At 42.8% G+C, this 71511-nt stretch overlaps 3 protein-coding genes across 5 annotated transcripts; 1 reads left to right on the forward strand and 2 right to left on the reverse strand.

The window, feature by feature from the left end:
• The first annotated feature begins 3451 nt into the window (after positions 1–3451).
• NT5C (5', 3'-nucleotidase, cytosolic) lies at positions 3452–5552 on the forward strand. Its single transcript, XM_027873034.1, is given in 6 exon segments — positions 3452–3675; positions 3677–4000; positions 4232–4332; positions 4441–4501; positions 4898–5012; positions 5138–5552. Coding segments are annotated over 6 exon segments (795 nt in total). The 5' UTR covers positions 3452–3639; the 3' UTR covers positions 5296–5552.
• Positions 5553–6220: 668 nt separating this feature from the next.
• ARMC7 (armadillo repeat containing 7) lies at positions 6221–36471 on the reverse strand. Of its 2 annotated transcripts, none has more exons than XM_027873201.1 (4): positions 36383–36471; positions 25828–25972; positions 21227–21370; positions 6221–7549 (listed from the first exon to the last, which is right to left on the reverse strand). In XM_027873201.1, exons 2-4 carry the CDS (start codon positions 25916–25918, stop codon positions 7212–7214), a joined length of 573 nt encoding a protein of 190 aa, XP_027729002.1. In that variant the 5' UTR covers positions 25919–25972; positions 36383–36471; the 3' UTR covers positions 6221–7211. The 2 variants fall into 2 exon arrangements, with proteins under 2 accessions (XP_027729002.1, XP_027729001.1); XM_027873200.1 differs by lacking the exon at positions 36383–36471 and adding an exon at positions 29730–29775.
• Positions 36472–36815: 344 nt separating this feature from the next.
• On the reverse strand, positions 36816–58130 carry SLC16A5 (solute carrier family 16 member 5). 2 transcript variants are annotated; one of them, XM_027873197.1, is made up of 5 exons: positions 58031–58130; positions 45669–45886; positions 38861–39004; positions 37655–38452; positions 36816–37079 (listed from the first exon to the last, which is right to left on the reverse strand). In XM_027873197.1, exons 2-5 carry the CDS (start codon positions 45865–45867, stop codon positions 36832–36834), a joined length of 1389 nt encoding a protein of 462 aa, XP_027728998.1. In that variant the 5' UTR covers positions 45868–45886; positions 58031–58130; the 3' UTR covers positions 36816–36831. The 2 variants fall into 2 exon arrangements, with proteins under 2 accessions (XP_027728998.1, XP_027728999.1); XM_027873198.1 differs by lacking the exon at positions 58031–58130 and adding an exon at positions 57900–58006.
• Positions 58131–71511: the final 13381 nt, after the last annotated feature.

Consider the following 71511-nt stretch of genomic DNA (forward strand, 5'->3'; position numbering starts at 1 on the left):
CAGGAAAGAAAAATCATAAGAGACTTATTAAGGTTGAACTGTTTACATTCTTGCATGGAAAGATGATATTTATAACTCATGAGACCTTTGTCAGTATTAGGGTAGTTGGAGGGTAAAAATTATATGTGTGTGTATATATATGACAGATAAATAAATAGTGGGCACAGGGTGAGTTGAAGATGACGGGGTGATATCTGGAGAATAGAATTAAGAGGTGAGAGGATTATACTGGGAGAAGGAGAAAGGGAGAGGCAGAATGGGGTAAATTATCTCACATAAAACAGACAAGAAAAGGCTTTTACAGTGGAGGGGAAATGGGGGAAGTTGAGAGGGAATGAGTGAATCTTATTCTCATAGGATTTGGCTTAAGGAGGGAATAACATACACACTCAATTGGATATGGAAATCTATTTTACCCTACAAGAAAATAGGGGGAGAAGGGGACAAGAGAGCAGGGGGATAGAGGGAAGGGCAGATTGGGGGAGGGGTAATCAGAAGCAAACACTTCTAAGGAGGGACAGGGTCAAGAGAGAAGAGAATAAATGGGGGGGCAGGATAGGATGACGGGAAATATACTTAGTTTTTCACAACATGACTACTATGGAAGTGTTTTGCATGACTACACATGTATAACCTGTGTCGAGTTCCTTGCCTTCTCAATGAAGGTGGGTGGGAAGGGAGAAAATTTGTAACCCAAAGTTTTAAAAATAAATGTAAAAAAAAAAAATTGTTTTCATATGCAACTGGGAAATAAGAAATACAGGCAATGGGGTATAGAAATCTATCCTGCCCTAGAGGAAAATAGAAGGGGAAGGGGATAAGAGATGGGGGGCAGGGGGGAATAGAAGGGAGGGCAGATTAGGGGAAGGGTATTCAGAATGCATGCCATCTTGGGGTGGAGGGAGGGTAAGATGGGGGTGAAAATTTGGAACTCAAAATCTTGTAGAAGTGAATGTTGAAAAGACTAAAAATAAATCAATTAATAAAAAAAAAAAACAGGAACAGAAAAAAAAAAGGCTGAGTTAAAAAAACATTTGCTTTCTCCAGAAATGAGACAGTGGAATAGTATGGATAACACTTGGCTAGTGGAATCCAATGGCATCAAATGCTTCCTACTTGAAACATTTTTACCAGACTTGCTGGACAAACATTCTCTTGATATCAGTGTGCCATATTGATGACTGTATCTGAAGGTCAGAAAGTAGAGAAACAAAAGGATTGAGCCATTCAAAGACTGGATCTCATTGACCACTGAATGATGGAAGGTGACCAGAATTAAGGTCTAATAAAGTGCTGTCTATAGTTTAGAAACTGGCTGGTCTTAATTTGGTCCACAAAACTAACATTAAGAAAGAAAGCTTGTGGTGGGGCAGCAGTGGATAGAGCTCTGGCTCTGACCTTGGGAGTCAGGAGGACTCGAGTTCAAATCTGGCCTCAGACGCGTCACACTTACTAGCTGTGTGACCCTGGGCATGTCACTTAACCCTGATTGCCTCAAAAAAACCCAACATTTGGTTTAAAGAAAGAAAGCTTGAGACAGAGAAGAGAAGAGGGAGACTGAAGACTACATTATTAGCATTAGGTAGATTACGTTTTGAAGTGGATAGAGTGCCAGACCTGGAGTCAGGAAAATCTGAGTTCAAATCCAGCTTCAGACACTAGCTATGTGATGTTGGCCAAATCATATAACCCTTTTTGCCTCAGTTTCCTCATCTGTAAATTGAGCTGGAGAAGGAAATGATTTATCACTCCACTGTCTTTGCCAGGAAAACCCCAAATGGGGTCACGAAGAGTTGGACACAGCAGAACAACTAGACAACGAATAACCACTGTTGTAAGTTTTTATATGGCTTGGAGGCAGCCAGATAAGCCACCCAGATTTTATTTTAGCACAAGAACTATCTTCAGGAGTTTAGGACCTATGCTTTATTCTTGGCTCTAGGGTTCTTGCCTTGCCTGAGGAATGCTTATTTGGAAGAATGTCTCATCAAGTACTGCTGACCACATTTCCTTTCTTGCAACCACTGTGAAACATTTTATTTGCTAAACAGTGTGAAACTAGAATTTTCTCCTTCTTTTGTATCCACCTTTATAACCAAATCAGGCTGTCACACTCATTGGCTTACATTTTAAGAAACTGATTATAGATTATTTTTTTTTTTTGCTTTTTAGTGAGACAGTCGGGGTTAAGTGACTTGCTCAGGGTCACACAGCCAATGTCAAGTGTTTGAGAGCAGATTTGAACTCAGGTCCTCCTGATTCTAAGGCCAGAGCTCTATCCACTGTGCCACCTAGCTGCCCCAAGATTCATTTTTAAGCATGTAAAAGGACTTTGCCGAAAAAAGTTGCACCAAGGGTCCCCCTCCCCACCCCTATCCACCCATATGCTAAAGGAAAGGCAGATTTCCATGGAGACTTAAAGAGCATTACAGTCAGGTTACCTTTGGCCCCTGCCTCTTACTTAGGAGCACAGATATAGAGCTGGAGAGAGACCAGCTAGTCCAGTCCCTCATTTTTTAAAAACTTCAAATTTATTTTCAGTTCAATCAAGTAATATTTATTAACTAGCAACTATGTTCGAGGCACTGTACTAAGTGCAGGGGGTACAAAAGATGGCAAGACAGTACCTGCCCTCAAGGAGTTTACAATCTACTGGGGGAGACAATAAGCAAACATAGTTAAAAAGCATGCTATATATAGGAGGAATAGGAAATAATTAACAGAGGAAAGGCACTAGAATTAAGAAAGGTTGCAGAAGGCTTCCTGTAGAAGATGGGGATTTTATTTGGGATTTAAAGGAAGCCGAGGAGGTCAGTAATTGGAGGAGAGAGCATTCCAGGAATGGAGGAGAATCAGAGAAAATGCCCAGAGGTGAGAGGCCAGCGTCACTGCGTTGGAGAGTTCTGAATTCTCTCCCACCCCCACTCATTGAGAAGGCAAGAAAAACAAAACGCATTATATATATGCATAATCATGTAAAACATTTCCCACATTAGTCATGTTCCCCCTCCCCCCCCAAAATAAAAAGGACAAAATATATTTCATTTTGCACTCGAGTCCATCCACTCCCAGTCTGAAGGTTGACATCATTAGCCCTTTGGAATGGTGGTTGGTCATTATTTTACAGACGAGGAAACAGGTCCAGAGGCTGTCGGACATGGGGTCCTCACCCCCTACCCTCTCCTGGGTTCTTATCACTGTACCATGACATCGTTAAGGAAGACACGATTTTCTTAATGCCCTGCTTACTGAAAAAGGCAGGTGGCTTTTCCAACATGGGCCTGGTGCAGTGTGTGAGGCATGTAGGGGGCTGGACAGGGATCCTGGACCTTTTTATTGTTGCCTTGTGTCCAACTCTTCATGACTCCATTTGAGATTTTTTTGGAAGAGGTACTGGAGCGCTTTGCCATTTCCTTCCCCAACTCGTTTTACAGATGAGGAAACCGAAGCAAACAGGGTTAAGTGACTTGCCCAGGGTCACAGTGTCTGAGGCTAGATTTGAACTCTTCCTGACTTTAGGCCCGGTGCTCTGTCCAATGAGTCACCTAACTGGACCGTTAAAGCCGATTAATTGCTACTTTCTCTGGGGCTCCCCAAATTAGAAGGTGCTCTGCCGCCTGGTCTGACAGGGATGCCCTGATGAGGTTTGTCCTGCTAATTAGTCTCTCATTAGCTGCCCCTTGAAGATTAGAATAATTTGGATGCTGGTCCCCAGGGGAGAGCGCTCCGGGGAGTGGAGCCAGGCCCCGCCCCCGCCAGGCCCCGCCCCCCCTGTCCCTGCCGCTGCTGTTCCGGTTTCGGACTCTACTGGGCCATGGAGCCGAAAAGACCACGTGCGTTGAGGGTGCTGGTGGACATGGACGGTGTGTTGGCCGACTTTGAGGGCGGCCTCCTGCGAGGCTTTCGTCTCCGCTTCCCCCAGGACCCCTACGTGGCCCTGGAGGAGCGGAGAGGTTTCTCGGCCCGGGACCAGTACGGAGCCCTACGGCCCGACCTGGCGGTAAGGGAAACCCTGCCGGGCTCACACCATCACCCTCCCTCCCCTAGGCAGGGTGGCGCGGGCTCTTCCAAACCTGCACCTTTCCCTCCCTTGGCCCCGACCTCAGCGGATCTTTCGGAAACTCTGGGGCAGGCCAGTTGCCCCACTAAGCGTTCCTTTAGCAGAATGACCTCCCTGGAGAGAGAGCCACAGACTGGGTGTGGAGGCAAGCTGGAATATTATGTCTTTCAGGAGAAAGTGGCAAGTATTTATGAAACACCAGGGTTTTTCCTAGAGCTGGAGCCCATCCCTGGAGCCTTGGAAGCCTTGCAAGAAATGAAACGCATGAAGGAGTAAGGAAGTGTGTAGGGAGGTGGAGGGAGGGAGTTGGGAGAGGAAGTATTGAGACTGAACCAATTCTTGGGGCCTCAGTTTCTCAAAAGGGTCTGTTTATTTTGCAGTACTGAAGTCTTCATTTGCACAAGCCCACTGCAGAAGTACGATTACTGCGCTAGTGAGAAGGTCGGACTTTTTTGGATTAACATGTTTTAGAATTTAGAGACTCTCATATAATGGGTGGATGAACCTAGTTGTCTAAACCCTGAATTAAAAATTAAAAAAAAAAACAAACAATACCAGACATCTTCCTCTAAGAAACCTAGAAAACATCAAGCATATGGATATCCTGGGTAGGGAGGAATGTGTAGAAGAATAGGGGTGAAAGAAGGGGATTATTCACTGTATGGATATGTAGACACAAAGCATTTCCAGCCAGGCTACTGGCCAGTTTTCTCTCACAATTTAGCAAAACTATCAAGTTCCCTATTCCACTGCCTTGGCACCCCAGCTCACTGGAAGAAAGTCAATGCTTGAGTGTCAGAACATGGCTGACCATTGTACTCCTCTCCATTACAACAGTACCACTGGGTGGACAAGCACCTAGGTCCAGAGTTTGTTGAACGAATGATCCTGACCAGAGATAAGACAGTGGTGTCCGGGGACCTGCTCATTGATGACAAGGATACTATTCAAGGTTAGGACATGTTCCTTAGAATTTTTAAGATACAGGTTTACCTGCGAGCACCACAGAGGGAACTTTTTGTTGGCTGTTGTTAAAATACCCTATGACTCCAGTTGCTTTCTTGTGCCCTGCCCCAGGCCAAGAGGAGAACCCAAGCTGGGAGCACATCTTGTTTACTTGTTGCCACAACCAACACCTGGACCCACTCCCCTCCAAAAGAAGGCTTAACTCCTGGAGTGACAACTGGAGAGCCATCTTAGATAGTGAGCGGAAAGCAAGACTAGGACAGAACTGAAAGGGCATCTGCAGTAGGTACAAATGGAGCTCCGTAAGCCACATCAGCCCATCTAGGGACGAGTGACTTCAAACGAGAGAGGAGAGTAGAGGGGAGGAAAGATGAAATAGGCCAGGGAACAGATCTGTAGTCCAAGGGTAATCTCCCCAGCACAGACCCAACCATCAAATACCTCCAGAAATAACTGTAACACAGTATCATAGTAACAACATGGGACTGTTGGTCACACATTGTCAATAAAAAATTTTGACTCTGAGGCTTGCTGTGTCTATTTGAAATGGTGAAGGGGGCAGAAGGCCTAATAGTTATCTTCCCATACATTAACCCATTCATTCTCTTATTCTCTTAAATAGTTATCTTCCTATACATTAATCCATTCATTCTCTTAAGTGCTGTCTTTACTCTATGGTCCCTCCTTCTTACCCCTCCCCCAATACCCCCCCTCCACACACACACATGCACACTTTCATTGGTCTCCTCTTGGTCTCCTCAAAGCCTCCAGCAGGTGAAAGTACAGAAGGGAAACAAAATCTCTTAGCACCCTTCATTGAAGTGGTGGGAGATATGGTTATGGAATATTGCACATACTGTTGGATGCAGTTGAGGTGTTGGTTGGTTTTGCCAATTTTTTTATGGTTCCTTGAGTACAGGGAAGTTGGGAAGAATGTATTCTGAAATGAATGTGATGTAAAAACCTAGATTGCAGCTAGGTGGTGCAATGGATAGAGTGTCTGGCCTGAAGTCAGGAAGACTCATCTTGAGTTCAAATCTGATCTCAGACACTTAATCGCTGTTGGACCCTGGGCAAGTCACTTAACCCTATTTGCCTCAGTTTCCTCTGTCAAATGAACTGGAGAAGGAGATGGCAAACCACTCTAGTAGCTTTGCCAAGAAAACCTCAAATAGAGTCACAATGAGTCAGACATGACTAAAAAACAAAAAAGCATTGATAAAAATGAAATTTTCATTTAAAGGAGAGGCAGAAATATACACCTATGGCCTCAACTCTCACCATACACTAGCACAGGTAACGATTATGCAAACTTGTAGCAATCCATTCCAGATAATGGTCTTGTTACGTGTAAACATGTGCTTAACAGCCTTCTTCCCAGTGCGCCTTTGGTGCCCGACATGAGCTTGAAGGGGCCAGAGGTTGTATTAAATTCATTCCATGGCCCTTTAACAAGGAGGATTTTACATCAAGCTGAGGGGGCAGACCCTAAAGAAGGTGGCTGGAGGATAAAAGAGTGTGTAAACCACTGGTATGATAACTGAGCATCCCTACATGTTGTTACTCTTGGACACAATCTCATTTGATCCTCACAATGACAATTATTATGCCCATTTTGATGGGAAAATTAAGGTTCATGGATGTTAAAAGTATTGTTTAACAAAGATCACATGGCTGGTAATCAGGCAGGGCCAGAACTAGAATTCAGGTCCTGGTTAGTCCTCTCTCTTTTACACATTATCACTCCTATTTAACCAAAGTAACAAAACTGTTTTTCATGGTGTATTAGTATCCATTTCAGTGCTTTGTAGTTATACCTTGCAGATTTTAAGGGAACTTATATATTAATAGCCAAATCCCCCAGCCTGAAAGGTATAAAACCTTGGCCACTATCTGTTGACAATGGCACTGTCCCCGCTGGTAGTAGCACAACTTGTCTGTCCTGAGATTCCTCTTCCAAGGCCTCCCCTTTCTACCCCCCAAACTGCCTTATTGTTTAATGGGATATTTTTCTCCTGCAGAGGGCTTGTGATCTTTCTTCTCTCTAGTCCACTGGCATAAATTGGTCTTCTCCCAGGTTCAGCTTCCCTTACTTACACTGCCCTTCTAACAAGCCTCTCCACCAACTGTGCAGCACCTGGCTGCCAACCCAGGGCTCCCAAGGATGGACACCACCTCCCTGGCATCAGTCTTTAGGGAGTGGGATGCCCACAGCGGTGTGTGGGCTCAGGTTCTGGGCTTCTTCCACCTGGCGAGGGGAGCAGTAGTCTTCCAGGAAGATGGTAGCCAGATTGCTAAGTCTCTTATTTGCAGAGAGGGAGAAGCGGAGCATACATTCCACCACGGGCAGGGCTGTGAGCTCCTGGATGGACTGGGATGTGCTCAGGTACATGAGTGTTGTGACCGCGGACATAACTGTCTCCTCATTGGAGCTGGACAGGCAGTTGAGGATGGGTTTGATGCCTCCCATCTGCAGAATATACTCTTTGTTGACTTTATCCAGGCACAGGTTGCAGAGGCCCCCTACAGGAGAAAGCAAGTCAAACATCTTGTTGGCCTTTGGACCATAATCCTGGGGAGGGGGGGCCCTCGAAGGAGAGGAGAGGGAGAAAGAAGGGGGAGGATGCCGCATTTCTGCAATTCTAAAACTTGTTCATAGAATTACAGTCCAGAATTTGAAAGTTAGAAGAAATCCCATTTGGGGTTTGCTTGGCAGAGATAGTGGAGCGGTTTGCCATTTCCTTCTCCAGCTCATTACAGATAAGGAAACAGGCAAACAGGGTGAAGTGACTTGCCCAGGGTCCCACAGCTAGGAAGTGTCTGAGGCCACATTTGAACTCAGGAAGATGAGTCTTCTTGACTCTAGGCCTGGCGCTCCATCCACTGTGCCAGCTATTCCTATCTCCTATCCCAAAAAGAATCCCCATCACAGCATACCTGATCAGGGGTGATGAGCTAATTCTAGGGGCTATGGGGACTCTGTCATTTTGGATATCTCTTTTGGAAAACTCAGTTTTTGCTTGAAAAAAATCCAATGAAGGTAAACCCACCACCTTCTAGGGCAGCCTCTCCCACTTTTGGATGGATGACTCCTGGAGCCCAGGGAGGCCCATGGATGGAGGCAGACGGACCAAACCTAAAAACAGAGTCCCTTCTAATAGGGAACCTCAGGATTAGACCTACTAGGAGAGGATCCTGTTACAAGGCAAGCAAGGCAGGAAAGACTAACTTTCATCACTGGTTTTGACTTTCTCTCCTCTTGGGATTTCTATTTTCTGGTTCTTTCTTTGCTTTGGAGTAGGTTCAGTTCATAATCATCCTCTTCTCTAACAAATGATGTGTAAATATCCAGATTTAACAAAAGTATGAGAAAAAACAGTGCCTTTCCTTCAGCCCCCTTGAAAAAAAGTTTCCCAAATGGAACTTTTACTAGGAATCCATAGGAAAAAGGAAAAAGATAAGCACAATGACGTCCATGTTTTCTGGGTCCTGTTCCCAACCTAATTAGAGTTTAGGCCCAGGCGTGGCTGGTGCCTGAGTCCTTGTCCTCTCCTCAACCCTGGCTGTTTAGCTACACCCAGCCTCAAAAACAGCTGAGCGTGACATCATGCTGCTTCACCCACCAGCATCTGCCTTGTCTCTTCCTGTCTCCTACCCAGCTTCTCTTGGAGTACCCACTAAGTTCCTGTTTTCTGTCTCATTTGTAGAGTAGAGGTGATAAACCTATCATCTCTTTTCATTCCAAATTATTCTACTTGTTACTGCCAGAAAAATCTTCTTAAAGCAGCTATGATCATGTGTGGCAGGGCTGATATCTATTGGAGTTCTTCACTACCCACCCCTCTTCCTTCCTTCCTGGCATATGGGGATTAGCTTTTACCAAACGAAGACAAAACCGCCAGCCTGGGACTGATTCGCCCCCAGTTCGATCATACAGCTTCCCCTTTTTGGATGGACAGCTCTTGGGGCCCAGTGGACCCATGAATGGAGGTCAGAGACCAAAGTTGCATCTAAAGGCACAAAAATTCTCAGCTGCCGAGAGTTGCATATCCCAGCCTTTGGGGCAAAGTAAACTGCCTTTTGTCAGTTGTTCAGCAGCTTGTGAGCACGTCATGTCATCCCAACATGGATCCTAAACTAACAATGTGCTTAACCTGAGCCACTGCCAACATCATATAACCTACCTTCTCACCCCCAGCTACTCAAAATCCTCCAGTGGCTTTCTTCCCCATTGCCAAATGAATACAGTGAAAGCTTCTGAACTAGCCCACTGAGGCCTTCCACCATTTGGCCCCAGCTAACCTCATCTCTGACTATTTCCCTCCACATACCGCAAGTTTTACATACCAAACGACACTCTGCTATTTTTGATCTATGCCTAACTATGTCTACTTCTGGCCTTCTCATCAGTGTCAGAATCGAAGGACTGGATTTGAAGAGAGCACTGGAAGGAAAGAACAGGATCCAGAGGCCTGGATTAGAATTCTGGCTCTGCTACCCACGTGTTGAGGAACCTCTGCCAAGTCCCTTCAGCTTTCAGAGCCTCAGTTTCCTCAATCTGATTCTTTTGTACATTGCACCACTTCCTTCCCCAAACACTTAAAGAGAGGAAAACAAGCAAGCACACAGGCAACAAATTGACCAGACCAACCCCCAACTTAACAAATAGCTAGCATTTATGTAGGACTTTAAGGTTTGCAAAACGTTTTACAAATGTCTCTTCTGATCCCTGTAACAACCGTAGGTGGCAGGTATTATATTTATCCTCTTTTTACAGATAAGGAAACTAAGGCAAACAGAGATTAAGGGACTTGCTCAGGGTCATATGGCTAGTACTCTGATCCAGTGACACTGGCTTCCTTGCTATTCCTCAAAGAAGACACACCATCTCTTCATTCTGGGCATTTTCGATGGCTGTCACTCACGCACAGAATGTTCTTCCTCCTCATCTCCATCTCTGGGCTTCCTTCAAATCTCAGTGAAAATCCCACCTTCTACAGGAAGCCTCTCAGTTCCTCTTAATTCTAGTGCCTTGTCTCTGATTACTTCCTATTTAACTTATAAATAAGTTACTTGTACATAGCTGTTAGGCAGCTAGGTGGTGCAGTAGAGCACCAGGCATGGAGTCAGGAAGACCTGAGTTCAAATTCAGCCTCAGATACTTGCTAGCTGTGTGACCAAGGGTAAGTCATTTAACACTGTTTGCCTCAGTTTCCTCATCTGTAAAAAAATCAGCTGGAGAAGGAAATGGCACACCACTCCAGTATCTTTGCCTAAGAAAACCCCAAATGGGGTCAAAAAGAGTCGAATATGACTGAACAACAACAATAAATGTAGTTGTTTGCGTACTGTCTCCCTCATTAGTCTGTGAGTTCTTTGAAGGCAGGGTCTGTCTTTTGCCTCTTTGTACTCCTGATGCCCATAATGCCTGGCACATAGTAGCCACTCAAGAAGTGCTCACTGACTGACAAGTATCCAAAGCTGGATTTGAATTCCAGTCTTCCAGTTCAGAATTCCAGAACCAGAATTCAAGGTTTTCCAGTGCTCTTAATGTCACAGACTGTGCTTTCTTTAGGTTTCCTTTCCTCCAGATGTTATCCCCAAACTGCCAAAATTCCTTTAGGTGTTGAATTCACCTCCTGCTACCATCAAAGTTGCTTCTGTTTCTTCCTTCTGGAATGCCTGGCATTCAGCGCTTTTACTTTATCACTTCTTCTCACTTTTATTGCTCCATTTCTCAACACTTCCTGTCCTATCTTCCCTGCTCCCCCCAACCCCAAAATCTAGCATTGCTTCTTATCCCAAAGACCACAACTCTACCATGTTAGTCATGAAAGAACTCTCTGGGGGCTTCAGGCACTGCCTAGGGAAGAATAATTCACTTTGTCCTGGCTTCCTGCAATCTTTGGGCCCACATTCCACACTGGAACCTCACTACTAACTGGAGTCTAAGGGCAACAAGGCATATATTAGTTATGTAAGTCTCTTGGTTAACAGCTGTGGTCACTAAAACAATGCCTTCCATCCTGAAACTGTTTGCCTTGCTGGCCTACAGCACTGTTATTAGCAGATCTAACTACAGCACCATATACTGTGGAAGCATATGAAAAACACTTTTAGTTCAAATGAAAATACCAAGAAATAAATACTTCTCCAGTCTAAAGTTCTTTCTAGACTTAACCTGAAGGAAACTTTACTGGTACTGAATCAAACCTCTTAGGAAATGCGTTGCACTAAAATTCCTTCTCATGGACCTAACCTTTTCTCTTAGGAAAGTATGTTAAAGGTTAAGAAGGAAATCTAAGGCCCTGGAAAATGGCATAAAGGTAATAGCCAGTCTTAGAATGAGAAATACTTAGGTCTAGTTAAGGTCATTGCCTTCTCCTATTTAATGATCCACATAATGGCACAACCCTCTTTCAATATTTTCTGAAGGGATTAGAGTATTAGGAGGTCTCTCAGATTACTTCTCAGGTCCTTTGTGACCAGCTGTGAGAGAGCCCTTGACGGGAAGGTCAAAGAGGAATGAGGTGAATTAGAAGAATGACCCTCTAGAAGGAATGGCTATTGTACTGTTAGATGAAGAAAAAGTTAACTGTGAGCCATGTAACTGTATTAGGAAGCTCTCCATGTTCAAGATTCCTATAAATGTTAACTTCAAAGTGTCTTATGTCAGAGATATGACTGAAGGCCTGAGGGGACTGTGCCACTCTGCACATCTCCCTCTAGCAGATTAATGCTTGAATTTAGATTAATGTTCAATGGATAAAAACTTTCTGGCAGACTTATGCCTATAACAGAGTAGATTATTAATTTTTTTTCTACACTAGCACCAAGAGGAAAGTAACGTCATCAATCCCGGTCATCACCTTCTGAAATCAGAGCTCTGGAGCTGGTGAGACAAGAGAGGCCCAACAAGGTTACAAGTTTAGGGGCAGTCTTTTTTTCCAGCCCGTACTAAGCCAGTGCTTAATCAATAATGAAAATTGGTGGAAAAAAAGACAGCCAAATAGCAAAAGAACAGCAAAGTAGGAAATGCAATCATTCCAAATGGGAAGATAAACAACAGAAAAGGCCAAGCAAGGGACAATTTAGCAAAAAGTTTTAGAAAACTGAGAAGTGAATTTGCGTAATTAAAAAAAAAAGATTCACCTGAGCTGATCTTTTGCTGTTGAAAAGCATCTGAAGCTGCAGCTGTATTGAAAGGATGAACTCCAAGCCCTCTTAAACACAGAATAAATGAGGAGGACCAGGTGACCACTAACGTATAAGAGTTTAGGGTTGGCAGGGACCTTGGAGAGCTCCCCGAAGAGGCAAGATTCCATTCTCCCGTTCTAAACTATGGAACATGGGCAGTCCTTATGAGACAAGCAAACAAAAAAAACTTCTGGGGCATAAAAAGAGAAAAGCAGGTTTAATATTAAAACTGGAACACAAGGGTCATAAGTGAAGGAAGGATAATGATAGCTCACACTGACACACAGCTTGGTTTACAAAACATTTCTGTCAAAGGAGTAACATCTACTCCCACCATATGCCAGGCTGTTTTTCCTTAAAAGGCGCTGAAACTGTTCTTGAGACTTAAATTTGTCCATGGAGTTGGACCACCGAGCTCCCTTTCTGTGGACCTGAGTACAAAAGCTAGCTTACAAAGAGTCAGGAGCTCCTCTCTCAGGCTTTACACATGACAAAGTCAACATAGAGACCAGGAAGGAACACCCAATTGAATCGATGCTGAATATCCTTTCCATGAAATATCGAAGTAAATTTATTTAAAAAAAAAATCAGATTGTCTGTAAGTGACTTTTGTTTCAATCCTGAACCACAAGACTGGGCTGGGTCTACATAAGAATCCTGTGTGGTAGGTAGTTCAAATACTATTATCTCTATTTTACAAGTTAAAAAATAGAAACTTAGAAGGGCAGGTGGGTGTCATAGTGAAGTCACTTCATCTGGAAGTCCAGGAAGATCTGAGTTCAAATCTAGCTTCAGAGATGTAGTAGCTATTCGATTCTGGGCACTTCACTTAACCTGTCTGACTTGGTTTCCTCAAATGTAAAATAGGGATAATAATAGCACCTACCTCAATCAAGCAATAAACATTTATTAAGTGCCTACACTGTGCCAGGCGCTGTGCTATGCACTGGGGAAACAAAGAAAGGCAAAAGACCCTGCCCGAGGAGCTCACAAGTCTAATGGGAGAGTGTACAACTGAAAACTGATTTCAATTCTATTTTTAAGACAATCAATTTTTTGACACTAAATTTAATTTAACAGAAATTTCTTTTCGTTGTTCTTATATTACAAGCCCATAAGCCCAAACTCCTACCTTGGTAACTCCACTTTTTACCTACAACCTGGAGAAACTTTCCTAAAGGTCAAGTTTTTATCTTGTAATTACCTCCACTCAGGACTCAATTTTGTTGTGAATTGAATTTCTACCCTTGTATTGTCAAACTTCATAACCTCACCCACTACCCACTTATCCAAAATTTAATTTTTTTGGTAACCTCCCCTCCGTAGCACCTGCAACTTAAATTCAAATTGATTCAATCAAAGCAGTGCCAGCCGATGGCAGACTCCACCCACGTCTGCTGACTAATCCTATCACCTGAGGATTACTCCCATCTCCTAACAAGGAAGTGACAGGGAGGAGCTGGGGTGAAGCTTAACCTACCTCCTCATTGAAACGTCTACCAATGGGGACTGTGATGATGTAATGTCAGACCAATCAAAAGAAGACACACTTCTGGCACTGGGGCTTTGGCTTCCTTTATCTTGCTAATTGTTATAAAAGACCCTAACAGTCCTCACTCAGGGTCTCTGGTCCTCGAGAGAAGCCACTGATCCAATTTGTTATTTGTCACTGCTAGCCTAACTAGTAAACTGATCATGCTCAGAACCTTGTCTCTCAGTTTACCTTAATTTCAACTGACAGGAGACAACATGTAAACACTATGTATAAATGAACTACGTAAAGGGATAAAAAGGAAATAATCAACATTGAGAAGGCACTAGAATTAAGACGACCTGGGAAAGGCTTCCTGTAAAAGAAAGATTTTTAGCTGGGATTTGAAGGAAGCAGGGAGGCTGAGCTGAGGAAGGGGCATTCCAGGCATGGGACATAGCTAGTGAAAAAGCTTGGAGCCTAGAGATGGACTGTATTTCTTGAAGAACAGCAAGAAAGCCAGGATCACTGATCAAAGAATGTTTGCTGAAGGGAGGGGGAGGCTAGGTCAGGGGTGGGGAACTTTCAGCCTCGAGGCCACATGTGGCCCTCTAGGTCCTCAAGTGCAACCCTTTGACTGGATCCAAACTGGACTGAAAAAAAAAACCCCTTAATAAAAGGACTTATTCTGTAAAATTTGGAATTGGTCAAAAAGCCACACCCGAGGACCTTGAGGCCCCAGGTTCTCCACCCCTAGGCTAAGTTATGAAGGGCTTTGAAAGCCAAACAGAGATTTTGTATTATTCTGGAGGTGATAGGGAACGACTGGAATTTATTGAATGGGGGAGTGACATGGTAGGGCCACTTTAGGAAAAATAGTTGTGGTGGCTGAATGGAAGATGGATTGTAGTGAGGAGAGACTTGTGACAGGCAGACCTATGAGCAGGCTATTGCAAATAATCTATCTGTGAGGAAATAAAGGCCTGTATCAGGGTGGTGGCAGTATCAGAAGAGAAAAGGGGGACATATTGTCCCAGGGTTGTTGTGAGGATCAAATGAGATAATATTTGAAAAGCACCTTGCAGATGTTAAAGTGCTACATAAATGTTAGCTACTATTAAATGATTTGGTCATGGTCACCAGGTTATTAAGTGACAGAGCCAAGATTTCAATTCAAATGCCTAGATTCCAAAATCTAGTCCCTTCCAGCATACAAAGATTGAATAAATGAATGAATGAATGAATGAATGAATAAGCATTTATTAAGTACTACCTACAAAGGTCTGTGCTAAGTGCTGGGGCTACAAACAGAATAGCAAGAGAGTCTCTGCTCTAGGAGGATTAATTTACAGGCTGGGCCTGGAAGCCTGGTCAGGATGGCAGTTTGGGTGCACTGTAGAGAGGAAATAAGGCTAACATATAAGCTCATCTTTAGTGTCATTTCAATTAGCAGAATGAATGAATAATAGTTGAAGGGAAAAACCTGGTGTACTGTTTTAAGAAATACATTAGACTGGGAATTCCTTGAAGGTATGGACTGTCTTGCCTTTCTTTGTAGCCCCATTGCTTAGCGCAGTTGTGCAGTCATCCGACACGTGGTTTTCTTGACAAAGATACTGGAGTGGTTTGCCATTTCCTTCTCCAGCTCATTTTGTAGATGAGGAAACTGAAGCAATTGGGTTAAGTGATTTGCCCAGGGTCACAAAGCAAGTAAGTGTCTGAGGTTGGACTTGAACTCAAGTCTTCCTGACTCCAGGCCTCGTGCTCTATCCACTGTGCCACCTAGCTGCTGCATGTTTCATCTTATGTGTTTAAAAACATTCTGAGAAGGGATTCGTAGGTTTGAATAGACTGCCAAAGAAGCCCATGACACAAAAATAGTTAAGAGAACCCATGGGCTATATTATCCTCAAAATACTTTTAGGTTATAGATCTAAGATTAAAAATTCTACAAAAAGTAACGTTAAAATATACAACATAAAATGCTCTTTAGGAGTTTGAGAAATTAATAGTGGATGGGTACTGGGTCTAAGTGACATAAATGTTTTCAGATAAAGACAATATTCCCCATGAATGTTTTACAAAATAGAAAAGAGGCACAGGTCACACAATAGATTCTTAACCTTTTCTGGGTCATGGACCCCTTCCACAATTGGTCTGGTTTGAAACCTGTGGGCTCCCTCTCAGAATATTTTTAAAAATATATAAAATACATAGGATTACAAAAGAAACCCATTATACTGAAATACAGCTATCTATCTATATTTAGTAAACAGTATAAAATATATATATATATATTTTAAAAGTTCATGGACTCCAGGTCAAGAATTCCCACATTAAATGAAAATCTGGTCCACTGGGCCACCGTCTATTTCATCTACAAAGACCTACCCACTGTATTTGTTTTGCATACAATTTGCATTTACTTATCTGTGTATATGCTATTTCCCCTTAGTGTAGAACAGGAGCTGCTCTGGGGCAGGAATTGTGTTTTGTGTTTCTAGTGCAGGAATGATAGAATTACAAAATGGAATTTAAATGAAAAATAGGACACCTTATGTTTGCACTGACACCAAAATTTAAAGGCCACATGATTTATCCCTAGTGCTTTTAAGTATAAAATCTACCACAAACAACAAAGCTGGATTTATTCCCCATCAATTTTAGTGGGGAGCCAATTGTCTGACCCACAACTGGTTGATGGTACCCTGTTCACTTACTGTAAGGCCCTAATGAAATCTGTTAAGACTTTACATACACAGGTCCAAGAGGCCCCTCCTTGTGTCAAAGCTAAGCTATGCTACTCTCTCTAGCCCAGAGAATGGACCTAAATCAATGGGCACCATTGAAAGAATGGCTGCATTCTTATCTTCAATGGCCCCTCTCACACCTGTCATGTGTGCTAGCAGCGCCACCTCCTGGTGGTTCCAGGAAAGAAACTATTCCTGAACAGCACTTGGTTTGCAGAAATAACTGACCCGTATCTATTTAATCCGAAGCTAGGTGGCCCGCTATACAGGCCTGGAGTCAGGAAGACTCATCTTCCTGAGTTCAAATTTGGCCTCAGACACTAAAGTCAAGGCATCACCCTTGTTATGTCATTGGGCCTCTTCGAGAATGAAGGACGAACAACAGCTATGTGACCCTGGGCAAGTCACTTCACCCTATTTGCCTCAGTTTTCCCATCTGTAAAATAAGCTATAGAAGTAAATGGCAAACCACTCCAGTATTTTTGCCAAGAAAACGCCAAATGGGGTCACAAAAAGTCAGAGATGACTGAACATCTATTTAATACTCACAATGTTCCAAAATGGGATGATTTGGGAAGGTCACAACTATTTTTGGGAAAGCTTCCAATCTAAGCACACTCTCTAACTTATCCAGAGACCCCTCCCGTGGGAGATCAAAATACTCCTATAATGATTTAACTGGACTGACTGTTATACAATCACTTGACCTTACTGGTGGCTGTTAAACCTATATGTTAGGCCCTATGGTTTAGTATGGCAGCTGCTCCTATGGCTATGTTTTTTCATAGCTAGTTAGCTGGCTTGGGTCAATTAATAATTGTTATTAATGCTGAAGAAATAATAATAATAATAACAACAACAACAACAACAACAACAATAATAATAGCTAGCAATTATATAATGCTTTAAGGTTTGCAAAGCATTTTACAAATATTTCATTTTATTCTCACAATGACTCTGGGAGGTAATAGGTTCTATTTGTACCCCCATTCTACAGATGAGGAAATTGAGGCACATAAAGGTGAAGTGATGTGCCCAGGATCACATAGCTAGCAAATGTCTGGGGTAGGATTTGAACTCAGGACTTCATCTCAATCTAACTGCCCTATTGTTGTTAAAGATGTGCCCTAAATAAAAGTTCATCTTCATATGGCACTTTAGGGTTTGCAAAATGCTTGACAATACATCATTTCATTTGATTTTCACAATTACAGAAGGTAAGTACTCTATGGATTCTCTGGAGACACAAGGCAGCCTATTATGGATTAAGACTTTTCTGTATTCCAAGTCATTTCTTAGATGGTAGGCTATCCTTCTGAAATTTTTATCCATACACAAATGAGTCAACTCCACAAAACCAGAACATTTTAAAGTACTATAAAGTACTTTTTATCCCACTGCTTTGGGGCCAACTTAGTGAATTTTTGAGGCACAGCAACTTTCAAAGATTATCTATGTCATATGGAGGGGTTGCAATCTACAAATTTGCAAATAGGGTTAAGTGACTTGCCCAGAGTCCTGACTCTGAGCAGCTAGGTGGCATAGTGGATGGAGTGCCAGGCCTGGAGTCAGGAAGACTCCTCTTCCTGAGTTCAAATTTGGCCTATCTATTTGCTTAGCTGTGTGACCCTGGGCAAGTCATTTAACCTTCTTTGCCTCCGTTCCTTATCTATAAAATGAGTTGGAGAAGGAAATAGTAAACCACTCTGGTATCTTTGCCAAGAAAACCCCAAATGGGGTCACAAAGAGTCGGACTGGACAGAAACAACTCAACAACTTCCTGACCTCAGGTCTAGTGCTCTGTGCACCATGGCACCACCTGGCTGCCTCTGGGTGGTTGCAAAGAGAATAGAAAGATAGTGTCTGAATATGGCATCTTACAGAATTAGTAAACAGCAAGATTTGGCAACTGATTGGATATGTGGGGTGAAGGAGACCTAAAGCCTTTGATGCCTCCTTTTGATGCCTCCTTATGGCATGGAAGCGACTCATGAAATCTTAAAGGCTGTGCCAACCCTCTATAAATTCACAAAGGAGAGGCTCATCGCCAAGCAGCTGGAGGAGAATGAATTTCATCTACAAAAACTCTCAACTACCATCTGCTAAATCACACAGTGACTGTCATCTGTACTGGGAGACACAGACCTTCAGAGTGGTGAAGCAGCTAGCATAGTGAAGCGAGGCCTAACCATCCATATGCTGCTGCTGTCACGAACTGCTATCTTGTGTCATGCTAGCAAGCTTGAATCAAATAGTGATTTTTTAAAATCAATCAGCAAAGATCATCCCTTTTGTCTGCCCATTCTTCCCCCCACCCCAAATGGAGAACAAAAGAGAAACAATACCCCTATTACAAATATGTATCATAAAGCAAAACAAATTTCTATATCAGCCATATACAAAAGTAAACTAAATAAATAATTGACCTTCCTAGTGTATTACTTTCCCCTTCCCTTTCCATTTTTTTTTTGAGCCCATCAGGGTTAAATGACTTGCCCAAGGTCACACAGCTAGAATGTATCTGAGGTGAAATTTGAACCCAGGTCTACCTAACTCCCAAGTCCAACAGTCTATTTACTGCGCCACCCTTCCTTGCACATCTTAGCATTACAAATTGCTGCATGGAATGTAGGGAAGAGAATAATGAAGGGGAATATGCATTTACTAAGGACCAACTATGTGCCAGGCACTGTGTTAAATCTTTTTAAAATATTAAATTTGATCCTCACAACATCCCCATGATGTAGGTGCTATTATTATCCCCATTTTATAGTTGGGACACTGAGGCAGACAAAGATTAAGTGACTTGTCAGGGGTCACACAGCTAGTAAATGTCTAGGGCTACATTTGAACTCAGGTCTTCCTGAGTCCAGGCCCAACATTCTATCTACTGTCCACCCGGCTGCTTGGGCAGGGATTCCTGTGGCCATTAGGCACTTTAATCTGTACCACTGAAGTAACAGCTTCTTTCTCTGTGTCCTGGGGCTTGGCTTACTTACGAGAGGTAGCTGTTTTGATACTTTCTCAAAGAATTTGAGTATATTCTCTGGCCAACCCGGCTGGCCATCTTTCTGTTCCTCACGTGTAACATTCCCAACATCTCCCAACTTCAGGCCTTGGCACGTTCCCCAAAGGCATGGAATGGCCGCCTTCCTCATCTGCACCTCCTGTAATCCTTGTCTCCCTTCAAGAGGCAGCTTAAGCACACTTTCTGTATGAGGCCTTCCTTTGATCCCCTCAACGGCCAGTGCCCTCCCTCTCAAATTACCCTGTGTTTAACTGTTTCTTATTTCTTCTCTTTTTTGTTATAGGTCCAGTCAGAATGGAAGCTCCATGTGAGTGGGGATTGTTTCGTTCATTGTACTTTTATCCCTGGACAGTCGTCTTGACTTTTGTCTTGCCTCTGGACTTAGCACAAGGTAGCTGTATAATAAATACTTGCTGATGGGCAGCCTGCCGAAGCCATATGCTAGATGCCCAGACTATAGTACATATTTTGTTTTTGCTCTTGTAAACTCTGTTAATATGGGGGCGAGGTGAGTGTTTTAAAAAATTTAATTACAAACTCTTATGCTTTGTGCAAGAAACAAAACTCATGCTCAGGAAACTCATTAGGAAGCAGGTGTGTGACTGTGGGCAAGTCATCTGCTCTAAGCCTCAGTTAAAAGGGGGTAATAATAGGGTTGTTAGGAAAGTACTTAAGTGCTTTAGAAATATTAAAGTGCTGCATAAACACAAATTAGTATTAAATAACACTGAGCATTTGTATGGCACATTTACTTGAAGAGTAATTTTATTTTTTCAAAGTGCTTTTCAATCTTTTTTTCCCTAGATTTATGATTTCTTTTTCTTTTTAATTTTATGGACTGCTTTTGTTATATTTCTTCCCCTTTTTCTCCCTGGACATCCATCTCTTAAAACAAAGAATAAAAAAATGAAGAAAGTAGTTTAGTAAAATTAATCAATATACTATAATTTCATTATATGGAAAATCACTCCACAGATGCAGGTTAGCAACCCATCTATAACTTATAGTCTCTTAGAGATGTTTGAGATAATCATATGTTAAGCTACTTGCCCATGGTCACACAGATATATGTGTCAAAAGAAGGATTTGAACCCAGGTTTTTTGACTTCCAGTCCAGCTCTTTCTTCAATATGCCACACAGTCCCTTGTTTGATATTATTATTTTATTCTCATGCTATCTTTCTAAGATAAGCAGCAGGTATTATTATGGCCATATCCCAAAGGTGAGGAAAATGAAGTTAACAGATCCCATCCTGCATAGTGTGAGAAATAATTAATTTGGACCCCTACTCTATTCCAATCAGTATTAATCATTGACATTTTACATAAATCATATAGAGATAATTAGATAAGATAGGTTCTTATATAATGGGCCTCAAACTTTAATGTAATGTTCACTACTTTGTTTACCAAGTGAGGAAGGTCTGGGCTCCACTTCATTAGATGGCACCATGGACCCTTTAATGTACATTAAAAGACCACTGGCTTAAAGCTCTGCCTCAGTGGTTTTTCTTGCAGACTGAGTGATTATAATCCCTACAACAGGTTGCAGAGAGAGTTAATGCATGGCTATCATAAGTAGATGATGTATTTCCAGCAGATGATGCATTATCACCACTAACATATTATTCCAGCCCAACAGCCTGGGCAGAGAAGACCCTAAAACTCTTCTAAAGCAGAGCGGAAGGAGAGGAGGGTACAAGATTACGAGACAAGGTTAGCTCTTTCATCACCCAACCCCTCGGGCCCTTTACCTATGGCAAACTCCACTAAGGTATCGCTGTCCTCGCTCAGTACATCAAGGAATAAGTCCAACACTTGCAGCTCCCGGAGATGCTGGTAGTTGTTGGGGTCATAGGCAAAATTTGCTAGATTGGCCAGGACCTGCTCCTTGGCTTCTGTAATGGAAAGGAAACATCAGAAAGTGGACGAGGGACACTGTCCCTTGGAACAGAAGAGGGGGAAGGGAAGGGTCAGGGATTTTCTCTCAGGAAAGTAAATGTCAACGTTATTAAGGGGTGTTAATTGGCCATAAAAAAGTTCTAACCAGGTTCTTAGAGTTGAGGTGTAAACACTCAAATGTTCAAGAGAATGAGGCTGAAAATCTCAACCAGTATAGAGAATGGGGTGACTTGTGACACTCAAGCTACAATGTTTGTATTTCTGCCACAGCTGTGGTACCATTTTCTGAATATCAGGTGTAGGCATTGATCTACCACCTAGAGAAGGTGATGGGACTACCAGAATATATCTCTAGACTCGAGGTTGTTTGGGAGAATGAAGGGTTCCTAAGGAAAACAGAAGACTCCAATGGTAAAAGAAGGGATAGGACATGACATCCACGCTTGACATACTGGACATCCTTGTAAGGATAATGGAAGATGGAAAAGAATTAAATAGGAAAAGAAGAGCTGTACCATTAGGACTTAAAAAGATTACAAGCTCTTCCTGAAGGGAGAGCCGGAGGCTGTGAGGAAGACGAAGTTGCTTGTCCTCTAGAAGAGAGGCACAGTTCTCAGGCAGGAGAGGATCCCACAAGGGGACAGTGGAAAAAAGTGAGAAGAGTCACAGTAACTAGTGATTCCCTGCTCACAGAGATTGGGTCTGGCTATTTGTTGGGGCCTGAAAACAACAGAGAAGTGTGCTGTCTTCCCAAAGTATGAACCCAAGGGGGACCCTACCGAGACTTGTCCAAATGGATGACAATTACCCACTTCAAGTCATACACATAGGTACAAGTGACCTCTGCTGAAAGCACCTTAAAAAGAACCTCTCTCTCTCTCTCTGCGAAAGGCAGAGCGGCTAAGAATTTCTTAACTTGCCTTGGTGAATTTCATCCTTCAAAAGGTGGAGGAACCAATTAGGAGAGATTCTTTTCTGGATCTGAATCTCACTAATTGAGAGAACCTGGTTGTTGGGCTAGAAACAATGGGAATCCTGGAGGGAAGTAACCACTCCTTCCTAAAGTTTGCAATGGAGGAGAGGGGGCCATCTCTAGTAGTCCTAATCTATTTCTTGCCACTGGACCCAGATGGCTCTGGAGGAAAAAGTGATGCTGGTGACCCTGCACAGCACTCCCTCACTTAAATCCATTTCACCTGCAAGTCTTCTTGATATCATGGTCCTCTTTGAGAATAAAGGACAAATAACAACAATGGAGGAGAAGAAATCTAGGCACTGTCTGACACGTACCCTAAATTAGGGGAAAGAAGATTTCAAAGAAGAGAGAGATAGGATCCCCTGGATCAAAATGCCCCAAAGGAAAGAAGCCTAGAAGACCGAGGGCAGATGCTCAAGAATGAAAATCTGAAAACACAAAAGGGAAACAATTCTAATGAGAAAGAGAAACTGAAGAGACTGATGTGGCTACAGAGGGGATTCACCAACCAACTTAGATTTAAAGGATAAATTTACAGTAGATGGAAGCAATGATGAGTAACAGAGAATTAATATAAGCGTGTAGCATTGTTCTGTAAAAAAAAAAATGAAATGAATGCTAGAGCTCAAGATGAGTTGAAGCTATGGATGGCAACTAAATACAACAATGACAACAAAAAAAGATTCATTTTAGCTCTCCTGGGAGGAAAAAAAGGATCCAAGAAGCGATAGAGCTTCTGCTTGGGGTAGATGGGATGTTGATAACTAACAACAGAGAGAACCCAGAGCTGCTTACTTATTTTGTTTCTGTTTTTTCTGCCAAGGAGAATGACCTTTAGGGTGGAAATGACAAAACAAAATCAACTAACAGGAAATTGATCCCCAAGATAATTAAAGAGATGATAAGAAAGTGCCTCTTTACCCTTGATGAAAATTCACCTGGCCCAGATGAACTAACTACATCCTTAGGTCCTGAAAATACTTGCAGATGTGATCACAGAGCCACCGTCGGTGATATCTGAGACAGCTTGAAAACTGGAAGAGGTGCCATGGGTTTGGAAAGAAAGGCAAATGTCTCCCTTTTCAAGAAAGGCAAGAAAAAGCCTACAAAATATAGACCGATGAGCTCAATTTCAATTTTTGGGAAAGTCCTAGATCAGATCATTAAAGGAACATCTTGGTGAACATCCAGAAGGGAAGTGGTGATTATGAAGAGCCAGCATTGGCTTCATGGAGAACAGGTCATGCCCAACTCACCTCATTTCCTCTTTGTCAAGGTTACTAAACTGGTATGTGAGAGAGAATGCTGAATTTAAGAATGGCTCATCTAGATTTTAGCAAAGATTTTGATAAAGTATCTCATACAATTTTCATGGAGAAGATGGAAAGATGGATTAGATAATATAAATCAGATGATTTCAGAACTGGTTAGATAGCAAAATTCAAAGAATAGCGTTAATGCTTCAATGAAAACGGAGCAGGATGTCCAGTGGAGTACCCAAGGGGTTTGTGCTTGGGACTGTACCAATAACATTTTTAGCAATGACTTGGAAAAAATCCTAGATGACATCCTCATCAAATCTGCAAGTGACACTAAGGTGGGAGAGATAACTAATACAATGGATGACAGAGTCAAGATCCAAAAAGAAATCTTGACAAGCTACAGCATTGGGCTGAATCATTAATAAGACAAAATTCAATAAAGATAAATGTAGAGTCTTGCACTTGGGTACCAAAAAAATCAACTTCAATACAGGGAGGCATGGTGAGACAGCAGTCTGGAAAAGATCTGGAGGTTTTAGTACAAGGGCAGTCTGAGTCAGCAACCAAAAAAAGCTTAATGTGATCTTGGGCTGCATTAACTGGGGCACAGCTCCCAAGAACAGGGAGACGATAATGTCACTGTACTCTGTCCTTGTCAGACTTTATCTGTTATAATCCAGATGTGTTTCAGCATGTTCAGTTCTGGGTGTCCTGTTTTAAGAAGGATGTCAGGGATAAGCTAGAGTGACCAGAGGAGGGCAACCAGGATGCTGAAAGACATCGAGTCCATGACATATGGCCACCTGAAGGAACCTGACATGTTTAAGGTGTAGAAGACTTGGTAGGGAATCAGGAAGGCGGGGTGGTGGAGGTTGGGGGAATGGAAGAACAGACATGATTCAAGTAATTGAAAGGCTATTAAACAGAAAAGGAATGAGGCTTATTCTGTTTGACCTGAGAGTACAAAACAAGGAGAAAAGGATAGAAATTGCAAAGGGACCAATTCAGGCTCAATGTCAGGAAAAACAATGAGAGCCGTCCCAAAGTGGCATGGTCTCCCTTGGGAGGTACTAGGTTCCCCCTCCTTGGAGGTCTTCAAGTGGAGGCTGGATGAGTTCTTGGTAGGTACGTTACAGTGGGGATTCCTTTGGTGTAGAGGTTAGACTAGAGAACTGCAGAGGTCCCTTCCTTCTCTCAGGTAATGAGACCTCTTTCTCCCCTTTCTCTTCAGAGCCTAGCTGGTCAAGCTTAAGTGAGTGATGTGCTCAGCCAGGAAGGTAACTCTTGGAATCTTTTAGCAATGGAGAAAATGAAATGAGACAATAGGTGCTGAAGGGGAAAAAAAACCCATATAATGAGAGAAACTCATTTGTCAGGAGAGTGAGTTGCTGTTGTTCTCTGTTTCTGTTTTTTAATTTAAGTTGAGGAAAAAAAAACCCTTGCAAAATATTAAAAAGGTGACAGTCCCACCAGTGGAGATTTGTTTTTCTGATAGACTGGAAATTGTGTAATAAACATAACATTGTTGATGCTATGGGACCTGACCGGTGATTTCACTGCTGTAGGGAGTTTCTAGTGGCAAGCTTACTCCACTAAGGCAGGTACCTGGTATTCCTACTGCAGCTTATAGTCATAGGAAGTTGCCAGGTTATCCAGCCACTATGTGTCTAATTTGGATTAGTTGCTGTTCAGTCGTGTCCAATTCTTCATGACCGCATTTGGTCTTTTCTTGGCAAAAATACTAAAGTGGTTTTGCCATTTCCTTCTCCAACTCATTTTAGAGATGAGGACACTGAGGCAAACAGGATTAAATGATTTGCCCAGGGTCATACAAGTAAGTGTTTGAGACCAGATTTGAACTCAGGTCTTCCTGCCTCCAGGTCCTGCGCTCTATCTACTACACCACTGTAGCCCAAAAGAAATGTGAGATGTGCAAATTTAGAGCCATCTCCACGCCAAATGTTCACATGGACTATTTGTGCCCAACCTGGGGTAGAGCCTTCTGAGCTCATGTTAGTCTGATCAACCATTGTCAGACACATTGTACCTTGACTCCAACATAGTGATGGCATTTTGGTCCTTTTAGAGAATGAAGGACGACAATGAAGTCTAATTTGTAACAAAAACATGAAAATAATAAATGGCATGTGAGCTGTTTTTTTTGGGGGGAGCAGAAAGCAAAGGATGCTGGGTCTGACAGTCCCCCCCCCCCCACCTTGGCTTGCTGTCTCCTGGAACTCGGTGACCAATGCCTGCAGGTATTCCAGTCGTCCTCCCTCTGGCACAAGTCGAGGCTTTGGGTCCATGACCAGGGTGTTCTGGGAAACACCTTAGAAGGTGTTTTTGAATAAGCAGCAGAGCTAGACAGGAAGAAAATTTATAAAGAAATATAGAAAACATCATGAAGGAAAAGTGGAAAGGTGAGAACCATTGCCCTCGGTCTCATGCAGTGAGATAGACAGCTAAGTTGGTCCCTCTGTATATATATCCCAGACTGGCATGGCAGAAGATTAGATGGGCCCAGAATTAACTAAGAGTAAGAGGTGAGCTGGACTGTATTTGGAAACCTCAGTGTTTTGTGACCACAAGCTTGCTCCCTAAAAGAAAAATCTGACTTAAAAACCAATATTCCTCCAGCAATGGTGGCAAATCATGAACCAACACAATCTACCTCACCAGATTGCTATCTCAAATGGGATCATGTACATAAGCACTTTGCAATTTTGAAAGCATTGTCAGTCATCAATGAATATCATTATTTTTATTAATATTATTATTACTAAAAATTAAAATTTCAAGTAACCCAAAGGGGAGATGGAGAGGTGGGCGTATATAGGGTACGTCACATAATCAGGGATGGATGATGCACAAAAAATTGTTTAAAAATCAAAGATGAGAAAGCTGGGAATGAATATAAATAACCACCACAACAATAAAAACAGAAAGAACAATAAAACAAAACTCAATGTTGCATAATTATAATGACCAAGATTGGCCTCTGAGAAAAGATGGGAAAATGCACCTTCTTCCTTCTGCCAAAAAGGCAAGGGACTATGGATGAGGAGTATTGCATACATCATTAGCAATGGTTGAAGAATTGGATGGTTTTGCTGAACATTTCTTCTTTTTAAATTTTTGTCACAAGGCTTGATGGGTATGGGAAGTGAGAGGGGCATAGTTGGAAATCAATGTGATATAAAAGCAAAAAACATCAATAAAACTTGGTTGAAAAATTATAATCAGGGACTGATAACAGGAAAAGGTGGCGGGCCAGTCCTACATGAGAATGAAGGATAACAGCTGTATGGCTTCAGTGCTGCACTGGTGTCACTTAATGTTAAAGAGACCTAGAGGAAGGTCTCCTATATTATGCTCATGTAGGAGAGGAATGTAGGAGAGACCAAAGAAAAGAACTGCACAGGATAAGGTATGGATGGACTGCAATTTGGATCAGTGGATGGCACACTCACAGAAATGCTCACAGGTCAACAAGCAAAGAGCATCCATTTAAGTCATCTATGTGACACATGTCCCAAAAAGGAAGGAAAGGAGAAAGAGAGGAGAGGGGAAGGGAGGGAGGGAAGAAGGAAAGAATGGAAGAAGGAAGGATAAAAAGAAGGGAGAGAGGGAGGCAAGGAGAAAGGGTGGAAGGAAGGGACGGAAGAAGAAAGGAAGAAAGCAAAGGAGAGAGGAAAGAAAAAAGGGAGGGAGGAAGGTGGAAGGAAGAAAAGAAGGGAGGAAGGGAAGGAGGGAGGGAAGGTAGAAGGGAAAGAGGAAGAGAGGAAGGAAGGGAAGAGGGAAGGGAGTGAAGGAGGAAAGGAGGGAGAGAGGGAGGAAGAAAGAGAGAGAGAGTAGAAGGAAGGAAGGGAAGGTACCAAGCCTTCATTAAGTATCTATTATGTGCTAGAAGTTGTGCTAAGTGGTTTACAAATATTATTTAATTACAAAGAGCTGAAATAATGTCCAGGGCCAAAAGGGCCCTGATGCCCCAGCTCAGTGCTCCTGTCAATACACCACTGCAGGTAACAAAGAGAATCAAAAATAGAGCTGGGAGAGACTCTGGGAGTTATCTCATCCAACACCCCCCCCATTTTATGGATGAGGAAGACGAAGTCTACAGAGGTAAATGATTTACCCAAGGTCATACAATTCTCAACCACTAGAGTCTGATTTTGAAAATGGTGTCTGTACTCATGACCTCCAGATTCTCGGCTTTCCATACCTTCTCAGCTCTTGGCAATGTGGCCTCTGACCACATCACTCAACTGCAAAGACTCTCTTCAAAGTTAACAAGGGATCTCCTAACTGTCAAATCTAATAGTACCCCCGCCCCAATCCTTACCCTTCTGGACCTCTCTGCAGGGATTGACACTCTGTTGGCCACTCTTTCCTCCTAGATCCCCTCTCCTCTCTGGGTTTTCATGACTCTGTTTCCCTCCTATCTGCCCACCTTTTTACAAAATCTCCTTTTCAACTATCCCATGCCCCCGTTGGTTTACCCCAAAGCTTCGCCTGAGCCCTTTTCTCTACAATCTCACTTGGTGACCGCAGCTATTCTTATACGTTTAATTATCTATATGCAGATGTGTCCTAAACCTATATATCTGGCCCTTTTCTCATTCCTGAGTTCCTGACTTGTATCTCCAAGTGCCTACTGGATGTTTCAAACTAGATGTGCTGGACGCACCTTAAAGCATATCCAAAACTGAACTTCAAATTTCCCTATTCCTGCTGAAGGCAGCACCATTCCCTCAGTTACCCAGAACTGAAACCTAGGTGTTATCCTTGATTCCTAACTCATCCATTATATTCAACCAGTTGTTAAATCCTGTTAATTCTACCCTTGCAGCATCTCTCCTACAAATCCCTTTCTCTCCTCTGATCCAGCCATCACGCTGGTGCAGGCTGTTATCCCTTCATACTTGGACTATTTCAAAAGCCTGTTGGTCTTCCTGTCTCAAATTTGTCCCCACTCCAGTCCACCTTCCACTCAGCTGCCAAAGTCATCTTCCTAATGTGAAGGTGTGACCATGTCAATGGGGAGCCAAGTGTCGCTCTATCTCCAGGACAGAAAACAAAATCCTCTGGTTGGTTTTTAAAGCCCTTCACAACCTGGCCCTTTCCTACCCTTATGGTCTTCTTATACCTTGCTCCCCCCTACTCTGTAATCCAATGATGTTGGGCACAGGCATTCCATCTCCTCTATCAGTGCATTTTCCCAATGAACTGAGAATTCCCACTGCCTGGAATTTTTTTCCTCTTCATCTCGGTCTCCTGACTTCCTTCCACTAAAATCCCATCTACTCCAAGAAGGTTTTCCTGGACCCCCTAAAGCTAATACCTCCCCTCTGTGATTATCTCCAAGTCATTCAGCAAATATCCTGTTTGTAGAAAGTCCTTTGCATGTTGTGTCCATTACACTGTGAGTCTGTGGGGGCAGGGGCTGTTTCTACCTTTCTTCCGATCTTCAGCGCTTAGCCCAGGGCCTGGCAAACAATACATGCTTAATAAATGCTTGTTAACCTGACTTCACTTTGCATTGGTCTTCTTTCATGCCTGGAATGCACTCTCATATCTACCTCTTGCACTTGTTTCCTTCAAAACTTCGTTCAAGCACCACCTTCTAATAGATGCCTTTCTTGAGTGCCCTCTCCCTTGTTTACACTATAATTATTTTGCACACGCCTACGTAATTATATGTGCTCTTCCACTCCCTACACCCCATTCTATGTAAGCTCCTTGAGGAACTCCCCCCCCATTATTCCCAATGAGTGGCATACCGTCGTAGCATAATAAATGCTGGTTGACTGCTTGATTGGACTTAGGTGCTGATTCCAGAGCTAGTGTTCTAGAGCTGGCCCTTCTCCCCAACACACATGGTCTAGGTAAAGACCAAAGCAACACAACAAAAACAATTTCCTGAGTTTCAAGAATCCTGCCTCGATTTCCTTAAATCTCACTATGGGGGATGGGGGCAAGGAGAGAGACTCAGGCAGGCGCTGGGGCAAAAGCAATGGGCTCCACAGACAGGAAGTCGCCGGGATCTGTCGCTTCGGGACTGATCTGGGGACGAGTGAAGCGCCCTCTCAAGAGCCCCCAACCACCGCCCCAACCTACCGCGCTCGCTCAGCAGCTCCGTTCCTCCCGAGCGGAAGAAGGTGCTGACCCCGCCCCCAGCCGGCGGAAGGGGCGTGGCCAAGCACCGCCCTTAGGAGATCCCAGCGGGAGGAGGGGCGAGCGATACCGAGCGAGGTGGGAGCTGAGGGAGAAAAGCACGGGAATTCTAGGGCAGCGGAGCTAGGACTCTGGCTAGACGCCAGATGGGGACTCTGAGACTGGGGGATAATAACAGCACCTAACTCAGGATGGTTGTCAGGATTAATTACTAAATATTCATCTCAAATGAAATTAATGTTTGGAAAGCAGTCTGCAAACCTTAAAGCACTATATAAATGGTACATATTATTATTGATTCAGTCCTGCCAGCTTGGCCCCCTTGCCTTTCTTTACACACAAACCTCCATCTTTTCTTGGTGCCTTTGCACAAGCAGTCCTCCTTTGTCTGGAATGCACTCCCTTCTTGCTTTTGTTTCTTTCAGTCCTAGTTTCCTTCAGATATCATCTCAAGCACCATCGTCTACATGAACCCTTTCCTGATTCAATTAGCTGTTAGTGCCTTTCCCTCCTCTCCCACTCCTTCAACTAAATTTTCTTTCATGAGGGGGCAGCTTGATCTAGAGCTGCCCTAGTAGTCTGGAGCAATGTTTTCCAGAGTGGGGGGTGAGCACCCTGAAGGACTGTGGCCTGGCACCAAGAAGGCCAAAGTCTGATTTCAAAGGGTGTGACAAAAACACAAGAAATTAGGAAGATTAATGAAGCCTGCTCCCATTCCATTTCCTTTCTTCCTGGCTTGTGGTGAGTGTGTCCTACTTAATCCTATTAGGACTAATAAACCTAAATTTTTTTTTTTTTTGGTGATTAGGCAATGGGGTTAAGTGACTTGCCAAGGGTCACACAGCTAGTAAGTGTTATGTGTCTGAGGCCAGATTTGAACTCAGGTCCTCCTCAATCCAGGGCCGGTGCTGTATCCACTGTGCCACCTAGCTGCCACCCATAACCTAAACTTGGGCCAGTCCAGGTGGAATGGAAAGCAAAATTCCTTGTCTCCTCCACTATCCTCACACCCAAATCCCTTCAGCAGGTGGGCTTTGCCATCTGGGGCAGTCAAAGATAAGATCTTGGGGGCAGCTAGGTGGCACAGTGGATAGAGCACCAGTCCTGGATTCAGGAGAATCTGAGTTCAAGTCCAGCCTCAGACACATAACACTTACTAGCTATGTGACCCTGGGCAAGTCACTTACCCCATTGCCTAGCAAAAAAAAAAAAATGGTAAAATCTCATCCCTGTATCCCTTTGCCTTTTTTGTTTTCTGTTGGGAAAAGCAGTATAGGATGAGCTAATATGGACTGGTTGTGTTGCAGACATGTATTTGATATGTCAATTGTGTTGCCTACCCCCCCCCCCAAGACCCACCTCTCCGCAGAACATCCCTGTTTCTGCTAGAGCAACACTATCTTTCTAAGTCTCTCAGGTTCTCAACTTCAGTATTTTTGACTACTCTTTCAACTTAAACTGTTCTTTTCAAAGCTTCTAATGACCTCTTTCTAGCCAAATCTGATGCATGCAAGTCCACTCTGGCTCTCATTGATTGGCCAATGATAGGTCCCAGGCCAAGCCCTACTTTGTCATTGTCTGGGCCCTGATTGGCCCAGAGTGAATACAACTAGCAGTAGTTTCTGTTTTGGCCAGAAACCCTGAGGGTATTCCCCTCCCACACTGATTTTTTTTTTTTAAACTAGGTAAAAAGGCCATTCTCTGCGTCATTTCATACCTAGCCTTAATCACTGAATGGACTTTGCCTCTGTCAAACTGAGACCTGGGCAAGACCTTAGCTTAAAATGGTCAAGGTCTCCCACTGCATCCAGAGTGATTTCCAGTCATTCTGATATGTATCTTGCCACTGGACTCAGATGGCTCTGGGGGAGAAAGTGAAGCTGGTGACTTTGCATAGCGCTCTCTCGCTTAAATCCAATTCACTTGCATGTCAGGGCATCACCTCCCTGATGTCATGGTCCTCTTCGGGAATGAAGGACAAAAAACAACAGCCAAACCTGATGGATTTTCCCCAGTCATTATTCTTGACCTCTCTGCAGCATTTAACACAATGGACTACACCTTAAGAGATACTCTCTCCCCTCAGAAAATGACCTAGGTGTGTTACCTATTAAAAAACCTATAAAGAAATAAAAATTGTGACATTTACCCTGTAACAAATACAAGGGAAGAGGCTGCCATGGGTTAGGATTAAAAGGAGTGATCACATATGTAAATCTTGGTTGGGTACATAAACTTAGCTCTCATGTCAAACTAACAGATTGATTGACTGTGCCCTCAGAGGCTGAGGCACTCACCCCTCATGTGAAGTACCCACATATAAAGGACGCAAGGGAAAATAAGGGGAGTATCCGCTGCTGTATCATTTTACAAGGGAACAGGGGCCTTCGTTGCAGGTTTAATAGGAAAAATTCTATGTGTAGGTACTGGTAAAGAATACCACATGTGAGGTATAGCTGGTAGTGAAGATTCCCCACACCCCCTTTCCAGGGCTTATCTTTGCCTCAAGGGCTTATATGTACTACATCTAGGGCAGGGACGGAGAACCTGTGGCCTCGAAGTCCCAGGTTCCCCATGCCTCTTCTAGGGGGTCAATTTACATTTATATTATTAATCAGTCTTATGGGAATGCTACAGCCAGGGGGCTTAAGGCTCAAGTCTGTGTCTCTGCTGACCTCCAGCTGTATAGACAATGTGGCTTCCAGGTTATCTAAGGGCATAAGAAAGCTCATCTAGATGGAGTTGGCACCCTTCGGACTTGGAAGATTTCTAAAACCACAAGTCACCCCATCCTGCCCTACCAGACCAGACATTTTCGCATATAGGGTGGAGCAAGTCCTATCTCCCCAAATTAAGTGCTGCAGTATCTTTGGTGAATATTGCATGTATACTATGGCTAAATAGACCTTGTGTTTAATTGTGGAATGACTAATGAATATCTCAGTCTGTTCCAACATTGTACCTAAACTAATGCACTGGCTTGACTCAGGTCTTGCCCATTACAGGGAACTTCTGCTGGCTGGTTTAGGAATACTATCTCAATGAACCTTAATTTTACTTGTGAGTTCCCCATGGATCCAATTTGCTTTTCCCTCCTACCCTGCACCTCCAGCCTCTTCTCTTTTTTTTTTTTAAGGCAATTGGGGTTAAGTGACTTGTCCAAGGTCACACAGCTAGTAAGTGTCAAGTGTTTGGTCTGAGGCTGGATTTGAACTTAGGTCCTCCTGACTTCAGGGTCAGTGCTCTGTCCACTGCGCCACCTAGCTGCCCCTTTTCTCTTTCTAATCAGATCCAAGCCTTTCTCCAAATCTCCACTCTAGCACTAATCACATGGACTAGTGACTACCAGATTTTCCTTTAAATAAAGGAGAATAAAATAATACCAATGAAAGAAGAGTGGGCAAAGGGGAGGACGACAGTTCATTTGAACAGAATGCAGCAAATGCACATACAAAGCAAAAATGGCTTCTTCTGCTTTTAATTCTTTAAATCCCTCATGGGAAGGAGTAAAGGCAAAAACTCAAGAGTCAAGCAACTAATGAGAGTTACACCCATCCCCCACACAGAATAGTGGAGATGAAGAAGATGTCTTACCAGTCAGCAATCTCAGCTATCAGGCAGTCTCTCAGCCCCACTTTGGTCCACCCGAAACAACTGCATCAGCAGTAGTGGCAATGTGACAGTCTGTTAAAGTCTCAAAAAGCAGGAGAGCGCATACTTGTTGATGCAGCATGTGGCTCAACCCTGGACTGCCCACCTTGTGTGAAGATGGGAGATTAAGTTCTTAAGCTTACTCCCTTTAGCTCCCCTTTCCCAGAAATCCTCCAACATATTCCATCATGATACTGGTGGACTCTGGGATAGCATCTGCTTGAGTGTCTACCATCTCTCTAGAAATGCTGGTGCCATGCTTATATCTGCTATTTTTAAAAAATTGGAAAAAAATTTTTTTAAAGTATTTAAAAATTTTCCCAATGAAGACTTTCAGTGGATTTTGAACCCATTTGCTAAAAACAGAAAAATGCAATTCGTTCTCAAGATCAATTGATATCAAGAAAGAGAAATTTACTGGCTTATGTTCAACAAAAACCTTTGCATATACTTGGTGGAAGGGACTGAAAATTGAAGACTGATTTAGTAAGTGTGGTCAACAATGTGCTTCTTGTTTTGAGGCCGTATATAACCTTGTGAACTATCTTCTTCAGCTATTACAGCCTTTTAGAACAAGTATTCAAATAAACTGTACTTATGAGACCTTTCAATTGCTGTGTCACAAAATGTTAAACCAAGATTTTCACGTATAATGAAGCATATTCAATCATATTGTGCCTTTCTTGGTAACCCCAGTACTTGGCATAGTGAGTACTTTAAAAATGCTTGTTGACTGACATTCCTTTGACTGAGATATCATTAACATTAATAATTCTATCAAGAACAAAAAAGGGTTTTAGATCATTAATAACGAAATAATATTGAAAATATTTTATTTACTCATTTAAAAATTTTCTATTTTGTGTATGTTATATAATACACACAATTATTAGTTCAGTAGTACATGTATGTAATCATAAATAAGTAAATATACATATATTAGAATTATGTGCTTAAATTCTTGACATGTGCTACATGATCAGAAAAGTTTGGCAAGATGGTCTTGGAGTCAGGGAGCCCTGGGTTTGAGTCCCACTTCTTATACATACTAGATGACCCTCAGCAAGTCACAACCTCTCAGCATCCCCAGACAGCTCACTAATACTCTTGAGTTTCAGAACAAGTCTTGATCTGCATGTGTAGAGGGAGTTTCCTTATCAAGAATGCCCCCTAAAAATGAAATCACAGGTCTGCTCTAAAAATATATATTCTGTATGTATTTATATACATGTATCTCCCCAGATAGGGAATGTAAGCTTCTTGAGGGCCAAGATTTGTGTGCTTTGTCTTTGTATCCCCACCACTTAGCCCAGTACTTGGTATATATTATAATAAATGCTTGTTGATTGACTCATTCAACAAATGTGTCCTTTCTACTTCTCCAAATCAAAAGGGTATCCTTATTTCTACCAAACGCCATGGCTTTCTTGCTAGGGCTGCAGTTACTGGGGCTGGCTTCTTGGGGGAGTTAATGTACCAGTTGATCCTATCACCCAGTGGAGAAATTGACTCCACCCTGGGTGGGTGGGTATCCTCCATCCATTTATCTTGCAGAGCAATGAGGTCACTGAAGGACAAGAGAATCCCACCTTTCCGTTCTAGGTCCTCTATCTAGATCTTTGTGGTGGGCAGAGAGATGAGATCCAGATTAAATGTGTTTTCTGGAGAGGTCCCGGACCAGACCACTGCTATGAAAAGCCCAGAAGGAGAATTGGGGTTATTTCTGGGTCTTTTAAGGGAGTGGCTCCAAAATTAAACCACTTCCCTCTGCATGTCACCTTCCAGATCCTTCCACCTTGCAAACTGATGCTCTGTCCTTGGTCCTTATCTCACCCTGGGACTGTTGCCACTATGGGGAAGTGGGGATAGGGTGGAGTTAGAAATGTTCTGGGAGAGGAGAGCAATGACCTAGGGTTTTGGGGTTAGAGAAAAAGACTTTTGTGCTGGTAAACTGCGATTTCAGGGATTAGCTTTTTATTAGGCCTTTGGCCTGCCCTGCCCCCCCCCCCCCCCCGCAAGGGTTGTTGTTATTCAGTCATGTCCAGCTCTTCATGACCCCATAAAACCACACTGTCTGTGGGATTTTCTTGGCAAAGATACTGGAGTGGTTTGCCATTCCCTCTCCAGTGGATTAAGGCAAACAGGTTAAGTGACTTGCCCAGAGTTACAAGTTAGTAAGTATATGAGGCTGGATTTGAACTCAGATCTTTCTGATTTCAGGCCCAGGCTCCACTGAGCCACCTAGCTGCCTCCTAACCTTGCAGGGGAGGGGGGCCACAAAAAAATAAAAATAAAAATTAAAAAAAACACAAAAAACCAAACCCTACATAAAACCTTTAAGGCTTGATATTTAGCAGCAAATATATGTGCCTGCTGGCCCATGCCAGACTTCCAGCCTGCCCTACTGTTAGACCATGAGCTACTGGAGAGCTTCTAGCATTCTCTGACAGTCTTTTGCTCATCTTTGCATTCTCCACGATGGCTAGCACAATGCCTGGTACACAGTGGGTACTTGACAAATATCCTGTAAATCTGAATTCCCCTCTGCCCTATCAGGAAAACTAGTTCAATACAGGGGCTTGTGCCTGAAGCATCTCTGTCTTACAGCACAGGGGTTAGGTGGGATTTTAGCACGGGGAAGCAGGGAGATCCAGAGTAGGTCCACATTCACTTGATAATGAGACAGGGGGTGCCAATGAGGGCCCTGACTCAACCCTGCTGGGCACAATCAGGGCCATGGCACTCCAGCCCTGCCTGCATGCAGCAGAACAGAGAGTAAGTTCAGGTCATGCAAAGAAAATCAATTCTTAAAGGTCCCTGAGAAAGCTTCTTTTTGGAAACTCAATCCAGTCAAATCAACAAACAAAATTCCAACCAGACTGCTTCTGCCAAGTGGAGGAAAAAAAAAAAAAAAGAAGGGGCAGGATAAGGGAAATAAAACTTACCCCACACTTATTTTCTGTGCTTCATCAATTCACCTCATTAGTTCAAAGAGTTTTATAGCCAGTTGCTCCAAGAAACAATGTCCTTGTATATAATTCAAACATACTGTTTTTCTTGATCTCAGCTAGAACAAATCTGGTTCCCTCTGCCCAGTGCTGCTCACAGCCTCCCCTAGTTCTCTCGGAGATAGACCTTGCTGCTCCTTCCCGAGAGGTGGGAGAGGCAGGGAGGTGGGAAAAGATACAAGCAAGGTCCTCTTTCTGGTCCCCTCAAGGGGAGAGAGCCAGGGGTTCGAGGAGCCTTCTGATCACAGGGTAAGAGAGCTCAAGAAGCTAGTGCTTCATTGGGCCTTGAGTGGGGAGACCAACGAGACATAATAAAGGGAGGGCTAGCACAGGAAGGCCTAGAGTCAGGGAGGACTGGTGGTCTATGCCCCCTCGAGCTCCTTGGCTCAGACACTTGTGACATATGTCACATATGTGACTGTGGAGTGTGGCTGAGTCGAAGGCTCCTCTGTGCATCTCTGGGCGAGGTCCTTTTCCAGAGTCAGTTCTTCATGGACTCTGTCCGTCATTTGTTTCTCCTTATTCTTGTTGAGAATGAAGAAGCTGAGGCCCAAGAAGAAGGCAGCTGAGATGAGGAAGAAGCTGGACATGTAGAAAATGTAGCTGAAGTTGCTGGTAGTGTCTAAAAGTAGACCTGCATGGGAGAGGGAAGCCAGGTTGAGTGAGGGGAGGCATGCAGGGAGCTTAGGAGCTATTTCTGAGGGTCATCCTCCCTGATAGATTCCCAAGTCCTGAAAAATTACATAAATAACGTAGCATTTTCCTGTTGTCAAAGTGAGATTCTCTGGGAAGTGGCCAAGGTAGGTAATATTATCACCATTTTATTGTTGAGGAAATAAAGGTCATATAACTAGTTAAGAGGCCAGCAAGGCTTGGATCCAGGCCTTTGGGCTCCAAATCTCATACTTTTCTCACTATATCATCTACTTAAGTCAGACTGTGTGGTATATGCAATTTTCCTTCCCTGGGCACCTACATATAGGCTTATAATATTTAGATCTGACAGGGGCCTTAGATACCATCTAGTTTAGCCATCTCGTTTTTTAATAGACGAGGAAACCTGAGGCCTAGAGAGATTAAGTGACTTGCCTGGGATTACAGTTATGGTAAGTAACAGAACCAAAACCAATTTTTCCTCCCACAGTAAGTTTCCTTTCCCAGATACTATCCCCAGCATCCTTCCCCAACTGGTAACCTCTGTATCCTCACCAGCCAGAGGAGGAGATATGAGGACGGTGAAACTCTCAAGGACGGTGAAGAGGCCCAGGGCACTGGAGAATCTGTTCATGGGCACTATATCCATGAGCACCTGGAAGAGCAGAGCCCCGATGCCACTCATGGAGATGCTGTACACCAGGCAATAGAAAACCAGCACAGAGAATCTGGCTGAGATGACACAGATGAGGTTACTCAGCCCATTTAACAAGACTGCCAGGGCAAAAAGGTACACACGATGACCAGCAAACATTGACCAGCCAGCCACCACCCCAATCACAGGCCTGAGGAATATGTTGCTGAAGCCAATTATGGAGATGAGCAAAGCAGCCTTGTGTTCTTCTATGTTGTGGCTCAAGGCAAAGGGCACCAGGAAGATGTGGGGAACCATAAAGCCCATCAGCAGCCATACCACACCCAGGGTATAGAAGCGGTAGCCCTGGTTCTGGAGGAAGACGTCAAAGGCCAGATGTCTCTGCACAGCCCGACCACAAGTCAACAGACAACCCGGTTCGGGGACCTTGTTGGGTGGGGGGTAGGCTGACTCAGACTTAGGAGCCACAGGCCTCATGACAGACCCACAGATGCAGCAATGAAGGAAGACCCCACCAAAGATCAAGAAGGTGCCTCTCCATCCGAAATCCTCCAGGAGGTAGCGGGAAAGCAGGGGCCACAGTGTGATTCCAATGGAGACACCAGCTGAGGCCAATGCGTTGGCCAGTGCCTGGTGGTAGGAGAAGTAGTGTCCCAACACTGTGATTCCTGCCTGAAAGCTGAAGGACATGCCCAGGCCTGTAGTGAAAGGAAGAGATGCCATCTCAGTGATCCTTCTAGATGGGTCTCCTAAAGCTATGATGAGAGTTGAGGTCCATTCCCCACACCCAACAGTTCCTTAAGGTGGCAGTTTTGCCCCTTTCCCCACCCACTTATCTAGCCCAGCTAGACATGGATTGGCCTCTAGCCCATGACTGAGGCTGCCTCTAGGGCATAAGCCAGAGATCACTTCTGGAGCAAGCCAGAACAGCACAGCATTCCTGTCTTTAAACAGCCTGTCCATCTCTCTCTCTCCCCAGCTACACTTCTCAGATCTGCTGTCTTCCCTTCCATCTTCTGGTACTGTTCCTCCAAGACCCCATCCCGCCAAACCCCGGACATAGGAGGTTAGGGGAAGAAAGAGGGAGGGCAGCTGATGGCTGTCACCTGTGATGAATCCGGCTGTGATGTAGAGCTGGCTAAGGGAATGGGAGAAAGAGCTGGCCACCATGCCTGAGCTGGCCAGGACTCCTCCAAGCATCACTGTCATGCGGCAACCAAAGCGCTCCACCAGTATACTGCAAATGGGCCCTGCGGGAAGGGGGTGAAACCAGAAAGAAAGAGAGTGGGACAGGTTAGGGATGGAGGCAGAGGGGAGAGCCCAGAGTCCTGGAGAGTAGCGCACATTTAGGGCATGAGGACACATTGGACCAAAGGGAACTTGTTCATCCTATCCCATTCCACAAAATCAGACAAGCTCCAAGTTAAAAGGAATTTCAGTGTCTAATGGTTTCCTGAACAGAAATCCTTTCTGCAACATTCCTGAAAGGACATTTTAAGATCAAAGGGAGCTTTTCCATCCTATCCCACCCCATAGGAATATAGAAGCTCAAGGTTGAAAGGAACCTCAGTGTCTAATGGTTTCCTGAACAGAAATCCTTTCCACAACATTCCTGAAAGTCATCCAATCTATACATATGCGTCTAGTGATGTTGAACATACCACCTCCTGAGGCAGCCCGTTCTACCACAAAGCACCTAAGCGGTACAGTGGATAGAGTGTGGGACATGGGGTCAGCAAGATCTGAGTTCAAATTCAGCTTCAGATACTTTCTAGTTTTGTGACCCTGGTTGAGTCAGTTAACCGCTGTCTGCCTCAGTTTCCTCATCTGTAACATGAAGATAATAACAGCACCTACTTCACAGGGTTATTTTGAGAATAAAATAAGTAAGGCTTTTTGCAAATATTAAAACACTATATAAATGATCATTCTTGTAATTGTTGCTGTTGTTATTGTTAGCATACAGCTCTATTTGTCAGGAAGTTTTTCCTTTCACAAGGCCTAAAGCTGCCTCTACTTCTGCCCTCTGAGGCTATCTCAAGTGAACTGATTTTCCCAGGTCTTGTGTCCTAAGTAGCTTATTAGGTTGCAGGAAGTTAATGATTAAAAGCTTATGTGTAGGTAGTCTTCAGACATGGAACCCTGGAACAAGGATTGGTTAAATCCATTAAGGTATGCTTAGGGGGAAATCTTCCAACCTATTTCTATATCCAATGAGGGCATAGCACAATCTAAGACATAGATATCTGGAAATGAGCTATCACAGGCCATCTGTTGCTGGGCAACTAAGCAGGACAGCACCTTGAACCCCACTCACCCCACTTCCAGACATCCGACTAACTTTAGTCCCAGTTCCTGTACTCACTATGACTCAGAGCTTTTTCAAATGTCACCTTTCCCAGTGATGTGGCAATGTGAGAAAGAAAGTATGAGTATGTGCACAGATTAGGGGTGAACAGGAATGTGAATGCCAGAGATTATGTGTGAAAGTGTATGGGTGGTTGTAATAGTGGGAACATTATAATATGGATGAGTTTGTATGTAATCAATGTGATTATAGAAGAGAAGGGCAGGTGTGGATGTGTATGTACATAATAGAGAGAGCATAAGAGAGGGAACCACAAATCCGAGATATGAATCTGTAATTTGTTTGCTGCATGACCTTGGGGAAGTCAGTTAAATTCCCTGAGCCACTTCAATTTCCTCACCTGTTAAATGGGGAGAATAATAGTTATCTACTTCATAGGATTGTTCACAGCAAGAATTAAATGATGTAATGAAAACTCTGTAAAAGTAAAGAGCTGCCTGATGCTGTTCAGAGCACTATGAATTGGTCCAACCATTTTTTTTTTATACAAGAGAAACAACAGCATGTTTATTGGTACATCCAAGCATCACAAAATCTGAAATCCCAAAGATTAGAGAACTCTGACTAAATGGTTTTCTTACAAACTGTTCTTTCTACTTAAATTGAATGTTCTCCTGTCCCATATGTATCAAATATGCAACAATAAGGAGGGAGTCATTTCTCTATTTTACACTTCCATGGGCAACAGAAACTGTAAACATTTGATGGTCCTCTGAAAGCCCATTTCAGGTAGACTGTGGCCGGTCTCTTCAGAAAAGTGCAGCTTAACTGGTGTGTATACTGTGGACAGTTTGATCCAGTCATTCTAGAAAGCAATCTGGAATTATGCTAAATTACTAAAATATCAATACCTTGGACCCAGAGATCTTGCTGCTAGACCTCTACCCTTAAGGAGGTCAATGATAAAAAGAAAAGTCTCACATATTCCAAAATATATACAGCTCTATTTGTTAGGATGTTTTTCCTTTCACAAAGCCTAAAGCTGCCTCTTTGCAACTGCTCCTAGTTCTACCCTTTGAGGCTACTCTTTGTAGTAGCAAAGAACTGGAAACAAAGAACATGACCATCAGGCTGAACAAGTAGAGGAGCATGAATGTAATGTATTCTTGCGCTATCAGATATACAAATGTGATGAATACAGAGAAGCATAGGAAAACTTATATGATGAACTGATGCAAAGTGAAAGAACTAGGAAAACAATGTATACAATGACTACAACAATGTAAATGGAAAAAATAATAAGATAAGAAGTGAATACTATGAAATTATAATGACCAGGCTTGGCCCCAAAGAAGAGCTGCAAGAATTTACTTCTTTAGGGGCAGCTAGGTGGCACAGTGGATAGAGCACCGGCCCTGGCTTCAGGAGGTCCTGAGTTCAAATCCGACCTCAGACACATAACACTTACTAGCTGTGTGACCCTGGGCAAGTCACTTAACCCCATTGCCTAGCCAAAAAAAAAAAAAAAAAGAATTTACTTCTTTCCTTGCTTTGCAGAGTTAGGGATTTATGGGTATGGAACACTGCCTGCAATGTCCAGTTTGGTTCATGTGTTAGCTAGTTTAGTTGAACCAATTTTTTAAAATCTTTTTTAAATTCTTTGTTATTAGAGATATCTTCTTGGCAGGAGGGACAGATTGAATAAATCAGTCAGTTTGATCCCCACTAATTAATTCAACATTCCACAAACACTTATTAAGTAGCTATTATGTTCTGAGCATGTATGCTAGGAAGGAAAAGACAAAAATGAAACAACACTTGCTCTCCAAGTAGCTTACATCTGATTAGAGGGCAAGGGAATAAGTATCTATTAAGGACTTATGTGCCCAGCATTGTGCTAAGGGCTGAACAGACACGTCAGTTGATCCTCACAACAATCTTGTAAAGAAGATGCTATTATAATCTCCAATTTACAGATAAGGAAACTAAGGCAGACAGAGATTAAGTGACTTGTCCAGGGTTTCACAACTAGTAAGTGTCTGAAGCAGGATTTGAACTAAGGTCTTCCTGACTTCAAGTCCAGTGTTCTATCCATTGTGCCACATAAGTTAGTATAAGGAACATTAACTTGTATATTAAAGTCTCTTAGTATGAAGTTAGTATACCTCAGAAGCAGGACTTGAATCCAGGGCTTGCTGACCCTCAGTCTACTCTCCCAGCCACCATTCCTTTGTATAAGGGGCCAGAAATCTATCCCTTCTCCTGCCAGGACATTCCCTAGACTGGGGTCTTTTACCCCCACTGCTGGAGGATGAGCTAAGGACAGGTAGTCTCTGTTCCCATCTCTCTGCCAGCTCTTGTAATCTATCTCACCACAACAAATCTCATGAGAAAGCAAGGAAAAACATTCCCTGGTGATTGGAAGACAGCTGAGAGACCCAGCAGAGCATGCTGTGGGCCAAGTAAGAGGGGAAGAAAGGGAGGGAGAGGAAACCTGAACCAGCTTCTGTTATCCTCTTCATTCTTACTATCTAGGGCCAAGCTGAGGGAGGTAGCATGTGTGCAAGGGGTGTGGGTGTGGGGTGTGTGTGTATGTGTGTGTGTGTGAAACACACCCAGTCCAATGGGTTGGCAGAGGATTTCCTTCTCTGTCGGGCACTCTGAACATCCTGGCTACTTTCCCTGTTCTTTCCTGGAGACCTCCTGGAATTGGCTGAGATCAGGAATGATCTCAGTGGCAACCCATTCTAGGTTACTAAGACAAAGGCTGAAATCAACACTCTTGCCAGGAAGCAGCTACTGAAACAACCTCTAGGGACCACAGTGGGGGGGGGGGGGGGTTGGGAAGGACAGTCCCAGCAGAGGCTGATTCAGGGCCTGAGAGGGAGAAATGGCTTATGTTTGTAATAGCCTAAATAAATATATTGTCCTATAGAGGTTTTTCTTTTTTTTTCTTTTTAGGCAATTGGGGTTAAGTGACTTGCCCAGGGTCACACAGTTACCCATAGAGTTATAAGAGAGGCAGTCCATCATAGTGAACAGGAAGTCAGTCTCCTATCCAGAAGACCTGGTTTCAAGTCTTGCCTCTGGGATATACAGGCAAGTCACTTAACCTCTCAGAGGTCTGGGCAACTCACTAAGGCTATAATTTGCAGAGAAGGTGCTGACCTGCATTGGTAGAAGGAATTTCTTCACCAGGGGGTTCCTGTACTAATGAAATCACAGGTGGAGTCCCTTTGCCCATCATTAAGTGCTTTATATATCATTTTATCTGATCCTCAGAAGTTCTGTGTAGTAGATAAAACCAATTATAATTGACATTTATATAATGTTTTATAATTTGCAAAGCACTTTGTGTAGCATGTAAAGTGGCAATGCATGATGGAAAGGCTCCTTCCCTACCTCCTGTCAGTGAAGAGCAGGCACAGATACTCCCTGACTGCTACCTGGCAGGGTATGACAATTGACTGCTGAACTGGAACCCCATCCCTAAGGGCTCCTATTCCTGCTGACTCTGTTTATAGGGTTGGTGGAGGGGATGCTTGTCCCCTACAAGGTGGAAAGCTGTAAGCTTAGAGCGTCTTAGAGAAGCCCGTATCCAGGATGGGGTTGTTCCTTCTTCATATCTTCTCGGCTTTGGTACAAGGCCTTGTGAGATCTCTAAAGGCAGCTGGCTCTTTCCTGGGTACTAGGACATCAGGGTACCAGTTTCCACAGCAGGTGGGTCATAAATAGTGACAGAGGTTGACCAGCCTCTGGTCAGGGAGAGATCTTTCCCTTGACTAGGGAAAGATTTTAGGAGGTAAGAAAGAATTCACTTAGCACTGATGGGGCTGTACACAGGGAGGTAAGATATGAAATAGTTAATGAGTAGCACTGTTGCAAATGTCTCAATGAAGCCTCTTAATCGAAGCCTCTTAATCATTCTATGATTCTTTACTGCCTGGCATTCCTCCGTGTGGGAGTAAAACTGCTTGTGTCATGCCTGATTCATCTTTGTTTGTATTCTGGGTATGTTTTTTACTTCTTCCTAACCCCGACTCTCCCACTGGGAAGAACCCCTTAGACTAGGACGAAAAATAGAGTTGTTCATGTGGCTAATGTGGAAATATATTTTGGATGACTTCCTATTATAATAGGTATTATATTTCTTACCTTCTCAATGGGTGGTGGGAGAAAATTTGAAACTGAAAATAAAATTTTTTTAAAAAATGAAAGTAAACAAACAAAAAAAAAAAGAGTTGTTCTTCTAAATTGAATTGACCTCATCCACCTAAGGTCACAAAGCAGCTAGGTGGTATAGTGGATAGAGAGTTTTGCCTGGAGTCAGGAAGACCCAAGTTCAAATCCAGCCTCTGATACTTACTAGCTGTAAAAACCTGGACAAATCACTTAACTTCTGTCTGCCTCAGTTTCTTCAACTGTAAAATAGAGATAATAATAACACCTACCTCCCAAGGCTGTTGTGAAGATAAATTAAAAGCACTTAAACCAATGCCTCGCACACAGCAGGCATTTAATAAATGCTTATTTCTTTCCTTCCTCTCAGTTTTCCCACCCCTATCCCTCCAGCTCTCTAGAAAGTACCAGGGAAAGCCGTATTTCTTGGCTCTATCTACCTCACATATTAATGTCCTGGTCCCTCACTTCCTCTTCTCACAGTGATGAGAATTCTCATTGGATCCAGCGCAGACACAGTGATTGCTTCCTGGGTGGCTTCTATCTTCTCCTGGAATAAGCTGCCTAATCCCTGACCAGACAGTTCTGGAAACACTCCAAGGAACAAGAAGATCATAAGCTCATAGGATCCAGGTCAGAGATCTATAGCTTGAATGGCCTATAGACACCATCTAATCTAATCTCCTCATTTTGCAGATGAGGAAACTGAGACCCAGAGAAAGTAAGTCCCTTTCTCAAGGTAGTAAGTGGCAGGCTGAAGATCTGAATCTGGGTCCTGTGACTTTCAAGTTCAGTGATGTTGTAGTTAACGGGAGAGTCTTAAGAATAATTACAGCATACTGGCAAGTACCCTACAACTAAATTTGGGTTGTACCACAACCCAAGCCACATTGGGTGACTCCCAGCCACATCCACAGCCAGCATCATTCTAGTAGAGAACCAGTTCCAGGGTCCAGGGAATCCTCCAGAGCATGAGATTCAGTAGCACTGAGCAATACCACTAGCTGCTGCCACACAGCTAGTAAGTGTTATGTGTCTGAGGCTGGATTTGAATTCAGGTCCTCCTGACTCCATGGCCGGTGCTCTATCCACTGCGCCACCTAGCTGCCCCTCTAAAAAGTATTATTAACTCATATGTCAAAGGAGTAAGTTGGACCAGATGATCTCTAAGGCCCCTTCTTGCTCTCACATTCTAGGATTCTATAATTCACCTCACCAACCAGCTGTGTGACCTTGGGCAAGTCATTAGACCACAGGTTCTACTTCAGTAGAATGAGATTTTAGATTAGGTGCTTTCTAAGAGCCATTTTTCAGCTCTAATACCCTGATCCTAGGAGTTAGGACTCAAATGAGCATGCGGCCCCTAACCCCACTCCTTCAGCCTCATGGTCTATGTTTCCAGGCCCTCCCCCTTGAAGGGAACTCACCTCCAGCGTGAAGTAATGCGATCAGGATGGAGGGGAACCAGGATGTCTCGCTGTTGCTGGCTCGGAAATCATGCTGGAGGTCAGCAAAGAAGATACCGATACAAGTAGGGAAGCCCAGCGTCAGGCCCTGCACCACTATGGTGGCCAGCAATACCACCCAAGACCAGCTGCTTTCTATCTGCTCTTGGGCCTGAGGCATTCTCTCCTGCAGGAGTCACCTAGGTTCCGGGAGGAGAAAGATGGGGTCAGGAATTAGGCCAGTGGCAGCCTAGCCGCTTGCCTTCCCTTTTGGCCATCTGCCACATTCACAGGAAAAGCCCAAGCCCACACAACAAAAACCTGTCCCTCCTTATAGGCATGGCTTCCAGGGCTACCCAGGTTCCCCTAAAGTGGTACCACCCTCTGAGAGGTAGTAATTGGCCCACACTCTGGCTCCCAATCCCAATCCCATTTCCTGGGGCCAGGTAGGCAGGAGATAAGGGAGGGGCCTGGGAACAGGAATGTCTCCATGAGGATGAATGGGGCAGAGTGAACAGTGCCTTAAGTCAGGCCCCTGAGCCTCTGAGAAAGCTAAATTCTCTACCCATCTCTCCCCCAAAAGTTTAGAGTGGAAAAGAAAACACGGCCAACACCATCATTTCACAGAGAAGTCAACTGGGCAGGAAGGACAGGTTGTAAAGAGCAGAGGGGAGATGTGAATCTAGATCTTTTGACACCAGGCCATGCCCCCTTGCCACAGGAGGGAAAGGGGCACTCACTCACTCTATCACATGCCTAATCCTAACGAAGAAATGTTAAAAGCTTCCTACCCAGGCTCTCTTTATGCTAAGGCTGATTATGTTTTTACTTTCAGGTGTTTGCTGAAGCAAGTCAATTACAGTCATAAAATTCACCTTCATTTGCCTTGAGAATGCAAGGGAAAACCAATTAAAAAGTAATCCCATAACGAGTACTTACCAATTTTTGAATACCTCTAGTTCTGCCACTAACTAGCTGTGTGACAACCTTCCCTTACTACCTCCCACCTCCATAAGTTACTCTCTCCCAGAGCCTCAGTTTCCTCCTTTGTTGGACTAAAGGACCTCTAAGCTCTTTTCTCACGCTGCTGGAATTCTAAGAAGGTTTAGAACTGAAATACCCTCGAATTCCTCTTCCTCCCTCCAGGATTCCACATCACTCTTGAAAACATCATTTACTAATGCCTGAATTAGGACCTTACAGAATCGAAGGAGAGAATATTTAAAGCTTTGTGTAACCCTTAATGGTGCTAAATGAATGCTATTTATTATCATTGTTATTCTTTTGAATGACTCTACATTCCACAGCCTAAAAATGCAATTCGAGGTTACATACCACTTGTTCATTCATTCAACAAATTTTGATGGGGGAAGATGTATATTTATAAAAATTATATTCATGATGATCTGCCACAGACATATAATTCAAAAAAACATTTATTAAGTGCCTACTGTATGGAAGGCCCTGTTGCAGATACTCAGATGTACTCCTGCGATGGGCACAAACACATTAGGGTCAAGGCTTCTGTGGAGGGGCCCAGTTGATACTTCAGTGCCAGTAGGGACCTCAGTGATTATTTAGTTCAACCTCCTCATTTTTACAGAGGAAGGATCCAAGGTCCAGAGAAGTTACCAAGGTAATCCATTCAAGATCCCTCACTAAGTGGTACTGAGTGGCAGAGTTGGAATAGAATTTGAACTCTGAACTTGAGTCCCAATTCAGCACTTATTTCACTAAATACATGTGGGACAAGAGGGAGTAGGTACCCTGTATCATGAAGCTCTAAATATCCTGAGATCCTTAAATCTATTACTTTCTGACCAATGTTGTCTTAGTCAGTAAGTATTAATTAAGCGGCTACTATGTGTCAGGCACTATGCTAAGCACTGGAGATGCCAAGATAGGCAAAGACAGACCCTGCCACCAAGGAGCTCACAATCTAATACAGGAGACTGCAAACAACTATGTTTAAATGAGCTAAGTAGAGGATAAACAGGAAATAGTCCAGAGGGAAGGCGCTAGAATTAAGGGGAATGATTTCCTGCGGTGGTGGTGGTGGTATTCAGTTGTTTCAGTCCTGTCTGACTCTTCATGACCACGTTTAGGATTTCCTTTGCAAAGATACTGGAATGGTCTGCCATTGCCCTCTCCTTTGTTCTTAAGGCTGGCGTTATTTGAGGAGGGGAATTCATCAATCATGTAACGTCAAAATGAGAAGAGACCTTTGAAACCCAACCCTTTCATTTCAAGATGAAGAAACTGAGGTCCAAAGTAGGAAAGAGTTTGCTCCAGATCATACAACTAATTAGAGGCAGATCCAAGATTGGAACAAAGATGTCTTGACTACCAAGCCAAACCTCTTTCTAGGGCCTTATGCTGATTCTATTGGGGAAGACTTGATTGCAGAGCTCAGGAGGTAACTTGGACTATGGAAAATTTAAGATGCCCACTGGGCCAATGGAATAGATAGTGTCTCCTTATTACTTCCAGAATCAAATACAAAATGCTCTGTTTGGCATTCAAAGCCCTACATAATCTAGTCCTGCCCCTACCTTTCCAGTCTTCTTATGCCTTACTCCTTAACATGTATTCTTTGATCCAGGGACACTGGTCTCCTGGCTGTTCCAAGAAGAAGACGCTCCATCTCTCAGTTCCAAGCATTTTCTCTGACTCTCCCCCCTGTCTGGAATGTTCTCTCTCTTCTTCTCCACCTCCTCAATTGCTTGGTTTCTTTAGGTCCCAGCTAAAATGCTACCTTCTACAGGAAACCTGTAGGAAGGGTAGCTAGGTGGTACAGTAGATAGAGATCTGAACCTAAAGTCAGGAAGACCTGAGTTCAGATTTTACTAGCTGTGCGACCTTGGGCAAATCACTTAATACTGTTTGCCTCAGTTTTCTCTTCTGTCAAATGAGCTGGAGAAAGAAATGGCAAACAACTTTGCCAATAAAACTCCAAATGGGATCAAGGATAGTTGGACACAACTGAACAAGGAAAGGAGGGAGGTTATTACCAGGGTGCCCACTCCTGCTGCCTCCCTCATCTCACCATTTAGGAGCACCATCAGAAACACTCAAACACTTCCCTGCCACCTGCTTAAGCCATTAACACTCCTCAAAGCTGATATTTAATCCTTGGGACTGAGTGTTCTCTCTGAGGGTGCTTTCTTTAATGAGTCACAGTTGACAGGCCTCTGACCTCAGCACAGAGCTATGCACCTCCTGTCCCCTTTCTGCCTCTCTACTCCCATCAGAAGATCTAGCTGGAGGTGGTTGAACTGACATTCGCCCCACCTTTGGAATAGGGGCCTGAGTGTGTCTGCCTGAGCGCTTCATCCCCAAATTCTCCTGACTTCCAGTTTGGTGCTCTTTCCATTCCCCTCCTCCTCATCCCCTATAGCTATCCTCACTCCAAAGACCAGCGACTGGAGCAGACTCTTTGGGATCCATGCACCTTTCACTTACTTTAGGATTTGTTTCCTCAGCAAATTTGAAAGGTCAAGGGCCATCAGTGGATCCTACTCTGTTCCTCCCCTGACAGTTAGTCAAGTTTACTCTGACCTCTAACCCACCTATAAACCCAGCCCTACCACTAATATCCCAGCTCCTCTGATTTCCCTTCTCTGTCTCTTTTTCTTTCCCTCTTGTCCTTTTTTTTTCCTTCTCTTTCTTTGGATCTCCCCGTTATTTGTTATTATTTAATACATAAACTTGACAAACATCAGCCAATATAAATGATTTTTATATAATAAAATATAAGTTTTTATATAATTGTATATTAAATATATATTAAATAAATATATATTAAAATATAAAAAAATAAGTTTTTATATAATTAAGAATCAGAAAAAAAATAAAAAAGACAAGCTAGATGGCACAGTGGACGGAGTACAGGATGTGGAGTCAGAAGACTTCATCTTCCTGAGTTCAAATATGGCCTCAGACACTTGGTAGCTGTGGCACTGTGGGCAAGTTATTGAATCCTATTTGCCTCAGTTTTCTCATCTGTAAAAATGAACTGAAGAAGGAAATGGCAAACCCCCAGTATATTGACCCCAAATGGGGTTATGAAATTAGACACAAATGAAATAACTGAACAACATAATGTGATTGAAGTGACTAGATGGTACATGGATGAAATGCTAAATTTAGAAGTCAGTGAGACTTGAATTCAAATCCAGACTAAGGGGCTTACTAGTTATGAGACTATGGACAAGTCACTTAACCTCTCTCTGTCTGCCTCAGTTTCTCATCTGTAAAATGAGGATGATAATAATAGTCCCTTCCTCCTAGGGTTGTTGTGAGGATAAAATGAAATGATCTTTATAAAGTGTTTGACAAACTTTAAAGCATCATATGGATGATAGCTATCATATTATGCACAGCTGGGTTTTTTTAAGTATATATTAAATTTATTGTAGTAGTTCCAACACTATCCTGCTTAATGTGTCCCTTTCTGAACTTCCACCTCTTCTTATACACACACACACAGTTTTCGTTGCACTATCACTTCTCCCCCTCTCCCTTTTCCAAAAATCCCTTCTATTACAAATGACTAAAGTAAAGCAAAACAGATCCATACATTGTCCATGTCTAAAAAGTTTATCTTGGGCAGCTAGGTGGCGCAGTGGATAGAGCACTGGCCCTGGATTTAGGAGGACCTGAGTTCAAATCCGGCCTCAGACACATAACACTTACTAGCTGTGTGACCTTGGGCAAGTCACTTAATCCCATTGCCTTGGCAAAAAAAAAAAAATTTTTCAACAAAGTTTATCTCTTTCTGTACCTCTAGTCAATCATCTCAATTATAAGAGTTGGAAAACAAAAATCATCATCAGTCCCCTGGAAGGGTGTCTGGTTGTTGTATCAATCATAGCTCTCAAGTCTTTTACAGTGGTTTTCTTTTACAATGTTATACTTATTGTATAAATTGTTCTGTTGGTTTGCTTATCTCACTCTGCATCAATTCATATAAATCTTCCCAGGATTCTGAATCTGTCCTGTTCTTTCTTACACCACATTACTATTCCATCACATTCCGATGCTTACTTTTGTTCAACCATTCACCAGCTGATTTTGTTTGCAATAACCAAAAGTGCTGCTATAAATATTTCTGTGTATATGGTTCCTTTCCTTCTTTCTTTGATCCCTTTTAGGTAAAAGCATAGTACAGACAGCTCTTGCTTTATGTAAGTGAACCATTCCACAGACCACTACTTAAGCAATTTGGGGGGGGAGGAAGAACATGGGGAAGGGAAGGAGGGAAGCAAGGAGGACATATGGGGTATGGAGGACAGAGAAGATAGAACAAGATGGGACAGGAAGAACATGTGGGGGGGCAGACACATAGACAGGAGAGGATGGGTGACAGGCTGAGCAGGGCTGTAGAAAGACAAATAGATGGGGCCTGGACCCTGAGGGCTGAGAGAGGGAGTGGGGCAAAGGTCTCTTGGGGTGATGGAGGTCTCCAGCCAAGCTCCCAATCTGACAGCAGCAGCAGTGGCAACCTCTCAGCACTTGCCAATGTACTACTTTCACTTGGAGGGTTTTTTTTTTAAAGTTTTTTTTTTTTTTTGGTGGGGGTGGGTGGGACAGCACAGTAGTGCACAATAAAATTAATTTTTTTTTAAATGAGGACTTTTCAGAATTCTTTAATAAAGTCAAATGTGCATAATGTAAATTTACATTATGTAAGAACTGCCTGTAATGATATCTTTGGGTCAAAAGATATGTAGTTTATTGACTTTTTGGATATAGTTTCAAATTGCTTTCCAAAATGGCTAGAACAATTCATAGCTCCACCAACTGTGCATCAGTTTGTCATCTCACAACTCCTTCAACTGTTATCATTATCACTTTTTGTTATATTTCCCAATAAAATGGGTCTGAAGTAGAACCTCAGAGTTATTTCGATTTGTATTTCACTTCTTAGTGATTTGGAGCATTTTTATTTGGTTGATAGCTTGCCATTCCTTTAAAAACTCCTTCATGTCCTTTGACCATTTATATGTTGAATTAGCTATTATATATCTATATCAGACTTTGCTGCAAAGATTGTTCTCAATTAACTACTTTCCTTCTAATTCTAACTATACTGATTCCATTAAAACATAACTGCAAAATGTATAACATCTGGGAATCCAGTTAACAAGACACATAGGAATTATATGAATACATATACAAAAAGCTCTCTGCAGAAGCAAAGACAGGACTAAATAATTGAAGAGCAATTAATTGTTTATGGTTAAATCATACCAATAAAATTCAAATGACAATTTATAGATTCAGTACCACTCTTACTTTATAGGACTAGAAACATAATAACAAAATTAACAAAATGTCAAGAATCTTAAGAGAAATAATGGGAAAAAATTGGGAAGGAAGGAGACATAGCAGTACCAGATCTCAAACTATACCATAAAGCAGTAATCATCAAATCTATCTGGTACTGGCTACAAAATAGAAAAGCTGATCAGTAGAACAAACTAGGTACACAAAACTCAAAAGCAATTGAACATATAATAGTATAATGTTTGGTAAATCTAAGGATTCTAACTATTGGGTTAAGGACTCACTATTTGACAAAAACAGCTTGAAAACTGGAAAGCAGTCTGGTAGAAATTAGGTTTATTTTGAACAACATCACACAATGTACTACAATAACCTCCAAATGGATATATGACTTAGACAGAAAAGATCATAGAAACAAATTAGAGGGCCTGAAGTCTGTTTTACTTTTGACTGTTCCCTCTTCAGCTTTGCCTTCCCTTTAAACCCCCTTCACTATTCTCATTTTCTCTCTTTCTTAATTAAGTTTAATGTATTTCTCATTCAAATTCTGTGTATACATGTAAGTGTTCAACCATCATTTGTCTGATTCAGATATAATAGAGGTTCACAAGATTCTTGCTCCTCTCATACTCCCCTTCCTTCATGTTTGAATCCTTTGTTTAAGCACTCCAATTAAGAAAAATAGTTAGTTCCTTCCCCTTCTTCCTTACTTGTCTCTCTATACTCCTTTTTCTTTTCTCTCTTAAAGTCAACAAAACAGAACAGAACAAAAATACACTTGATCTGCTGTCTGTATGTTACTTAATTCCTTCTGTGACCTTTAAAGACAGTATAATTCTGAAGAGACATTCCCCTCTTTTCCTATTAGAAAGTGATCACTTCATCATTATTTAACTCCTTCCAAATTGCTCAAATGTATTTGCCTTTCTAAGTTTATCTTGATCATTCCCCAATTGATAAATGGTCAGAGGATATGAACAGGCAGTTTTCAGATGAAGAAATTAAAGCTATCTATAGTCACATGAAAAAATGCTCTAAATCACTATTAGAGAAATGAAAATTAAAACAACACTGAGGTACCACCTCACACCTAACAGATTGGCTAACATGACAGAAAAGGAAATGATAAATGTTGGAGAAGATATGGGAAAATTGGGACACTAAAGTATTTTTGGTGGAGTTGTGAACTGATCCAACCATTCTGGAGAAGCAATTTGGAACCATGCCCAAAGGGCTATAAAACTATGCATACCCTTTGTTCCAGCAATACCACTACTAGGTCTGTATCCCAAAGAGATCACACAAATGAGAAAAGGACCCACATGTACAAAAATATTTATAGCAGCTCTTTTTGTGGTGGCAAAGAACTGGAAATTGAGGGGATACCCATCAATTGGGGAATGACTGAACAAGATATGACATATGTATCTAATGGAATACTATTGTTCTATAAGAAGTGATGAGCAGATGGATTTTGGAAAAACCTGCAAAGACTTACATGAACTGATGCTGAATGAAGTGAGCAGAATCAGGAGAACGTTGTACACAGTAAAAGCGATATTGTTCGATGGTCAACCATGATAGACTTAGTTCTTCTCAGCAATACAATGATCCAAGACAATTCCAAAAGACTCATGATGGAAAATGCTACATCCATACTAAGAACTATAGAGTCTAAATACAGATGGAAGTATACTATTTTCACTTTCTTCTTTGTTTTTTCTTTCTCATGGTTTTTTCCCTTTTGTTTGATTCTTCTTTTACAACCTGACTAATGTGGAAATCCGTTTAACATGATCATACATGTATAACCTATATCAGATTGCTTGCTGTCTTGGAGAGAGGAACGAGAGGGAAGAAGAAGAGAGAAAAATTTGGAACTCAAAATTTTTTTAAAATTTTTTTTGGCTAGACGATGGGGTTAAGTGACTTGCCCAGGGTCACACAGCTAGTAAGTGTTATGTGTTTGAGGCCGCATTTGAACTCAGGTCCTCCTGAATCCAAGGCTGGTGCTCTATCCACTGCGCCACCTAGCTGCCCCCTCAAAATCTTACAAAAATAAAAATGAATGTTGTAAACTATCTTTAGGAAGTGAAAAATAAAATACTTTTTACAGAAAAAAAACCCAAGTTTATCTCAGCTGTTATGTTTGCATTTCAAAGTTTTCTGTGCAGCTATTGTCTTTTCATCAAGAAGGTTTGAAAGTCTTATATTAAAAGTCATAATACTTTTTTAGAGGGGCAGCTAGGTGGCGCAGTGGATAGAGCACCAGCCCTGAGTTCAAATCCTGCCTCAGACCAAACACTTGACACTAGCTGTGTAACCCTGGGCAAGTCACTTAACCCCAATTGCGCCCCCCCAAAAAAAATTAAAAAAAAAATCTAATGACCAGATTTTTTTGTTTGGTCATGATTTTCAGGGAAACCAATGCTTCTTAAACTCTATGTTTTCTGAGTCAATTGTTTTTGATAGCAGATGCCTACATTTTCTTTTATTTTTTCAATCTTTTGACTGTTAAAATATTTCTTTTCTTACGATATCACTGAATTCTGATTACATCATCTATTTTTTCAATGACCAATTTTCAATTAATTTTCAAATCAATTTTTTATTTTAAAATTTAAATTTAATTAAATTTAAAATTTTAATTAATTTTAATTACTTTCTTCAATGATCAGTTAATGAAGGAGTCTATTTTCAAGGAGTCTACTACTTGGGTAAGGTTTTTTACCTTTTATTCTAAATTATATTCTACTTTTTAAAAATCTCACTTCATTTCTCCCAGTCATTTTATTTTAGTCATTGTAGCATCTACCATAGTATTTGTTATGGAGTTACTCTATCTAGGTTTACCTCTTGAGCGTCTCTTAATCTATAGTATATCTTAATTGTGTTTGGTGCATTTTAAAAAATTTACTCATAAATAATAAATTCTATTGCTACTCTAGAAGGTGGAGTAGAATAATATAATGAATACTATCACTACTCCAGAAGATATTTTGAAGCAAAGGCTGGGGGGGGGGGCGGCGGTGTGGAGAGAGAGTGTAGGGCCTTGGGACACCCAACTGATATTCAGGGCTGGGTAGGGGCAAGGCAGGAAGTGTAATGGGAGTGAGCAGTAGAAGAGGATACACTGATCTTGTTCTTTTGACTGCTGGCTCCTGGGTCTGTGGGTCAAGAGTCTGGAAGGGAAGGAAAACACTCAGCCCAGACTTCCCTTGGCTCTTGGGGGCTGGAATGTTCTGGCCTTTCTAGGTTTCTTAAGGGTTTGGGGTCAGGAGTGATGGAGGGTCCAGTTCACTTTTGCCCCACTTTTGGCTCCCACTCCAAGGCCCTGGTCCTCAGGAGTCTCCTAAACCTATTCCAGACCACATTCAGGAGAGGATAAATCTCAGCTCTAAATTCTCTGGGGCAGGTACCCAGAAACTTCCAGCATATCTTTCATCCTGGCCTTTGTCAAGTACCTTGACTGCCCTCAACCTGCTGCTTCTCCCCTCTCTTCAACCCCTTTTCCTATTGTCCTCACGTTTCTCCCTTTCCTCCTTTTCTTCCTGGATTTGGAGCCAAAGGACCTGGGTTTAAATCCCAGTTCTGTCTCTTACAAGCTGTGTGACCTTGGGAAAATCACTTCCCCTCTTTGCCTGTTTCTTCATCAGTAAAGTGAGGTTAAACTAAATGACTTTTCAGGTCCCTTCCAGCTTCAAACCTAATGGTTTCTGCATCTAAGCTTTTTCAGAAATCCCTTCTCTAAACTCCCTTTAGAAGCCCACAGAGGGATAGGGACTGCTTTGCTCACCAGGACTTACAGCCAGCCTCCCTCCTACAAATCAATTCCCCACATATTTCAGGAATTTCAAGTTGATGTGAGGGATCACCTATAGTATTGCCCATTATATCAATATTGACCATGACTACTAAAATCATGCTAATCCATATGCAGAAATTTCCTAGTTACTTAGGCTGAGAACTCAGCCTTCACTGTTGCTCTACCCATTGGCAGAGGCGATGCCTGAGAACCTGACAACCATCTGGTTGTCTGGGACTATCCAAGGGACAAATTGATGGCATACCTACTGAAGCAGGGCCAAATGTCTACAGCATTACAATTACAGGGAAGAAAGAAATGAGTGACTCAGTTTCCCTATTTGCATTATCTATATCTTCCAGGGAAGCTGACTTTTTGTTCATCATGGAAAAGTAGGCATAGTGAACAGAGCCTTCCTGGCCCATGTTTTCAGAGAAAAGACTGACAGCAGCCTGGCCCTCCTAATCTTACCTTGGGGGTTCTAAAGCCAGTTACTGCCCTACCTATAGAGCTAAGCCTGTCAGGGCCAAGGGAGGTGCTTCCTGGTCTTATCTCTCTGGATGAGGGTTCCAGATTCTTTACCCTCTTTGACAAATCTGTACTTGGGTCTGCACAGGATATCTTAAGGAAAACATAATCCTTACCCTTTTAAAATCTTTGTATTCTATCCTCCTGACTTTCTCTCATTGACACCTCCTTATCTAAAAACAGTGCAATGCTAGACTGTTCCTTGCCCTTTCTATGGGTTTCAAGTAAGCATCACTCTAAACCTACAGAAAACATAAGGACAAAATGAGATCCATGCTTCTCATGTAGAGACCCTAAGGTAAAAGTCAGATTCAAAAGTGAAAAATTAGGGTTTCATGTTTGTGAATCTCATGTCTCAAACTGTAGGGACCCCCCTTCTTTTCCTACCCAATGTCCAGGCTGTGTCCCCCTTTCCAGAAAACAATCCTGGGGGGCTGTCACCCCCTGGAGGCTGCTAAAGGACAAAAGACTCCTCAACCATTTCCTCTCCCAAACCCAGATTAGGCATCAAGGAGGTTCTGAAGGTTGGACCCAGAGATAGGGCTCAGTGTTCAAGTTAGTTCTTGTCTATCTCAAAGATCCCAGGGATTAGAGCTGGTACTTCCCAGGCTGCAGAGGCTGGCAACAAATTATGAGGCACACCTGAAATGGGATCTCCTGTTTCCTGGACTCCTCCAAGAAAGAGAGAGAGAAACCAACCTGAGATTTTTGGATTCTATTGTTGCCAAGGGAACCCAAATAAGTCACTGACCTCTCTCTCTTCTCCCCTTCTCAGCACATAAATGTGACCTCTGATGTTCCTAGTATGGGGTGGATAAGGGCAGAGAATGCAACCAGAAAGTGGGGAATAGGCAAGATTAGGCAATGTGCCTGGCAGATTGGAGGCAACTAATGCTTTTTTGATTGACTGATCAGACAAGAGACATTTGGACAGAGGTGAACCCTGCAGATGTAGGATTTCTCCAACTCCTCAAGGATATGGGAATCAGATTTGCAGGAGAAAGACTGACTGAGAAAAAACTACTGGTGAGCTCCAGGCTCTGCCTTGTGACCCTTCTCAGTTGTCTTCGTTTTCACCTTACCTACCTCTGGTCTGGGGGACTCCACATACCCTGAGATTTAAAGGCAACATCAGGATTTGCAGAAAGAGGCAAAGGAGCAAGCTTTGGGAATCACTGATGGGGACTGAGTCCACTGGGTTCCCAGGAGAAAATTTCTCACCCCACCCCATTCCAACTCCCACAGGTGTGTCTCCCAAAGTAAACCCTGCTTGAGAAGAGGGCCAGGAAAACGTGTGTACTGGCCCCCAAGCTAGCATTGCCCTCTGGCTTCTCAAACAATCATAATCGTGCCTTTTAGAATTAAGAACAGCAACCAACAAAACAATGAAACAGTCAAGAAGCGCAGGGTGGATTAGGCAAGACTGGTTAGGGGGTAAGTTTGCTGCCAAGCCCCAGTGTCATCAAAAGGGTGGAGGATCCCATGCCCGACCGCCACCCCTCCTAACCTTTATCTTCCACCCTGAGCTTAGCGCGGCTTTTTAAAGAAATCTTCCCCATGATCTTGGGCTGCGGGGGTAGAGTGGGGGTTACCTTGGGAAAGTGCGGGGATCCCCAGCCATGGGGCGGGGTGTGGAGTGGGAAGCAGCAGAAGGTGTTAACCCTTTGGGGGTGGGGTGGGGGCATCGGCAGGGGAAAGGTCCCTGCCTCCCCATTCGGCTCACCGGTTCACACAGGGCCCCCATGCAGAGTGACTCCAGAGCTAGTGTCTCCTCTCCCTCTTGCAAAGCAGAGAAACCGTTTCCTGCAGCAGGTCTCCGGTCTCTTGTCTCCCCCCCGCCCCCCGCCCCCCGCCCCCAACCCACGCTCCCCACCTCTCGCTTTATTCTTCCCTCCTTTCCCCTCCCTTCCCCGCCCCAAGTGGGAGGGTAAAAAGGAAGGGAGGAGACTCCGGCCAGCCTAGGCGGTGTAGGTCCGGAGGAGGGGGTGGAGGGAGACCAGAGGCTGTTGGGAGCTTTCTTGGAGGAGAAGAAGTGTAAGGATCCCAAGCGTAGACCCATTCGTCCAACCTAAAGGATCTGGGGCCATCCCAATACAGTAGGAGGGGGAATGGGGAATTTCCCTCGGGGATGGGGTGGAAGTGGGGGAGGAGGCCAGGGTGCTTTATGTGTTTGGGGTTTCGGGAAAATGGGTGCTGGAGACCGGGAGTCTTGTAGCACTGGGAGTTGCCTTTGGCCAGCCTCCAAGAGACTGGTATTAATTTTCCCACTGATTAGCGTTGGAGATGCATATCTCCATTTTCCACCCTTTCCGACTATCAGCATCACAATACATAGGCCGGAGGGTTAGGCAGCCTGAAAAATGGAGAGGCTAGCTTTGGAGCCGTGACTGGATGAATTCCCTACCCCCAGAAGCCTGGATGCTTTTTGTGTGTGTGTTCCGGAAGCTGAGCTTGTCTTTGGGGGTGGGGAGTGGGAGGAGCGGGTGGCCTTGACCCATTCAGACTCCATTCCCACTTCCCAAGATGGACCGTGATTCAAAGAAGCAGTTGGTAGGAATGGAAGACCTTTGGCCAATGGATGCTAAAACGAAACACAAAGATCCATACACACACACACACACTGTGGCAAAGGGGTAATTAATAATTCTTCAATTATGAAGAAGAGACAGCTCCCTCCATCTCTCCTCCTTCCTCTCTCCAGCGCATATGGCACAAAAGACTCCCTAAGTCCCACGAGAGGGTGGCAGAACAGCAGGCACCTTTCCCCACCCTGGCAGCACGGTGTCTGCTAGCTCTCCTTGTCCTTCCTACTCAAAGAGGACCAATGACATCATAATGTTGGAGTCATTGTACAGTGTGTCCAACCGTGGCTGATCAAACCAATAGGAATTCGGAAGCCTCTACCACAGGTGAGGCACAGATAGTCCGAAGGAACATTTGAGAGGAAGATATTTCTCAGTTTTTGAGTCTCCCTTTTCTTTTGAGCTATTGCAATTCTGCTTTGCTCATAGCACTTCTCCCCAGTGTTCTAGGGTGAAAATATTAAGAGCCAGAGAATACAAGAAAAAGCTTGATCCTCTCTAGTGGGCCAGAAGCCACCAGGATTGAACCTGGCCCCAAATCACTTGGATCTAGAGCTGAGAGGGCCCCATAAATAGTTATATTCAGACAGCTAGTGTCCCAAGTGAATAGAGGGCTTGGCCTGGAGTCAGATTAGAGTTCTAATCCAGCCTCTGACACTTGAGCTTTGTGACCTTGGACAAATCACTTGGTCTTGGCTTGTCTCAGTTTCCTCTTGGGTAAAATGGGAATAATAACAGCACCTACCTCTAAGGGTTGTTGTAAGGATCCAATTGAGAGAATGGTAGTAAAGTACTCAGCACAGTGCCTGGCACACAGTAAATGCTATATAAATGTTAGCTATTATTAGTGTTGTTACACTAAGATCGGGCCTTGTCACTTCTGTACCTCAGTCTGGCTGTATTTAGCCCTTAGAGCTATCAGCTCTACTTTTTTTCTCTTCAGAGCTGCCTTTAATATATAGCCTCATTCTCCTTTATGGAAGGGGAGTACCATCCAGTGTGATTTGTTGCCTGGGGATGACCCTGAGCCCAGCACCCCTCTTGAACCTAGGTCCAGCCTTCAGCATTGGAAGGGGGAAGAGAAAGGGAGCAGTAATCAGTGTTAATTCAATTTCCCTTTCTCTAGCCCAATCTCAGCCCTGTTTTAGGAGTACCATAGTCAGTGGCATGATAACAGATGTCCCCAAAGCAAGCTGGGTGCATTCCCAAGAGCCATCTGAGCGGAAAGAATATCCAGGGGTCAAAACAACTGCTACTCTCTTCCTCTTCCTGAAAAAAAAAAAAAAAGTCAAATTGTGGCAGTTCCTGAATTCCCCTCCCCTTCTCTGAGTCTCACCTTGATTGGCATCTTCTAACTTCACAAGATAAAACCAAACCTGACTTGTGGGACTGCTGGGAGAATGTTTTGGACTCCCAGAATGCACATCCTTGCCTCTTGCTCTGGAAGGCATAGGAGAGCTGCTTTCCTACCTCAAAGTGGAGCCACTTTCAACTCAGCTTTTGAAAGCCCTAGATGGGCTCCTCTTCAAATCTCTCTGCTTCCCAAGGGGGCATGGTAGTTTGGGGGCCCTGCATGGGCCCCTTCTCAAGGGGTCAGGGTAATTTGAGAGTTTCGGAGGAGGAGGAAGGGAACAGAGTCCAGAGCCCAAGGGTGTGGCAATTGGGAATTTCTTTTACAGATTAAGAAAGTTATTCATTAATTTATATTGATACTGTGGGTGTGGGTGTGTGTCTGTGTGTGTCTGTGTATGTCCAGATCTGTGATTTCCTTGGGAGCAGGGAAATCCTAGTTGTGAAAATCCCTTCTACCAATGCAGCTTGGCAACTTGCTCTCTAATTACCTCAATTGTGAAGAACTGGTTGGACCACTGAGAAGTTAAATAACATGTCCATGTAACCCAGGTCATTCTGACTTTAGACCAGCCCTCAAATGACTCGTTGACCTCTCGTCACCCCTGTTATTGTGTTATTGCTACTATTATGTAATAGTAGCAGTGATGATATTTCACCATCAGCTAAAATGAAATATCCCTGTAGAGTGTTTCTGATCTCTTTTTAGTACTGTATCTCACCCCTCAAACCTATCACCCCCAACCTGTATTTAGCTATTCAATCCTTGGTTCTTAAATATCCCCAAGAGTATTAAAATATTTTTCCTTTATTTGAATCACCATCTTTAGGACTACCTACCTACCTTCAGATTCCTCCCTTATCATCTCCCCCCTCCTCCCCAATCATACCATCATATGCACAGAGCAGCAATAAGCCTGTGGCTAAAATCTGGAGTGGCTATACCCTTTACTTGACCTTGAGTCCCTCTTTGGCCTGGAACTGGACCCTTGTGTAAGATGGGTGTGGAGGCATCTGGCCTACCCAGGCCTGTGGAAGCCCGTATTATCAGCTATGACCCTCCCCTTCACTTGGACCCTGTCCCTATTCTCTTCTTCCCATCCTCACCAGCTCTGAGAATAGTGTCTCTCAGCTCAGATCCCTGGTCTTCATCCATCTCTCTTCTCTGTTGGGTGTGAATGGCATAAATGAGGAAATAAAAGGTCATAGAACAAAGGGAGATCTTGAGGTGCCATGCAGCTAATTCTCTAGCTAATTAAAGATGTCCAAAACAACTACCATGGGGTCAGTCGGTGTTGGAGCCCTGGGAGCCTGGGCCTCTGGAGACATGTCCTTCCCTATGACCTTCACTCCATCCCCCAATTCCTGTCCTGCTGGATACTGAGAATTTGTCAGCTTCTACTCCACAGCAGGCCCAGTGGTGGCTCAATTAGCACCAAACCCCAAGAAAGCCTTGCTACCTGTTCTCTCCTGCTCCATCTGCTCCCTAAGACTGGGGCTGGAGTTGAGGTGAATGACAAAAGTAAACCAGGAAGTCTGCAAGGCATTCTAGATGTACAAGGTTGCACCATGGTCGACATGATCTCTTGTTTTCAGCTGTGCTATCAGCTAATGCCCGAGATCACTTAAAGTACCCTCCAGCTCTAAAATTCTATATGTTTGTGACATCTGTGACCATTGTCAGCACACAATCTTCACCTCATTAATCCCCTTTTACCCCTTAAATCAGAATATGACAGGGGCCTCCCTAGCTTTGCTGACAAATTTAGTCCAACCCCTGATTTTATAAATGGAAAGCTGAGACCTAGAGAGCTAGGTGAATAGTCCAGGATCTAATTAGTGGCAAAGTCAGAACTAGGACCCAAGTCTGACTCAATTAGGGCCACTCACTACAGCAAAGGAAATGAAGGCTCTGCGAGACCTAGAGTTTTAAAGGGAAATTGGATCAGTTTCTCTGATGCATTTCAGTTCCTACATGTGGTAGTAAATGCTCCTCCAAATGAATGATTCTATGGTGACTCAGTGCCTACCCTACAGAGAGGAGTCCCTGCAAAAGACTTAGGTGTACAAAAGATTTATTAAAGGAAACTCCCTTTGCAGATGCAGGTTGGCATCTAGTATATGTCAAACTCTGGTCTTCTTGGCTCTAAGAATTAAAGAACTTATGGAGGAGCTTCTGATTTTTCCCCTTGAGATGCCACATGTGAATACTAACTTTGATTTTCTCTGCCATTAGGCAAATAGGTTCACACTGGTCTAGAGTTAGGAAGACTTGAGTACAAAGCCAGCCTCTGATAGCTGTCATAGTCATTTAACTTCTGTTTGCCTTATTTTCCTCAACTGAAAAATGGGGATCATAATAGCACCTCCTTCCCCGGGTGGTTGTAAGGATCAAATGGTTTTATTAATATTTGTAATATATTAATATTTGTAAAATTCTCTAAGTAGAAGGTACTTAATAAGCATTTATTTTCTTCCTTCTTTTTCTAGAGAAAGAAGAATAAACTCCCAAAACACAGATATCCTAAGGGTAAAAGTTGTTAATTATTATCTTAATTATATCTACATATATATGTAGATATCTGCTTTCTAGAAAGCAAGATCAATTCATTTAAATTCTCAGATGGCAGGTGGCACTTCTGGTTACAAAACTCTTAAAAGTAAACATATCTTAAAACTTTTTAACATCATTTTCCACTGACTCAGCCCTTCCACTCCCATCAAACCCTTCTCTATAACAAATAAATATAGTCAAGCAAAAAAAAGAAAATCCACATTTCCAAAGTCAAGTACTCTCCTCAATTACAGCTCTTATGGATTAAATCTCTGCCCTCTGTTTCCTTAAGTTTACACTGAGTCAGCATTCTTCTACTGCATGGGCCCGATGCCTTTGTATTACTTTGCTATAAAGGAACAAAATCTAAGGTCTTCTTACTACTGAGTACTGTGGGATTTACTGTTTTGAGTAAACATTGTTCTTTCTTAGTCTCCAAGAGTTTTTAACCTAGTGTGGAAGACAAACCAACACAGCTGGAATAGAAATATTGTATTTTTTCCAAACAGAATACCAACATCAAAGTTATTGGGGTTCACAGTCTAATGGGAGAGACAACATGCAAATAACTGTGCAAACAAGATCAATATAGGATAAAAAGAAGATAACCTAGAGGAGGAGGGGATGGGAGGACTAGAAAAGGTTTCCAGAAAAAAGTAAGACTTGAGATGAGTCCTTGAAGAAGGTCAGGGAAGCCAGGAGGCAGAGGTGAGGCTGGAGAGCGTTCTGGACATGGGGGGTAGCCAGCAAAAATGCCCGGAGGTGGCAGGTGGAGAATCTTGTTTGAGGAACAGAAAGGAAGCTAGTGTCACTGGATTGTGGGTCTGTGGAGGAGAGTAGACTGTTAAGAAGACTGAAAAGGTAAGAGGGGAGCCAAATATCAAACAAAAGTGTTGACATTTGATCCTAAAGGTAACAGGGAATCATTGGAGGTCATTGAGTGAGGGGTAATATGTCAGAGTTGCAGTTTGGGAAGTCACTTGGGCAGCTGAATGAAGGATGGATTGAAGTTTTGAGAGACTTAAGGTGGGAAGACGGACAAGAAGGCTATTGTGATAGTACAAGCTTAAGGTAATAAGGTCTGAACCAGGGTGATGGTGTGTAAAGATCAGCAGAAAAATGCAATGCATTTTACATGATGAGAGCAAGGGTTGACTGATATCTTCTCCATTTCAAGAGATAGCTAGGAAGGCTCTAGCAGGTTGGGTAGGCCTTCTGGAAAATTCTGAGTCAGTTGCACAATTGGAGAGTAATGGAATTATGACCAAAGAGCTATAAAACTATGTATACCCTTTGACCCAGCAATACCATGATCAGGTCTATTTCCCAGGGTGATGGGGGGAAAGGAAAAGAACCTCTATGTTCTAAAATACTTATAGCAGCTCTCTCTGTAGTGATAAAGAATTAGAAATTGAGGGGATGTTGGGGAATGGCTGAATAAGTTGTGATATATGATTGTGATGAGTTACTACTCTGCTGTAAGAAATGATGAATTAGGTGGGTTTTAGAAAGACAAGGAAAGACCTACATGAACTAATGCAGAGAGAAATAAGAACTCCGAAAACATCGTATACAGTAACAGCAATATTGTTGGAAGAGTAACTATGAATGGCTAAGTTATTCTGAGTAATATAGGTATTCAAATCAACTATGAGGGACTTTTGAAGGAAAATGTCATCCTACCTCCAGAAAAAGAACAGATGTATGGAACTATGTATTGTATGGTTCCACATACATACATACATATATATGTGTATATATACATATATATATATACACACACATAAATCAAATATTGGCCTCTAATGCAGGGTTGAGAGGGAAGGAGGGAGACACCTGGAAACTCAAAATGTAACAATAAAATAAATATTTCTAAAATAAGAATTGTACCCCACTTGGTATAGTTGGGTTGTTATTTGCTTTTCTGGCTGAAATATTCATATCACAGATGCATTTGAGTATTTCCTAAAGACAGAAAAAGTAAGTTGATTGGGGTAAGTGGGAAAGGTGCCTGAGATAAACTTTGCTTACCTACAGTCTTCCCTGAGTCCATTCTTGGCTTTCAACAACACCCATACTCATCTCTTGTGTCACCTTTTATCCCTGACTCCTGAGACAAAGAAGCATTGGAGAAACTTAAAGATTGTAACCCATCACATCTACTAAAAAAACAAATCTTGACTTCTACGGAGGGTACCTGTGTTACGGCATTCTTGACCTGTGTGCTGGAGCTCAATCATTAACTTCAAGTAAACTGGGATAGATTAGGGCTTGAGGTCAGAGGACCATGAGTCCAGGAGCTTGGGGAGGGGATGCAAGGGCTGGGGAAAGTATACTGCACTGTTTGCACTTTCCACTAGAGTGAGAACAGTAACCCCAGGGACCCTGAGGGAACTGGGCTTCATTTGGGAATGAACTTCCCAAATCACAGAAAGAGTTCATGTGCTACAGAAGAGCATAATAACAAAAGCTTGGGGTTGGAGGGCAGCTGGTACACACCCATTTACCATCCAGGAAACCAATATTCCCTTGCCTAATAGTAAATGGGAATAGTGATAAAGAGAGATTAAGAGAAATTATCATGTTTGGAGTCTTCTCCCAGAACCTGGAGATTATTGATGTGTTCCAGTGGCCCCCAGTGAAACTCCCCAAGGCTGGATTTTTGTTTTGGGAATTCTAGGTCTCATCAAGTATCCTGGCAGCTGAAGCATAGGTATGGGAAAGAATGAGCGTTGAGCTCTGTGTTCTGAAGAACCTGGTGAGCTCTTGGGAATGTAAAGTCATTCATTACCCTGGGTTTGCTATGTTTTAGGGGCTTCCTCATTCTTGTCAATGAGACTGGAGAATGTTTTGTTCTCCTTTCTTCTTGTTCCTTTTTATTGAGAGCTTTTTGTATATACCAGTTATAAGGCTGGCTGCTGGAGGGATCTCAGAGAACATCTCAAAAACAAGTTCACAGTGTCTCTGTCTCTGTCTCTCTCCTGTCCCTACCCTCCTTGACCTCTCCCTCTCTACTTCCTTCCCTCCTTCTTTCTTCCTTTCTCTCCCTCTGTCCTTCTCTCTCTCTTTCCCTCCCTCCCTCCCCCCTCTGTCTGTCTGTCTCTATCTTCCCTCCCTTTCCTCTCTCTTAGAGAGTGGATTTACACCTCCACTCTACCTCAGCTACACAAAGAGATGATTAATTATACTCTTGCCATCACCCACCAGTGTTACACTTTCCTGATCAAGAACTTTTAAATTTCTTTTTTCTTCTTCTTCTTTTTTTTTTTTTGGTGAGGTAATTGGGGTTAAGTGACTTGCCCAGGTTCACAGTGGGTCAAATGTCTGAGGTCCGATTTGAACTCAGTTCCTCCTGACTCCAAGGTCAGAGCTCTATCTACTGTCCCACCTAGCTGCCCCTAACTTTTAAATTTCTTTATCATAATCTCCTATCATTCTATCTCTTTATGTGTTAATCCTATTTTCTGTTTTTACTTTAACTTCCAATCCTTTCATCCCTCAGCACTTTCCCAAGTCATCATCCTAGTTCTCTTTCACTTTCCTTCCTTCTTACTCTCCATCCCTTAATCCAGTGGTTTCCAAATTGGGGGCTCAAACTTCCAGTGGGCTGTGGTGTGACCCCATAGGGTAACCAGTAAGATTTCTAAAAAGATGGATATCATCTCCATCTTCTCTCAGTAGCCAGTTGACTATCAAGAGGCTTGTCTCCAATACAATCTTATATACCTTTCAATCATTAGTGCCCAAAGTTGCCCCACTTTGCTCTCTCCTGCTTCTGGTCTCCTATGGCTGTGCAAGCTCTCATCCTTTGTCCCCTTTCCCTTAAGATGCTTATTAGCCTAACCTCAATCTGGGAACCCTCACCAGGAACTGTGTGATCACAATCTTCCTCCCCTCCACTCAGTGGACTTGATACCTTATCCCCAAATGATCTCATGGACGTGGCTACTGGGCACTGAGTAACAGCCCTACTTCTCTTAACTATGAGTTGTACAGGGTGAGTAGCTGTGGATCTGTGTTGCTGATCTCTTTAAGTCATATTTTCCCCCAAACCCAGCCCTCTTTCAAAATTCTCTATTTCTGTTGCAAGCACCACCATCTCATCAAGATTTGTGTCCTTAACTCCTCACTATTTCCTCACCATCTCCCCTCCCCCATTCCAATCATTTGCCAAATCTTGCCATTTCTACTTCCACAATATGTCCCATATCCATTTTCTTTTCTCTGCCTACACAGCCACCATCCTGTTCAGGCCCTCATTGCTTCTCACTTGATCTATTAAAATAGACTCCTAATTGTTCTCTCTGTCTCAAATCTCTTCCCACTGCAACTCATCATCTACACCAATGTCAAAGTGATCTTCCTACACTGTAAGTCTGACCATGTCACTGCCATGTCCAATGTCATTGATTCTCTATTATATCTGGGACCTATTATAAAGATTGGCATTTAAAGCTTTTCACAACCAGGCCTGTTCCTATCTTTCCAGGCCTCTCATACATCACTCCCCTCCATATGTTCTATGATCCATCCACACTGGATTTCTTGCTGTCCTTCTGAGAGAAATGATCATAATAACCAATTATTAATATTGGGATCCAGGGTTTTTTCTCTTTTTGCTTTCTCATTCAAAGCCCAGACCTAGTAGGTCTAGTCAGTCTCTGAAGGGTAGGGCTGCTGGTGAGATTAGCCTAACCCTTGGGGACATTCTCCTCTATCTTGGGCAGGACCCCACCCAACTGGAAGAATTTATTTCTGATTAAAGTGTAAAAAGAATCTAATCTAGGTGAATTTCAGCCTAAAACCTTAGGCTCCTCTCTAGGAACCCCCCCCCCCCAGGTTCAACTTAAGTGGTCTGGTTGGAGATAGATTCTTTTGTCTGGAATGTGGCTGAGTCTTATGATCAAGTCAAGTTCTCAGTCAAAGGATCTGAAGACTTTTGGCCCATCTCCTCATTGATATGTCCACCTTATGGAGTTGTGAACTGATCCAACCATTCTGGAGTGCAATTTGGAACTATGCCCAAAGGGCTATAAAACTGTACATACCCCTTGACCCAGCAATACCACTTCTAGGTCTGTATCCCAAAGAAATAATAAGGGAAAAGGACCCACATGTACAAAAATATTTATAGCAGCTCTTTCTGTGGTGGCAAAGAATTAGAAATTGAGGGAATGCCCATCAATTGGGGAATGGCTGAACAAGTTGTGGCATGTGAGTGTATTGGAATACTACTGTTCCATAAAAAGTGATGAGCAGGTGAATTTCAGAAAAATCTGGAAAGACTTACATGAACTGATGCTGAGTGAAGTGAGCAGAACCAGGAGAATATTGTATACAGTAACAGCAACATTGTGCAATGACCGACTTTGTTAGACTTAGCTCTTCTGAGCAATGCAATGATCTAAGTCAATTCCAAAAGACTCATGATGGAAAATGCTATCTACAGCCAGAGAAAGAACTATGGAGTCTGAATGCAGATCAAAGAATACTATTTTTTTTTTGTTTCTTCTTTCTCGTGGTTTTTTCCTTTGGTTCTAATTCTTCTTTACAACATGACTAATGATCATACATGTATAACCTATATCAGATTGCAGGTCACATTGGAGAGGGGGGAGGGAGAAAATTTAGAACTCAAAATCTTATAAAAGTGAATTATGAAAACTAAAAATAAATAAAATACATGAATGAAGGAAGGAAGACAGAAAGAAAGAAAGAAAAGGAAGAAAATATGCCCACCCCAGGGACAGCGAGATGGCACAGTGGATGGAGCATCAGCCCTGGAGTCAGAAGGACCTGAATTTAAATCTGGTCTCAGACACTTACTAGTTTGGTGACCCTGGGCAAGTGACCTAACCCTGATTGCCTCCAATCCTCACTGATCAGAATTGATTTCTGCCTGTCAGGGGTACCCATTTTTTAAAAAAAATTTTTATTAATTTATTTTGATTTATCAACAATCACTTCCATAAGCTTTTGAGTTTAAAATTTTTCTCCTCCCCTTTCCCCCCTCCTCAAGATGGTGCACAATCTGATGTAGGCTATATATGTACGTTCCTATTAAACATATTTTCACATTAGTGATGTTGTAAGGAAGAATTAGAACCAATGGGGGAACCACCAGAAGGAGGAAACAAAACAAAACAAAAGAAAAAAATAGTAAATAGTATGCTTTGATCTTACATTCAAACTCCATAGTTCTTTCTTTGGATGTGGATAGCATTTTCCATCATGAGACCTTGCATTGCTGAGAAGGGCTAAGTCTATCAACATTAGTCATCACACAACGTGGCTGTTACTATGTACAAAGTTCTGCTGGTTCTACTCATTCACTCAACATCAGCCCTTACAAGTCTTTCCAGGTTTTTTTGAATTCTACCTGCTCATCATTTCTTATGGCACAATGGTGTTCCATTACATTCATATACTACAACTTGTTCAGCTATTCCCCAATTGTTGGGCATCCCCTCAATTTCCAATTTTTTGCCACCACAAAAAAGACTGCTATAAATATTTTTGTATATGTGGGTCTTTTCCCATTTGTATGATCTCTCTGGGATATAGCCCTAGAAGTGCTATTGCTGGATCAAAGGGTATGCACATTTTTATAGCCCTTTGGGCATAGTTCCAATTTGCTCTCCAAAATAGTTGGATCATTTCACAACTCCACCAACAGTGCATTAGTGTTCCAATTTTCCCACATCTTCTCCAACGTTTATCATTTTCCTGTTTTGTCATATTGGCCAATCTGAGAGGTGTGACATGGTATCTCAAAATTGTTTTGATTTGCATTTCTCTAAGCAATAGTGATTTAGAGCATTTTTTCATATGACTATAGATGGCTTTAATTTCTTCATCTGAGAACTGCCTGTTCATATCTTTTGACCATTTATCAAATGGGGAATGACTTGTATTCTTATAAATTTGACTTAATTTACTATATATTTTAGAAATGAGGCCCTTATCAGAGAGACTGGTTGTAAAAATTCTTTCCCAGTTTTCTACTTCCCTCCTAATCTTGCTTGGGTACCCACTTACCAAAAGGTATTTTAAGTATTTTTTCATTTGTCTCACTTCACAATGACAGTCTATCTCCCCCATCTCCTTGCCTTTGTACTGACAGGCCCCCATGTCTGAAATGCTCTTCCTTCTTATCCTGAAAAAGACCTCACAAAATTCTACTATCCTCACCTAACTATCATTCTACATCTCTGCTGTCTTGGTCAGTCTCTACTTCCTTTTCTTTTACTCTTTTTTATACCCTTTGTATTCTAGTTTCCAGACTCTTCATTCAACGGAAATTGGATCTCTTCCAAGTAACCAAAGATTTCATAATTGGCAAATATAGTTATCTCTTCTCAACTCTCCTCCTCCTTATTATTATTTTTTAGGCAAAAATAGTAAGTGTAAGAGGCCAGATTTGAACTCAAGTCCTCCTGACTCCAGGGGTGGTAATCTATCCATTGAGCCACCCTTTCTGATCATTTCTATGCATTTGAATGCCCCCTTTAGATAATCTAACCCTAATCTCTCTCCTCAGCTCTAGTCATGAATCACAAACAATCTATTGGCCATTTCAAAACAGATATCCTACAGGCATCTCAAATTCAATGTGTCCCATATAAAACTCATTATCTCTCCCTCCAATCTTATCCCTCTTCTGAACTTCCCAGTCACTCAGGTTTGCAACCTTCTTATCATCCTCTACTCTTCACATTCCCTCCTCCCACATGTCCAGTGAGTTCCAGATCTTGTTTCTATCTCCACAGATTTGCTTGTACAGGCCTGTTGTCCCCATTCACACAGTCACTACTCTGGTTCAAGCCCTGATCATCTCTTGCCTAGAATATTGCAATAGCTTGCTGTTCCCCCTGGCCTTAAATCTCTCTCCACAAAGCTGTCAAAGGAATTTTCCTAAAGTACAGGCCCAATCATGCACACATACACTCAAATGCCTCTAACTCCCCATTACCTTTAGGATTAAGTATAATAATCCTATTAGAATTAAACATAAATTCCTCTGTCATTTAAAGTTCTTCACAACTTGGCTCCTTCATACCTTTCCAGTCTTACATAACTCTCCTCTTCATGTACTTTACAGCTCAGCCACATATGTCTGATCTCCCCTCTTTGTCCCTTTGGCTCTCCATGTACTGTCTCCTCATGGCCACCTCTTCCCTTCAAAATTCAGCTCAAGAAGCTTCTACATGAAGCTTCTCCTCACTTTCCCCGATGTTGGTTTTCTCTCTTCAAGTCCTGAAATATGTCCAATGGATTTCCCAACTCCAAGACCCATGCAAAATCTTCCGATACCTTTAGGAGGAGAAGAGGAAGATGCACTATGAGGGAGCAAGGCCTGGTCATGAGACTCCAATGGCCCTGGACATTCCAGGAAAGGAAAGCCACTTCATTCTAGCTGTTTTGCCCTTCATGCCATGAATCTCAATGGAAGAGAGCAAGGACACCAGAAACTGAGATCCAGCTTGAGCTGGCCTTCCTTACAAAGCAAAACACCTGGGTAGGGGATCCAGGGTGTGGTTCAGCTTAACCTAATCAAGAGTAAATATCTTTAGAGTATGAATGTAAGGACATTACTGAAATTCTGGCATTACAAGGATCATTATTTGTAATATGGAGTGGCAGGCCATATTACATTTGGTATTGATGGGGTACTGGCCCAAGCTGAGACCTTTGTCCCTTACCCCAAAAATAATTTGG

Source organism: Vombatus ursinus, unplaced genomic scaffold (genome assembly GCF_900497805.2).
Source record: "Vombatus ursinus unplaced genomic scaffold, bare-nosed wombat genome assembly UNPS02014801.1, whole genome shotgun sequence".
Lineage (NCBI taxonomy): Eukaryota > Metazoa > Chordata > Mammalia > Diprotodontia > Vombatidae > Vombatus > Vombatus ursinus.

Coding starts and splice junctions, on each gene's coding strand:
- ARMC7 (XM_027873201.1), bottom strand. CDS start 25,918: ATGGACCCAAAGCCTCGACTTGTGCCAGAGGGAGGACGACTGGAATAC. Junction 21,371..25,827: donor CCAGGAGACAGCAAGCCAAG/GTGGGGGGGGGG, acceptor TTTCCATTACAG/AAGCCAAGGAGCAGGTCCTG. Junction 7,550..21,226: donor CTTAGTGGAGTTTGCCATAG/GTAAAGGGCCCG, acceptor TTTCTCCTGTAG/GGGGCCTCTGCAACCTGTGC.
- SLC16A5 (XM_027873197.1), bottom strand. CDS start 45,867: ATGCCTCAGGCCCAAGAGCAGATAGAAAGCAGCTGGTCTTGGGTGGTA. Junction 39,005..45,668: donor CGCATTACTTCACGCTGGAG/GTGAGTTCCCTT, acceptor CCCTTCCCGCAG/GGCCCATTTGCAGTATACTG. Junction 37,080..37,654: donor CATATCTCCTCCTCTGGCTG/GTGAGGATACAG, acceptor TCTCCCATGCAG/GTCTACTTTTAGACACTACC.